The sequence below is a fragment of the Gopherus flavomarginatus genome, chromosome 8 (assembly GCF_025201925.1).
Source record: "Gopherus flavomarginatus isolate rGopFla2 chromosome 8, rGopFla2.mat.asm, whole genome shotgun sequence".
NCBI classification, from domain to species: domain Eukaryota; kingdom Metazoa; phylum Chordata; order Testudines; family Testudinidae; genus Gopherus; species Gopherus flavomarginatus.
Window position 1 is genome coordinate 85287127 of NC_066624.1, and position 72089 is coordinate 85359215.

Consider the following 72089-nt stretch of genomic DNA (forward strand, 5'->3'; position numbering starts at 1 on the left):
GAATCCTGGACTTCCATCATTAACACTGCCTATCACACTTTATCACAGGTTCCCTCCTGAAATACAAAAAGAGAGGCAATAATGTAGATCAGAGGGTGGGTTGCTTTTCAGTTAATCCATCTATTTCTAGCTCTAGATTTCTAATATTCCCCAGGAACAAAACTTGTCCGCCTACTACTGTCACTAATCTATTGCTCGAAGAGGGAGGCTGAAGTACTATTGGCTCCACCACAATGCTCAGTAATGGACATGCTTCTGGATACCTGGAGGTGCACTCCACATCTGAAACTAAGCAACATGAATGAAATGTGTTGCTGTGAGCAATCTATCCACTTAGCTTTTGATCCTGAGTAATACACATGTAATATGTAAGGAGAACTGAGGCAGTACTTTGTGAATTCATTGATTATTATTTATTTCTTCATGTTTAAGCAAGAAAAGCCACTCATACAAAAAACTCTAGGTGACTTTATAATGTAGATGGCCATAAGGCAACAACTAACAATTTAGGCAATTACTGTAAGCTTAAAAAAATTAACACATCTCATTTTCAAATATAAGAGAAGCATATACTTGCCCCTGAAAGCAGTTAGGAATTAAATGACTTTATGGCATTCCGAGTTCTAAAGGATGCTAGAGCTTTTCAGAATGTTGTTATGCTTTCTGAAAAAACTGATTCTGTAGGGACACATCGTTAGCCCAGTATACAGGTTGAGTAACCATTCAGCTCCTCCCACAGCCCATCCTTGGGCAATGCAAGTTCTATCAGTGCAAGAAGTAGGTACAGATGTCTGCATGAGGGTTCTTCATTCTGCACTCTTCTTTCCATATCAGAAACATATCCCTCTGCTTAGTCAGGGCGTACCACATGGGGAGGAAGTGGCCAGATTTTTCTCATAACAAGAACACTTTCATTTGTTATTATTTGTATTGTAGGTAGCACCCAAAGGATGCAATCAGGACGGGACCCCATTGTACTAGATATCGTACAAATAGATAGGAAGAAAATGGACCAAACTCTCCCTATGTGTCCAGGGCCTGCAGATTGTGATTCCGTTCATAAACCATCCAAGGGTTAATTACTCTGCTCCCAAACTCCTGTCTTCCAGGATTTTATGAAGATCCTGAGAGGAAGTGAGTAAAAGTAAATTATGAAAGGAGCAAAAGAAGTTTTTAAAAAGTGAACTGCACTCACTCTCATCATACATATTTTGTCTGTCTCCAGCCACCCTTCCCCTGACCCCCATCTACTTCACACTGTCTCACTCTCTTCTCTCCTTGGGTTTTACAAGAATCTCTCCCCCATCCAGGTCCTACATCACGCTCCCCTGGCAATCTGCTCAATTCTTTGTTCACCAATAACAGCATGAAATTGACAGAAATCTTGCTCTCTGAAATGCGCTGTGCCAAGGCTTCAGAAACTGGGCTTCTAGATGACCTTTGCTGCTGCTGCTAGTGTAGCCAGGAATGGAATACAACACAGGAAACCTAAAGGAAGCCATGATGCACAGCTCTCTGGTTGCCTGGCACATGTAAGAAATTTTAAGGGACTATACTCTGCCTTTCAGTGAGCCAGTAGCACAGGGCCTTGGATTTCTTTCTGCTTCAGAGTCTTCTCACTCATTACTTCATGTTTCCTCCTTGTTTCCATTTCTCTTTCAATTATTCACTTTTGAATTTCTGGGTCTAGGATATGCTTATCCTCTTTTGCCCTTTCTTTCTCTCTCTCTTTTTAGGTTCTTGCCTATTTTAAAGGCTTCCAGACCCCTCTCTGTTCAGGATACCTCCACTCCGAATCATGAATTTGCCACTTATCACCCTTTTTTAATTCCAATATCCAGTGGACACCTGAGCTACATTCTCACACAAACAGCTAGTAACCAAAGTTGGGGAGAGGGAAATTTCTCCGCAGATGCAATGTTTTACCATTGCAGTTTGATTTTAAATGCATGAAAGAGGTAAAAGTGGCTTTAGGAGTATTTAGCCATATCATCTTTGAGCACTGGTGATATACACAATTTGAAAGAGATTCACTTATGGGACACAGAACTTTTCCAAATGTTCATTTCAATGAGTGCATTTTAAACCCACCCTATAAATAAGTGCAATGATATTTGCTTGCATGTGTTTTCTCATCCATATTCAAATATATTATCACAACAACCAGTAATTCTTGATATAAATGATCCTAAGCCATATAATATGGTCCATTAACTTGATTTTTAAAAGTATCTAAAATTTATGTAGTGATTTAAACAATAATATAAATGATATTAAGTATGTGCAGCAGCAGAGGCTATGGCCTCCTGAACAGAATGAATTTCCCCTTGGAGGGCACTGATTAGTTCATTTTTCCTAATGAAGCTTTCATTACCTTCAGAAGTTCCTTAGTTATGAAGCAGTTTTTGTCTGTTTGAGGGAAAGTGAACTAATGATCCGCAAGTTTGGTTGAGATGAAATTTTCATTTTGAATCTCCTCCTGTAGACTGACAAGAAATCTACATATAATAACAATGGCCAGGTCTTATTTAGCATTTTTCCTCCATAACTATCAAAGCCAGGGGTGGCAGAACGAGGAGGATGGAGGGAATAGCCCCCACAATGGAAATATTGGGATGGTCTGATGTATGTTTCTGTCCCCATAATATCTCACAGAGGCATAAAGGGGGAGAAGCGGTGGGACCCAGAGATGGGGCTGGAGTGGCCACCGTGATACATGAGATCAGGCTGGATGCTGAGGAACAAATAGAACCAGCTGGTTTAGGGGACGGGCGGAACTTGGCTCACGTGTGCCAGCTGCTGAGGTGAGGGGCAAGCGGGCAGCACAGGATACCCCCCAAATGGAGTCTCAGTATTCCCCTCCCTGTCCCCACTCCACCACACTCAAAGCCTTTTACAAAGGAGGGAAACATCATTATCCACATTTATACTTTAGGAAACGGAGGCACAGGGTATTGAGGCAAGTTGCCCAGTGTCACCCAGCAATGGCAGTACCAGGAATAGAACCCAGATCTCTTGAGGTCTAATCTAGTTTTCCGTCCACTAGTAGGGTTCCCAGAACCTGCCTCGTCCCACCTCTTCCTCCAAGACCCTGACCCCGCCCAGCTTCCTCTCCTGAGGCCCTGTCCCCTATTTGCTCCTCCCCCCATTGCTTGTTGCTCTTCTCCTCTTCTCCCTCCTCCCACGTGCCCACCTGGGTCAGGAAGGACTCACCTGCAGAGCTGGGGCTAGGAGCTGCAGCTGCCCAATGCAGGTAGGAGTTGGCTCTGGCTAAGTAGGGGCTGGCGCAGCTGATGACCCAGCACCTCCCTGCCTCCTCGCCCACAGTAACCGGACTTTTGGTGTCCGGTCAGCAGATCTGACCAGACAATATCATGTCCCTTTTTCGACTGGACTTTCCTATCCATCTGGCCATCCTATCCACTAATCCACATTGCCTCAAATTATGTAATCTGGCTACCAATGTACAGAGTTTGAGTAAGCAAATGAATATATGGGCCTGTTCCTCCTCTCACTGGAAGCAGTGAGAGTATTACCATTGCTGATAATCTCAAGGTAAGATTCATTAGGCCTGAGTTGGCTATTGCTACACTTCATAACAACATACCATGAGCATGTGTTTATCTAGTTCCAGCCCTGATCCACCAGCTACAGCCCAGGCAGACTCTGCCTCATTGGGACTGTCTAGTGCTGCAGTCAGTGCTTACACTCTCACTAAGAGTGCAAGTATATCATCCTGCTTTTCCCCTGTGCAAGGGTGCAGGAGAGAGAGAGTTCTCTGTATCCTTTCTTAAATACCTTGCACATTCACACAAGAGTAGCCAGAATCAAATGGATTTTTTGGGTATAATGGAACTGAAATGAACTGTTTTTAAGATAACTTGCCTTTACTTGCAAATTTGAGGTTTCTTTGGCAGTTCCTTAACACTACGTTGATCATTTACACTGTAGTTTATCATTTACACAGTATCGACGTAGGTAGTGCTTTCCAATAAGTGGACATCAATTCATGCTAAATTACTGCAGAACTCCCATGAAATTACATCCACATGATCCCTGAAATCATTGTGATTAATGATATAATTTATATGTGTATGTTGATGAAAGATTCATAAATTAGTAGAGATTTATGGACTAATAATTTTGTTGTGCTCTAAGGTCCAGATGCGAATTACCTAAGTGATATTGTATTGACAGCCAGTTTTATGCTAGGGTATCTTGAAGTGGTAAGGAGAAGGCAATATTTCTACAACATCAAAACAGTTTACAGTGCACATTACTTAATGAATAAAAGTTCTTATTTCAGAATCTGTCTCTAAGGCATGAACCAGGAATAAGAGCTCATCCCTCACACCCATCTGCACATGCAGAAGAGTAAATTTAGGCTGAATGAATGCAAAGTACTTGAATCATAGGTTTTATGTTCACAACATATACACAGTGAAGTTAGATAAAAACACCACCACCACCACCTCTTGCTGGAAAGCTGCAATGTAATGCTACTTTATTTCTTAGAATCCAGAAAGATAAACACACAAGAACCCAAAACCAGAGAGAGAGAGAGAGAGAGAGGGAGAGAGAGAAAAGCAGGCTGCTCCCTAAAACAGAGAGGCACAACTCACCCGACCTTATACTAGGGCTGTTTTTCTCCAGACTCATTTTGATCACATGCTTCCCTACAGAGACCCATAGCCTGAAAGCAGGACCAGGAACCATCTCCTCTTCTCTCCTTTCAACACTCTTCAAATGATAGCTTGCAATTCCAACACTGTCCTCAGTACATCACACTGGATCCTATACTAACACAAATAGATGAAGAATTATTCAACAAGTTAACCTGCTCTGTTACTCTATGCAGATTGCAAGTGGAATTCAGACCCCTGACACCTCCAGAATCAGGTATGGGGCTACAGAAGCATACAGCAGCAGGTACTTCTCCAGCTTATTGCCTGAAATAGCAGCCGTAGCCCCTCTCTGTTCACACCAGTTACACAGGATATTGGGTGCACTGGATCTACCTAAATGCTGATTCCCCACTCCTCTACTGGCCCATCCTCAGACCACCGCTAGTGTGGCCTTGCATGCTAGCCCACACTGGCTAACATTCATACCAGTTCCATGACATGCAGAGGGTTCACAAGCATTGAATTGAATTGACCAGTGATCTTCCATATAGAAATAACACTATACGAATTGCTTATTTCATTTACAAAACTTCTTGAAATATTATGGTAGTTGCATGTGCAAAATGGGAGGTGCTTTTATGACCCTTTTAAAAATTTAGTCCATGCTGCAGGGAGTGTGTACAGTGACAGTAACAGTGGTATCCTGTTTCTTCTCTGAACACAAATACCAATTGACAGCACAACAGGAGAAGAAAGTAAGTGAATTAAAAGTCTGGAGATTTTAGCAATATTTAGCAATACTAAAGTAACCATTTATAAAATGCATCTGTTAGAATGAAAATCACTGACAGGGTATAGATTTTAAATAGAAAACCTCTACAGGTCACAGAGTGTCTTGATTTTAGTCAACATACAATATCCATTTTTAAAAATAGGAAATAAAATTAGCGATGTTCACAGGTTTTTTGAATAGTTTCTCAGGGCTTCTCTACACGATTGGATAATGCACTCCATAGGACTTTGATTTCTAAAGCTCACCAACATGTTACAAATTAATTGGTCAGTGTAGACCATTCTGCTGCGTACTACTGTGCTCTAATGTAGTACTGTTTCAAACAACTTTAAAGCACACCAGCAGGATCTACATGGACCAATTTGTATGCAATATGTTGGTGCGCTTTAGAAATCACACCCATGAAGAATGCATTCTCCCACCATATAGTCAAGTCCTTAGATTGCTGTTAGGATGTTTGTGGGGTTTTTTTCCCCCCATTTGCTTTGGTTGATAAGGCATCGGATATTATAAATTAGCCAAATTTGTTCTTGTTTTATGTATTTACCAGGGTATAGCACTTTAAATGCACACAGCACTTTAAACATGCAAAAGACAAAGTTCCTGCCCCAACTATTTTATAATCCAGTTTATTAACAATCTCACTTAGTAAAATCTACTGGGCTCTCAGAATGAGTCAGATTGTTTAGTGCTTTTAAGCAATGCAATAATTGTTACTATACATTAGTAAGTAAACTGAGATCTCAAATGCTTCCCCTTTGAGTCTTCCTGTTTAGATTAGAAAGGCGACTTTAATTTTTTGCTGACAGGTCTATAATTACTTGTGTAGCACTAAGTCAAATCAAGAGCAGAGTTTTAAGTACTGTACAATTTTGGGTATATTATCTGCTAACAAAGCATGTTGGAGGATTAACTCTATTCTAAAGAGAACCAATGCCAAATCTGTAAGGGAGAAATTACTGATAGTAATATTGCTAACAACAGCCAGCATGTTTCCAGGCATTTTACCTAGCCATATGCTAGTCCTTATGAAATCTGGAGCTACCACTTCACAATATATAGAATACCTAACTAATTTTCAAAAATCCTTGTTTAAGACCTAATTGAAAGGAAAAACCTCTCAGTCTTAGAAAAGGCATTATTGCCGGAAATTAAACTGCTTGATGCTATGTATTGTTCTAGTGGTAGTCAGGAGGGAATATTAATTGAGATGTTCCATGGATTACAGTGTGTATTCCATGGTGGTTCACATGTTTCCTGGTGGTCTTTCCAACAGGAATAGCACAAATGAGGGGAATAAGACAGATCATTTTGAACCTTAGTAGTTAAGCCATTGTTCTGTTTTGCACAAAAGGTAATGCTTGGTTGATTTGCTTTATTTCTGTGCTGTTCTGATTTTTTCCCTGTGCACCCTAATCTCTGCCATTTCCTCTATGAGTCATCAGCAGCTGGACCCAGTGAGACCACAGGAATTGGCTCTTGGAAAAGAGCTCTAACGGTGCTATCACTCAAGTTCAATTCTCTGTAAGCCAATCATGAATCATATGGTACAGACAAGAGTTTTATTTTGCATTTGCTTCTTGACAGAAATAAAAACCCAGGCTTGCCTTTGTCAAATAGACACAATGGCATATACTGTACCTATATCTATCTGTGCATACATATTAAAGACTAAGTGCTAGATTTTTAAAGCTATTTGGGCAGCTTCACTCAGCAACACTACACTTAATTCAGGAGTCTAAATCTCACTTTCAAAAGTTGACTCCTAAGTGCCTAAATCCATTTTGAAAATGAAATTTAGACTCCTAAATCAGTTAGGCTTTGTGATGCTGATCACAACAATGCATAAATGCACCTCTACCCCGATATAACGCAACCTGATATAACATGAATTTTGATGTAACGTGGTAAAGCAGAGCGCCGGGGGGGTGGCTGGGTGGGGGTCACACTCCGGCAGATCAAAGCAAGTTTGATATAACGCGGTTTCACCTATAACGCAGTGAGATTTTTTGGCTCCCGAGGACAGCATTATATCGGGGTAGAGATGTAGCTTTAAAAATCTGAGCCTAAAATCACCACTACAGCAAGTATGAAAAGATCACGTTATTTGGAATTCCTCTTAAAGATTCCCCTTTGCCCCCAATTAACATTTACTCTGAACAGATTGTAAACACAGATTTTTCTCTATTTATTTATTTAAATAAACAAATGTTTATTTTCTTTTAGCTCTCCATGGAGATCTAGAAACACAGAAATCCTTTAATTTGATCCACACCTCCAGTTCAATTGATTTGATTACTTGTTGCTGCTACACACCTGCTGCTGTCACTGCAGTAGTCTGCATTTTTGGTGTACACTTCTGCTATGTGACATAACAGGTGGATCTTGTAGGCTGAAAAGAATGGTTTGAATGGTAATTACTCTCTATCCCTTCTTATACAAATGCAGCAAGTTTTCAGACCATAAAATAAGGAGACCTCCATAATCTGCCTCTAATAACTAGGCTAGTCAGCTGTCTTATTTTTTAACTAAGGCCAGAGCTTTAACGGCAGGAGAGAACAAACTGATCAGCTGCAATTTACATTCTGATGGAGGGCCACTTTTCATAGGCTCTTGTTCATTGCTGAGTCTCTGGTTTTTGTCTGTAATACATAGTCTAAACGCTTTGGAGTGCCCCAGGGGATCTTTCTGACTCTTGGTAGGAGTTTCTTTCCTCTCCTCCAATTAAAACAAGTCATCCTTAATATTTAAAAAAAGACCCTTATTAAAAGAATGTCTCATCGTTATTATCCTCTCAGGCTAACATCAGGCCTTCGGATGATGTCTTGCATACTGGTATGGAAGCTTTACTGAACTGTAATGGAACACTACTCAAACTGATAGTTGATGACATTCTGGAACAGTGGCCAGTCGAAGAGAATGCTACTTCAAGGATGAGGGGAGTTGATTTTATGAAGCACCGTGAATTATATGCTGATTAAAATGTTGATGAAGATTCTGCTCGGTGAATGGAAGGGGACTGCTCACCAACTGGATCTCTGAATTATCTTAAAGAGGTACTAGGGTTAGGTCTATATGTGTGCATTTCATGAGCCAAATTTATTGTCAGCGGTCAGTCAAAGGTAAGTGCACTAGCTTTCACATGTATGAATCTAACTAGTAGGAAATCCTCCTGGAAGAACAAAACAAGCAAAATAGAAAAACCCCTCAGGATTCTGGGCTTCAACAGAGCAACTGAATATGGCTAACATGAGTCAATTGTGCCTAAATCAGACCATTCTTTATTATTATTATTATTATTATTATTATTATTATTATTTTTGCATGATCACATTGGGATGGATGAAAACCTCAAGTAGATGGACAGGTTTCCCATTCAAACAAGTGGTTAATTTTAGCAGGGTACTGTGCATTACCTAAAACACCTGTTATTCTACAAGCTAAAACTGTTTTGATGTTTATGTACCTCAGATGTAGACCTAAATATCAGGCCACTAGCAATGTCCAGATTAAGGGTAGACTAATTCTTTCTAAACCCTAAAACCAAAACGTAGTGCTAGTCTCTTGAAGTATTTTTCCAACTAGATATTGATTACTGGCTGCTTGTAAGTCGTGATTCTGAGAAGAAAAACCCTACAAACCTCCTTGAAGCCAGTACAGTACCTATTTTCACACACACTTTTTCAAATACACATATTTTAACTGCTGTTCTATGGAGCAATAACTTTTTCAAAATCCAGAAAACACATATTCCAGGCAAATCAAAGTGGATGTAAAGTGTTTAAAAGATGGCTCTGCTGTAATTATGAACTTTGGAAGAATCCACAATGTTTCATGGCACTCAACTTCAAATTAATCTCTGATTAATATTGATTTATTTGCATGCATGATCTCTAGAACTATGAACTCAGTATTTTCCCCATATGTTTTAGCTTTTATCTATACAGCATATATTAGTGTTACACAATTATGGCGCTGACAGTGTTCCAGCTCTCAAATACACAAAGAGGTTGAGATCAGCCCCGAGGGCTTCCACTTTCTCCCAGTTCTAACAGATGTATTTGTTTTACAGTAGAAATTGGTTTCTTGTTCTTAAAAATGTTTGAAACAACTTACAGCTGCTCTATTTTTATGCCATCATAAATATTCATAATAATTTCCAATGCTTTACAAGTACATGGTGACTTTAGAAAAAACTAAAGGTCTGGGTGGTACAGTGGAAAAGTCATCACCTTTTCACTTCTGTAAGAATTACAGAGACAGCTGCAGAGTCTGTGCACAACATCACGTGATACCGCTGGCAAGTGTTTTCCTATTTATATCTAAAGGAAATCAGTGAGACGCCATTGCACTAAAACCCTGTGCAAACAAAGAGTCTGACACCAGAGTTTCAACTTAAACGTAATGCCCCACAAGAAATCACAGGGTGTTTAATTGACAGCTCTGTAGTTATAGTTACATTAGAACAAGTTCGTCACTATGCATCAGCACACTCCTCTAGCCTGTAGGGAAGGGAAGGAAGAGACACGTAAGCTTGAAACTGTGTGGCGAATGAGGGAAGAATGGCAGTACAGGCAAAGTTTACTATGTTGTTTGGAAAAAGTCAGATTTCCAGTCAATAGCTAGCCCAGAGCAGTTACAACTAGTATGGCAAAGAACATTGACACCACTGACCTAGATAGAATCAAAGGGATCACAGTATCACAAGGATGTGAAATATATGGGGTCAAAACACACTGTCACCATCAGGCATAGCTCTCTCTTTTTTCTGCAATTTGCATCTTAAGCAAACATCAAGGGGCACATTTCTGAGGGGTGTCTGGCTAGGAAGGAAGGAAGGAAGAGATTGTTGTTATTATTTATATTTTTAAATACTTAGGAGCTGCATAGACATTAAAGTATAAGTAACTATACAAGTACATAGGTAAGTAGTACACAAAAAATCACGAGCACATATTTGCTTATTTTGTTGGTGCAAACAGCTTTGTACTTACTACAATCAAACATTTGTGTATGCATAGTGCACAGTTCTTAGATTATTTCACAGGCAGATATAAATTTTTTGTGTGCCATACGCATCTGTTCCTGTACATTGTGTGGATGCACATGGAGGCTGGGTAGATCCACAGTTGGAAATGTACATCTCTATATGTAAGGAAAAAATCCACTCACCATCCCTTTTCTTTCAGTCACCTTCTCTCCCCAATGTTTTTTGTTTTGTTTTTTAAAGAACTGTGTGAAATGTTCCACAAGTCCCAAGGAAAATAGGGACCATACGGTTTGGGGAAAAATGTACCTAATAAAATGTGCATTGAGACTGTACCAAGCTAGCCAGGGAAGTCTCTGGTCTCCTTACTAGTAAATAAAGACATGAAATGGAGATGAAATAATTCCATTCAAGAAGATGCAAGACTTTGAGGGCCAGCCCCAAAGCTATGCTGGCTTACACTAGCTGGCCCGAAATGTGTGAGTGATTTGAAATCTCATTTAAGTATGCCCTAAATCACCAAGGACTTGAATGATATGGCTCAAGAGGAAAAGGTTCATAAAATGAACACAAACAAGATTCGTCACTACATTCAGGGGAAGAGATACATTTTATACTACAGCATTACATCTACCGTATACCCTTCCCAAAAAGTATTACTGGGTATAAGTGCACTATGGGTACATTTTTCAAAAGTGCTAAAGAGACTTAGGAGCCATTTTAAATGTGATTTAGGGGTCAGCTTTTCAAAAGATATTTAGACACCTTCAATTCATTTCAATGGAAGCTATGTGCCTAACTTGCTTAGGCACATTTCGAAATCCTACTAGATGTCAATCTGCACCTTGAGGTGTTTAAATACTTTTGAAAATTTGACTTTAAGTGCTTAGGTGTGAAGTCCTGTTAAAATCACTGAAGATATGTCTTAACCAAAAATAATAATAATAATAATGGTGGTCCTTAAGTCAAGTTAAGTAACACAGGTTCAAATAGCAGTGAAGACACGGAAATCATGCTTTCAACTCGGGTTAGCAGCTCCAGTTAAAGCCTAGAGGATAGGACAGGGGTGGGTCCACGAGCCATTTTAAGCCAGCCCGCGAGCTCCCACTGGGGTGCAGGGGCAGCGCTCTGGCCAGGGCAGTGGGTTGGGGCACACCATGCTGCTGGACCCCACTCCGGCCGGGGCGCTGGGTCAGGGGCCGCACCATGCAGCTCAGCTCTGCTCCGGCGCTCCAGCCAGGGCACAGGGTTGGGGCCGCACCACGCAGCTCCCAGAAGCCGTGTCATGGCTCCGCTCCAGCTCCTACGCGTTCCAATGGCCCCCTCCAGTGCTCCAATAGAAGCTGCAGGGGCAGTACCTGTGGATTGGACAGCGTGCAGAGCTGCCTAGCCGTGCCTCCTCATAGGAGATGGAGAAGGGACATGCCACTGCTTCCGGGAGCAGCTTTAGGTAAGCGCTGCTCGGAGCCTGCACCCCATAGCCTCTCCCAATGTCCCAATCCCCTGCCCCAGCCCTGATCCCCCTCCTGCTCTCCAAACCCCTCGATCCCAGCCCAGAGCACCCTCCTGCACCCCAAACCCATCAACCCCAGACCCACCCCAGAGCCCGCACCCCCAGCCAGAGCCCTCACACCCTCCCGCACCACAACCCCAATTTTGTGAGCATTCATGGCCCGCCATACAATTTCTATTCCCCGATGTGGCCCTCAGACCAAAAAGTTTGCCCACTCCTGGGATAGGAAGTCTGGAATTGAACTCAAACGGCTAAGCTGAGTTGAAAGCCAAGTTGCCATGTCTTCACTATTAACCTGCAGTAAGAAAACATGCACTTTTGGGTTTTTTGAAGTGACGACATACCTTGAGATCCAAGTTCCTGAGTCCAACGCTGAGCGTTTTTGAAAATCTTCATTCTAGATAAACTAAAAATAGAATGATAGAAATAAAATAATGCCATGAAATAGTCATATTTTGATTCATTGTTTTTTCTTAATGTAGCTTGTAACTGAAGTCACATCCACATATCTTATGCAAATCACATATAGTGTCATATTGATAAGACACATTCATTTTGTAACCTCCCCAATAGGCCATGTTTAAATGTCTTTTTCTCCTCTATTAACTTTAGCTAAGTTTGTACTATGCCTATGAACCTGCAGAACATTTTTTTTTAATTTGCCAACTAGGCAGGTTTTTTCAGTTCTCTCAAGTCAATTCTGAAGCTGTGGATGCTGTTTTTATGTTGCTGAACACTATCCAGTGTTCAGTCTGTATAATGTTCTAAAGAAAACTCATCCTTGCCAGGGCCAAATGAGGGGAAGACTTCTACCTAGTTTTTTTAGAAAAAAAAGATTAGTCAAGCCAACCTCACAAAGTAGATGATAAGAGTGTATATAAAATTGTACATCATACAGCCAATATATAATATTCAGGGTACCACATGCAGAAATTATGTACAACTGAAGATGTGTCTGTGAAGTCAACCACTTTAATTAAACATCTCTAAAAAAATCTATGACGAAAGCTATTTTTGGTAAAGTAGAAATTGTATTGAGAATGACTTTATTTTAAAATGAAGTCATATTTTCAAACATGGTTTTCAGCAAGCCACATCCTTTTTACACTTCACAGACATGACATGTCATTAGGAAACTGTGTTATTCTTGGTTACATTGGCATGTCATGTTACAGTACATTAGAAAACATGATGTGCAGATATAACCATGCATGACCATTATCCAAATGACACATTAAAGCCTGGCAGTTCAAAGAGAGAGACATCTGGCTTTTTGCACATTTTCAACATACATTGTAATCAGTCCATGAAAAATTTAAGAGATGAATAAACTAACAAAAAATTGCAAAAATATATTTTAAAAGATACTATGTTTCATGCAGTCTTCATCTCAAGTTCACAGCATAGCACATCCCATACAGCTCACACAGTATCATCATCATGGTGATAACTAATCATATTTTCATAATTGGCCTTATTCTAACTCTTGCTGAACATATGAACAAGATAAATCTTGTAATATTAAAAGAAAAGGAAATAACCTTTTATTATCTCCCCACTTATTATATTTGATTTTACACTGTATTCCTTCTCTTGGCTGTTGCTGTATGTTAGCATCTGGGACTCATCACTCACAATGGCATTTCAACAAAGATGATGTCACCACTGCCAAATACTTTAACAAATGTGGCTACTGCATAAATCTAAAGAACTGCAACATAGGGCAAATTATGTTTAAGATGAGAGACAAAATGGATAGCTCATACCACAAGTTTAAGTGTATTAAATATAGAGTCTCTTTCCAGAGGGAAGAAATTGAGCAAAAATGGTAAAACTGGGGCATTCTTTTTCTGTAAGACAGTTTGGAAGAGCTTTTGATCTCACAGTGTCTGTTACAACCTCAGACAAGGTTAAGTTTACCCTTAAAGTTAACATTCCTACCAGCTTCCCCTGCTCATGAACAGAGTAACTTAATCACCAACTAAAGAGAATTCAAAATGCTTTAGAGAATATGAACTGACACCACTTGTACTTGATGATGAGAACATGAAAAAGGATGGGTTTATTGCTGTTACTAATTTTATTAGTGATTCTGGGCCCAATTCTCCTAGATGCTGTGTGCCCTCAACTCCCAACTCAGAGGCCCCTGCCAGCAGAAATGGTACAATTTTACAGCACAAGAAGGTAGCTGTTGCAGGGGGCTGCAGTGCACACTGCTTGCATATCACAGAAACCTCCCTCCCCTCCCCCAGTGTGAGTTCCTTGTGTGGCAACACTCTGGGAGCACAGCAGGGCAAGGATGAGGCAACCACTGTTGTGCAAAACTTCCCATCACGCACCTCTCAGCAAATGCTGGCTGAGGCTACTTCAATCATTGGGCTGTTCTGCACCTGGGGGTGGGGAGAGGATTCCCCTCTCTCCGCTTTTATCTATGCATCTGTTCAAAACTGAGCCAGGCTACTCAGGCTGGCCCAGGATTTGACCCCTTAAATACAGATTTGGGGGAAAATATTCAATTCAATATTGACCCATCCCTTCAGAAATTCATAGAATTTAAATGATTTCACCAACTTAACAGCCAAGGAATACAGGAAATTCCACTCTGCCCCAGACAGAGTTACAGCACTGTGAGGGGAAGTGCAAGCTCACCCATCCTGCCCCCACACTCAGACTCCATGGCCCATAAATCTATGGCCCTTCCAATGAGGCTGCAAACAAAAGACCTGATGCAAAGATGTGCTGAACACCCTGAACTCCCACTAAAGCCAATGCTCAGCACTTCCCAGTATGAAGTTCAATGGTTCCAATTAGTAACAGTTTCAGTGGGGTTTTTTTGTGGGGGACAATAGTTTACTAGGAACTTGACTGAAGCCAAGTCATTTTACATAAGCCATGAAAACAGTCAAATTTGTGATTATTAATGACCTGAACTGGACTAAAATTAAACCAGTGACCATGATTTTGAAGGCTCCTTATCTCTTTATCAGACTCATGGACCACTGAGTCTCCCTCAATCTCTATTTATTAAGTTTAATAAATACTGGAGATAATTTAGCAGTAAAAACAAGATGACATCTTATAGCTAAAATACAAAAGGAACCGAGGTTATACAGAAAACATCAAATGAGCACAAATGAAAGTACAACACATGTCAGATACAGAAACGAGATTGATTATTTTTACACTACACAGTGAAGCATGAATAAAATAAAATCAACTAAACCCAGGTAAGGAGCAATTTCAAAAATCAAACTAAAATAGAGTTAACCCTATTTTCAATCTAACCAGGAAAATTCATCTGCACTTCACTTCTCACCAGGAGCTATTATTTTCAGCCCTCAGATACAACATCTTGTATCCAGAAGCAGAAAGAACAGATCAGTATTTTTCCCCACATATAGGAACATGAGCCACGGTACATCTACAATATCCCTTTATACTTAACGATACCAGTACTTGCCACTTTCAAACACTTATCTTAGTTTAAAATCTCTCTGATAAAACTGAGCTTAAGGATAAGGGAGTTTTACAAAATGTCCTGATCTTTAACTCTGCTGAACATGCAACCAGTTAATGGAAAACATGGAGATGGATATTTTCTGAAAGCTCCTTACAGCTATGGACAAACATAGTGAGATAACAATGGCAACTTGTTTGGCTTACTAATTGTAACCAAATGTATGCCATTCTATCAAAACATTCTCAGGAGGATGTCAAAGACTTTTCTCTAAGCAAACATCTTGTGTCATCCTTTTACTGAAATGGAACAAGAGTCTCACATAAAAATAGCATCAGAGGAATTCTTATAGAAGTTAAAATATATATAATGGATCTTTGAAAATGCATCTTTGGAGTTACATTAATTATTTGCCCTAGCTGCACCTAAAATGTTTCTGGCAAAAGAATAAATGTAAAAATAAAATTACATAACCCTTTTTAAAAAACAAGAACACGTTTCAAAACAGACACAAAGGGTGCTTTCAGTTACTCTGCTTCTCTTTTTTGTTGTGTTCTGACAGGAAGCATTTTTGTGTGTGAAATCTATCTCCTATAACACTACTCCAAAGAAAGCAAAAAATTCAATACCTGATTTTAATACTTCATATTGAGCTGATCTATTGTGCAAATTGTAGTAAGTCCTAGTATTGAGAAGTAAACAAATATCTGGGGAAAAAAAATAAAGGTTTCCATCTGAAACAATTGGTGAAATTCAATAACATTGAACTTCTAAGGCCATGCACTTTTTCCCCCATGCCATATGTGGTGAATTTGTAATCAAAACACACATTCAAGCAAAACTCCCAAATATTTTTAAGACATTCAGTTATTATCGAGCTATGAAAAATTCCGATGTGCTTTTCTGCTGAAACAACGGATGAAAACAAGCAAAAAAATCTCATATTTGTAATCAATCCTGAAGACCTTACATATATTTTACATAGGCAAGACTCACACTGATGCCAATGGAAGTTTTTCCTGGCTAAGCACTGAGGTCCCAATTCAGTAAAGCACTTACCATATGCATAAGTCCATCCCTTTTCAATAAAGCATTAAACCACATGCTTAACTGTAAGACCATGCTTAAAGTTCCCATTTACTTCAACAGGACTTAACTATGTGTTTAAAGTTAAGCACATGTGTGAGAATTCAATGAATCAGGGTCTAACTAAAAGAAAATCAACTAAGATCTTCAAGATTTGGTCCAAGATGTACCAGAAGAGTACAATCTTGTTCCATTAAAGTCAGTAGCAGAACTCACTGATTTCAATGGCATAGGACGGAGACCTGAATGTAATAGTAGAATGTCCAGGCACTCAGGCTGATGCAGGAATTACTGGATGAAATCGTAAGGCCTGTGTTATGGAATTGATCAACCTAACACAATGGTGCTCTAATAGTATTAGGATTCTTAGGTGCTCCTATAAAAATAACAAGGTGAGAAAGATTGTTTTCTAATGGCACTTTATTTTCAGAGCAAAAGGGACTTTTGAAGGGACTCATCCCAACGGAATCTCAATGAACCTGCAAAATAGTTTTACGTCAAATTTCTCTAGAGAAACATTTCTCTATGGGGAAACTTATCAAAGACTCCTAGACACTAGAATAATATGATGGGGAGACTGCTTGCTGCTGCAGGTAATTCATTACCCGTAGACTTCTCTCAGCTCTGACATCCCAGAGATAGACTGCAGAAAGTGTTCCTAATGCTGCTTTAAGGGCTACTGGGAGGTAGAGAAGGGTGGGAACTGCATCTGGTTATGAACAACTCTTCCTAGGACCACCTGTCAAGGAGGGAAAGAAATCCAAAGGGCAATAGGTATTGGTTAATGGACCACCCAGTCCCACCATGTCTCACTCACACTTTTGAAATAGAACTGAAAGTTCAAAAGTGAGCAATTAAGGACAATGGGTTGCTGAAAAATGTTGCCAGGAATGGTTCCATTCCCTAGGACTCTGTAACATTTGCTGTTAGTTCTTGATTTCTCCAAACAGCTTTTAACAATCTGCTCAATGGACAGGGCAAAAGGAGGTCAGAAAGTGAAGAGGAGAATTAATACTATAGTATCACTAACTTTCTCAGACTGGCAAGAGGAGGAAGAACAGTAGAAAAATATAGGTCCCTGTTCTGGCAATTCCGCCAGCTAAGAAAGCTACTGATCATTGACCTGTATCCACCTCAAAGTCACACATTTACTAAGGAAGCTCCCTATAAAAAAAACGCCCAAATCTCTTCAAGCTGTGCTGCCATTGCCCTTTGGGTTGCCAGTCTGAGAAAGTTAGTGATACTATGGTATTCATTCTCCTTTTCTTCACTTTCCTTCCTCCTTTTACCCTGTTCATTGAGCAGATTGTTAAAAGCTGTTTGGAGACAGCAAGAACTAATAGCAAATGTTACACAAGGAGAGACTGAGTTTGCTACTGTTCCCATCAGTCCTTCTAAACCAGTATAGCTAGTTGCAGAAAAGCAAACAAAAGGGAAAACAACAAATAGCCGTCTTCTAATACATGGGCTTCTATCAGTTGAACTGAAGAATATGAGAAGAACTGAAATGCACGATGTCAGAAGAGATGTTGGTATAAGGGGAAGGACTGTAGAGAGAGAGTGATCTTAGGTACTTTGGCTCAGGGACCAAAGTACTGTGGTGGAGGAGGATTAGAAATAATGAACTATATTCTCTCTTTTTGCAACAATTGTGTGTAATTCCCTCCCCTCGCACCCCAATGTGCATACATCTGGTTAACCAGCAGGGACCAATTCAGAGCATGGGACTAAAATATAAGGAAGAGGAATCCAAAAAGCATGACTTCTTGCAGCATTTAAGGGCTTTCACGTTCCTAGATGAAAATGAAATGAAAACTAATTAATAGAACAATTTTTTTCAAATTAACGACACAAACAAAATAACAGTAACTCCTTCAATAAGGTTAATTTTACTTTTGTTAGAGATAATGATTACAACTAAGAAAGCAGGAGAATATACAATTAGTAGCTTAGGTCCCAGGTTGCGGAAAATATTTTTGGAACTTCTGCTAGCAATATCCAGAAATAAATGTAATGAGCAACTGCCTGACAAGGGCTTTTGACTCCTCACAGATTGTTTTTCAAGATCTAGTATTTTATTTTTATTATTATTTCTTGCAGCCCTGATTTTTCCTCATTTCACATTCTCCAGTGAGATGAGCACTACAAGACTCAAAGGTTTCAGGAGTGTGTGCAAATATTTCCTTAGGTTTTGATCTAATGACTTTGCATTCCCTGAGTTTCACTTTGAGTTTGGGGTTTGAAATGAACCTCAAAACTCAAAGCAAAACTCATTCAAAAGCTGCTAAAATTGCACATCCTTTTGCAGTAAGACCATGTGAAACTGTAAGTTACTTTTGCAATCATTAGCCAGCAGATTTGGAATGAGTATCTCAAAATAATTTCCCTTCCTAACATTTGTACAGATTATTGTGGGCCCTCTAGGATTAAAACCTGTAAACACAAACTCCCTTTAATAATAATGTAGAAAATCCATTTCCTCTGGTATGTGACATACTCCCACAATGGTCTGCAGGGTTAGATAAAATTCTTGCAATTATCTATGAAAAACAGCTCAGTATATACATTTCAATTTCCCATTGGCTCTCTGATACACTTTAGTGGGACAGTTCCATGGTCATACTGAGGTTAGAACTAATGGTCATCTACTTCTAACACATAGGATCTGATCACTTGAGCTGAAGGACAATATCCATTGCCTAGGCCACTAAAAGGGTTTATATACAGCAACAAAGGAATGATAATCTCATAAACCTGAGCAGGGCCCACATTCCTCCATGTAGAAGGCAGTGATATAGCTAAAGGGTAGGTAAATTCAAAATGCAATTAATTTAAATTCTGAATTCTGTTGATCACAAATTGAATTATAAGATGAAAAGTATAATAATAAATACTACCTTATACATTTATAGAGAACTTTTAATTAAGAAGGAACCCAAGGCATCTTAAAAGATGTGCTGCACCCACCATTGAAATATAGCCACATCAGAGGTAGAATGTGATAGCCATTGAGAAGTAACAACAGAACACATCAGCTGTCAGGTGGGAGTTAAGACCAATTTCTCCAAAAAATTGGAATTGGGTCAGATGCTCAGGGTAAACACATCTGTTTCTGGAAAAAGCATCCTTGGATTTTCAGTGACTACAAATGTTCAGAGCCTCATTTTACAGACAATGCTGTCTACAGATCAGTGTCCTATAGCACCATGCTGGGCTTTTAGTTCAGTGCTGACTCAAAGAGTACCACCTAATGATTCATCAACACCACATTCCGTGGTATCCAGGTGTGTTCTTTGGAGGCCTCCCATCTTTGCTTTGCTAAGAGAGCCCAGGCTGAGGTAATATGGCTGCCATCATTATGAAATGACTACTGCATAGAATCTGTCTTTTAGAGACTCTTAAGCCAGAAATGATGATTGTGTAATGATAATTTTTTTACACAGCCTATTTCAGGCTAAAGTATGAGAACTCAATCGTAAAGCCTTGGGAACAATTGTGAAAAAATGAACGCTGCAGAATGCACCACAAGAGAGAAACAGATTGACCTATGGAGAATTGTATTTTAATAATATACGAATAAAATCAAAGTGCGAACAAGCATAGCTTTGCTTCATATGATAGTGATGACTGTATTAGAAATGCCTAGATAGCTAGCAAGCATTATTTATTGTGGTACCTATGTAATGACATTACCAATTAAGATAAATAGTTACATTTGAAAGGGCCTGATTCTGCTGCCTTCATGCATGCCGATTTAGTTCCTTACTCCATTAGAAGTTCCTCTGACCTCAGTAGGATTAATGACAGAATCACTTATCACTCAATGTGAGTAAAAGGGGCAGAATCAGTCCAAAAGCAAATAAATCTAAATAGTAAACAGATGTACAACACTGAATCAAGTGTATTGATTTTAGCTTCCTTAAACATACACACATTCAGCAGCTCTATTTCACTATCTTTCTTGGCTATAAAAAAGTCTTCTGCCTCACAATCCAGATGCATCTCACAATTTCTTGAAGCAGAATTAGCATGATGAGCAGCAATCCATCTCTTCTAGTTACAATACATCCTGTTAGTACTAGCCACTGATTGTATATAATGAAATACGGGGTTTCCCCTTATTTCATGAACAAAGTATGAATGAAAATCTATTCTAAGTTCAATTTTTTACAGTATTAATGAAAAAGTCAAGCTCAAAATATGGTGATAATTTCCCTCCTGTTTTTTGTCATCACTATCAACAGAGTGCATCCTTTCATTTGTTACTTTCCCCCGCTATATCTGTATAAAAGAGCAGGCCCTTGTTCATATTGAAATCAAGGATGCAGTCATTACTGTATATTGAAATTAAAATGCAATTTAAAAGACATTTTAACAACAGCGGAAATGTTCTAATAATGTCTTCAGGTTTTTTTCTTTATTAAGAGACAACATTCTATTTACAAGCCTCCTAACCAGAAGCTGTACTCAACTGCCATTATAAACAACTTCAGACACTCCCTGATTAGCTAGGCTCTGTGTGAATGGTTGCCACATCAGGCAAAACCTTTTGCTGTCTGCTATATTGTGCAATGGTTGGAATATTCCAACCACATAGCCCCATAAGGATGGGGATATACTACCGACCCCCTGACCAGGATGGTGACAGTGACTGTGAAACACTCAGGGAGATTAGAGAGGTTATAAAAATAAAAAACTCAATAGTAATGAGAGATTTCAACTATCCGCATATTGACTGCGTATATGTCACCACAGGATGGGATACAGATGATTTGCATGATGCAAAACTACTCAGTATAGTTAAGTCCAATGCAGACTGCAAAGAGTTATAAACGGATGTAAAAAAACTGGGTGACTGGGCAACAAAATGGCAGATGAAATTCAATGTTGATAAATGCAAAGTAATGCACATTAGAAAACATAAACTCAACTATACATATAAAATGATGGGGTCTAAATTAGCTCTTTCTACTCAAGAAAGAGATCTTGGCATCATTAGTTCTTTGAAAATATCCACTCAATCTGCAGCAGCAGTCAAAAAAATCAAACAGAATATTGGGAATCATTAGGAAAGGGATAGATAGTAAGACAGAAAATAGCATATTGCCTCTATATAAATCCATGGTATGCCCACATCTTGAATACTGTGTGCAGATCTGGTTGACCCATCTCAAAAAAGATATATTGGAATTGGAAAAGATTCAGAAAACAAAAATGATTAGGGGCATGGAACACCTTCCATATGAGGAGAGATTAATAAGACTGGGACTTTTCAGCTTGGAAAAGAGATGACTAAGGGGGGCTATGATAGAGATCTATAACATAATGACTGATGTGGAGAAAGTAAATAAGGGTTATTTACTCCTTCTCATAACACAAGAACTAGAGGTCACCAAATGAAATTAATAGGCAGCAGGTTTAAAACAAAACAAAAATAAGTATTTTTTCACACAATGCACAGACAACTTGTGGAACTCTTTGCCAGATGATGGCAAAGACTCTAACAGGGTTTAAAAAAGAACTAGATACGTTCATAGAGGTTAGGTCCATCACCGGCTATTAGCCAGGAGGGAAAGGGATGCAAAACCATGTTCTGCAATGTCCCTAGCCTCTGTTTGCCAGAAGCTGGGATTGGGCAACAGGGGATGGATCACTTGAGTGTTCTGTTCATTTCCTCTGAAGCACCTGGCATTGGCCACTATCAGAAGACAGGATATTGGGCTAGAAAGAGTCTGATCCAGTATGACCATTCTTATGTATCCCCAAAATTGAGGGTAAGTGGGTCCTTTCGGACAAGTTCCTTTGAGACTTCAGTGGGGTGTCCCAATGGAGTTCTGAGTGGCCACTCTCTCGGTATACCAGTTGTACTTTACGTGTGAGATTCTGGGTTTATTTTGCTGGAGCTTCGGAGATATGTAGAAGAAATGGGTTGTGCAGGAGATAATAGGCTTTATAACTTCTCACATTATTCCCGTTTTAGTGGCCATCATCTTGTTGGGTGACATCTGACATGATAAGAAGTTGATAATTTAGACTGACCGACTGTCATTCAATCAACAAACATCCAGGTTTCCCAGGGTTACAAGGATGGTTTGTGCCTTTCTCCTGCAGTATTTAACTTTAGTATTTAGATTCTTTACCTTGATTTCAGATGAAGAGGTTCTGACAGATAGTGCCAGAGGCAGACAGTGAGCTCATGCCAATTGTGGAGTTCCTGTGGAGCCTTTGTGTGTAACAGTTTTAGGGCTTGTATGGCAGTCCATAGCCAGAGCATCATAGGTGGCTACCAGGGCGGTTTTAATAATTTTATCTGCTTTAGAAGACTGCACAATAATGTTTGGTGTATGCCCCAGGAATATACTGAAGGAGTCTTTGCCCACTCTATTAGATGGCAGTTGGCTTGCTCCAGTGATTTCTCACTTAGCAAAAATATCATTTTGTGTGTGGGGGAGACCCACTAACCTGCGTTCCACAAATGAGGGAAGGCTGGACCAAGTCTCAAGCACACAATCAAGATGAATCTCATTACCTTACCCCTTGTAAGGCCTGCTCAGGTGTTTCTCCACAGCTTTCTTCAGAGCTCTCAGGGTCAGTGAACTGACAGGAGGGCAAAGTGCAGGGTCATGGTAGGTATGCTTTATACTAGCAACTTCACTTTATCCCACCTACCATCACTTGGGACTGACAGTTGTAGATCTTCAGGAGACCATCTCTCCAAGCTTTAGTTCATGTTTTTAATTATGCAGGGTAATACTTCCAATGGGTCACCTCCTACTACACAATAGCTTATTATTTCTCCATGTCTTATGCAACATTTCTATTGTTATCAGTAAAAGAGGAAGAGTAGAATATGACCCCCCCCGACTATAATTAAAATGACTTTGTCCCTTTTCACAGAAGTGAGTTTGACACCTTAATGTACAATCAGAATTTCTGGGTTCCTTCCCAGCTTTGTCCCTGACTGCGTGTGTGACCTTGGACAAGTTACAAAAGGAACTCTTTGTTTTATATGCTTCTGGTTTGGTTTCCTAACTTAAGATGCCTAGATTTGATTTTCAAAGTTACTGAATACCTGCAGCACACATGGAATTCAACTGGAATCTTAAGTATGTAGCATCTCTGATAATCAGAACCTAGATCTCTAGATTTGGGCACCAAAAAATGAAAGCACTGAAGGTAGAGACCACTTCTGAGAATTTGGCCCTTAACATCTCCGTTAAAGTTCTCAGTTAATTCATCCATACATAGATAAATAAATAACAATTCCTCAAGGAGGTAATCTGAGGTGGAAGTAATGAGAATTGACCAAATAATTTGCAATTAATAATTTATTTGATATTTAGGAAAACTTCAATTCCCTTGAGTTTATTAGTTGTTTGGAAGTATTTAAAAATATGTTTCATTGACTGTGCACAGATTTTTGGAAGTACCAATTTTCATACTCACTACTCAGATATGGAACAAGTATTGGGTAGCTGTGTTTGCTCAGGTAAATCACTGGCTGTTGTGTTTATTCCCTGTTTGGATAACTGTAAGCATGTCCAGTGAAAATTCTTTCATCTTTCTCCAGCATTCATGCTAGTAAAATTTAAATCACATGAACGTTTTCAGAAAAGCTAAGGCAAAGGAGACCTTACAGTTAAAACAAATACATTTAAAAATTCAAACAAAAATTCAATGAAAAATCGTCACAATAAACCTATAAGATTATTATAAAGAGATTTAAAAAAGAATATTTTTGCACTCCCTCTGAATTTTAGAGCACTTTGTGTATACTCAGTTTACTGATTTGTTTATAGTGCACCTCATTCCCCACACTTCGAAAACGGGGTTTACTAATTACAAGTAGCAAAAGAGCTGAAACTGAAAATGGAAGCATGATTGGGCACAGAAATAAAGTGAAGGAGGAAGGAGTATAGGTTTGAGCAGTTTGTTCTTGAGCCAACAAAAGACCTTTCTAAACAATTTCCGGGGAACAGATACAACTTTAATTTTTTTAAGTAACTTTTTTAAAAAGAAAAAACAGGACTTACTATTGAAAGGGTGCTTTATCAGAAAACTGATTTTTAAACATTAGTCCATAAAAATCTCCCAATGACCCTTTCATATTTGTAAAGCACTTGTACATCCTCAGACAGATGTTGCTTTTAATGATGAACATAGTCCAATTTGACAAGGATACAAAGTTAAGTGTGAGACAGAGTCAGACTAAAGATTCTTTTCTGATTTGAAAAGCTTGTGTTTTGTTACTAATACAGTATCAGAACGACAGAGACCTATTTGACAAAAAAGCACCTTCTAATTTAAAACCTGTAGCTTTTAAGCTCCATAGCAGCCACTATTTATGTGGTTGACTCACTCTTCACAAAATGTACCCCCTTAAGCTCAGGGTATAAAGCCAAAAAATAAAATCCACATTATTGAGCATGACTGAACAAACTACTGTACTGTATGTGTTTGATAAGAGACAGAAAAGGAAAAAGAGATAACCTAAGGCATAGAACAAGACTTTATATATTTCATTTAGAACACTGGAGAAACTGTTATTGACTTCATTGGGAATAACTCCCAGTGGTAAGCATTGCATCTGGTAGTAGGTATTTGCTGCTAAGTGCCAAATTCTGCTTTATGATATTGATGTAGCACACAAGTTCATGTCACTGAGAGTGATGCCTGTGTATCAAAATAAAATTCGGCCTTTTTTTTTTTGTTCAGTGACCTTATATAAAAGGTGCGTTTTCCAGCTTGGCAAGAGTGAATTAAACTGGGCAACATTATGGGCGTTTTTGATATCTGCTAAACGAAGTGAGCTTCCAACTCACCACATTTACTCAAGCTCATTCAGCTCTAGTAAAAATTAAAATGTTCCAGTTAATTGAACAAGATAATTTAAGTCTCAAATTTTTCCTGCTTCAAATCTCAACATTTTTCACTATCTGAAAGTAGAGAATATGTACTGCCGTGTAACTCTTTAGAATGCCCAGAATACTTAATAGCTACGGGCCAAACTTATGCCCTCATTCTACACAGAGATGTGCCAGTGTGGATTCCCACTGAAATAAATGAGAAGTCATATGGAAAGTGGATCTCTTGAAAATTATAAAGGAAAGTACAAAAAAAATTAAAATAAAAGTCTGCAGAACCTTTATGAAGGAATTGGACTGAATGAGGTAGTAGTCCTGATACAAAATACAAAAAAGTCACATTGCGTACTTTGATATATGGAGAAAGTTTGGAAGTGCTCAGCTGAGAATCAAAATAATCTTAATGTCAATATATGGAGCATTTACTTTGCTGTTCCTTCCTGAAAACTGAAAGATACTATTCAGGTTTGAATATCTGCCCTGGGTCCTCTTTATTTCTCAGGGTCTGATTCTGGAATCCTTACATAAATTCAAAGAAACAATCAACAATAATAAGTAGCAGCAGTGGTCCTTACTTATGGGAATAGATCCATTGAAGCCAACACCAAACTTAATAAATCAAGATGAAGATTTAAGGTTAGCCTTATCTGAAACACACATGTTTACTCACCAGAACCTGTAATGTCACGTGCCCGTGATCTGATATGATTTTACATAAGTGGCTTGATATCTATTCAAGAGGCCACTTTTTTATGGTCTGAAATTGCCAAAGTCTTGATCAGCAGGGACACTCAGTTTAAAAGGGAGAAGATGGAACATACTCCATCTACAAGGTCCAAAGAAGGTAAAATCTGTTCATCTTTAGGGTGCATGGCAAATTCTCCCAGGCTTTTGGGGAGAGAGGAGCAAGACAAGGTTAGTAAAAGGATGTGGATTATTTTTGTTCATCTTCTTGGTTGGTTGGTTTTATTTCATTGGGGTGAGATTGCAGGATTTATCATTTACTAAAGATTATCTTTTAAGTACATGGCAAAGACATCAACAGCCAGGGATAGACACCATTTTATCACACTGCACAAATCATATTAAAAAAAGTTATTAATATAACAGTTTGTCCTTATATAGGTTCACTGAAGAATTACAAAGCACTTTCCTAGCATTTATTCTGGCCTCCCTTGCAAGGAGCCGAGCAGGGACAGTACAAGCAGCCCTTTCCCACAGTTTTAGACCTATGAAGGGAACAGCATCATGCCACATAGTATCTCAAAATAACGAAAAGAACGTGTCTCTTGTGTCTGCCATATCCCCGTCTCCTTCTGCAACAAAGGTTGCAGAGGTCCAAGGAATGGTGAAAGCACAAGCAGCACCCAAGTATATGACACAGCTGCTGCTGCTCCTGTGTACATACTCCCACTGCTCCTGGAAATATTCTGTAAACCTGTGTATTCTGCAGACAGATTGCCTGAAGGCACTGATGTCAATGTGGTGTTCCTCTGCAGTCCCCTAATTGATTGTGGATGATGCAGCCACAGGCTGACCATAATTAAGTTTCATACTATCCTGTGAGATAGAAAAGTATTATACCCATTTTACAGATAAGTGAACTGTATGAAACACAGAGCTAGTACATACAACAATATGATGCTGGAGACAGGAATAAACTCAGACTACACATAGCTTTTGTTGTAAAATCAAAAACAATGCGAAAAACTTGCCTAGTTTTGTTACAAACTCAAACCTCAGCTCAGGTTTGTCAAACAGTTCACAAACCTGTTGCATGAACCTGGGGCAATTTAGGGTTTCAGAACAAAAGCAGGTGAAATTCAGTGGCTCTGACAGTCTCAGTTTGAGATTTTATTCAAATCAGAAGTTCAAAGCATAACACAAACCACCAACTTTGAAAAGGGACCTGCAGAGATATTGAAGACAGCTCAATGAGGTTCCCTGCTCAATGTTCAACAGTATCAAGAAAGCTAACAAGATATGAGGTTGCACAAGAAATGGGATGGAGAATAGTATGGATAATTTTAAAATGCCCTTATTTAATTCAGTGGTGTTGTCTCAGCTGGAATACTGTGATAGCTCAGTGGTCTGAGCATGGGCCTGCTAAATCCAGGGTTGTGAGTTTGTCCCTTAAGGGGGCCACTTAGGGAACTGGGGGCAAAATCAGTACTTGGTCCTGCTAGTGAAGGCAGGGGGCTGGACCTGATGACCTTTCTGGGTCCCTTCCAGCTTTATGAGATAGGTATATCTCCATACAGTACTGGTCACCATCTCAAGAAGGATGTTGCAGAATTAGAGGGAAGTTCAAAAAAGGTGACAAAAATGATCAAAGGTCTAGAAAAACTTTCCTATGAAGATAGATTACAAAGACTGGGATTATTTAACTTGGAAAGGAGATGAAGAAGCGAGGATATGATGATAAAAGTGTATAAAATACTGAATGGGCTAGAGAAGGTTCCAAACTTCTGTTCTCTCTGTCTTACAGTATGGGAACAAGGGCAATTTACTAACACCAAAGGGTGGCATGTTCAAAACGAGACGCGGAAACACACAATTTCACACAATAGGTAATTAAACTGTAGAATCCAGTTGGTCGAAAAGCTTTCAGCTGAATCATTTTCCATCAAAAAATGCAGTTTAGTCAAAATAAAAACATTTCATAGCAACATGTTGATTTCAATTAAGTTTTTGACTATCATGTTGATTCATTTTGTTTCAAATGTTATAGTCTATTAAGATATTAATTGTATTATTTACATATTAAATATAACATATGTAATATAATATAAAGGAAAACATGCTTTGATGGTCCTAAATTGACATTTTTCAGAATTTTTATTTTGAAGGAAATTTTGGCTTTTAATTGTGCTTCAGAACATCTCTACTGTGGAACTCATTGCCACAAGACATTGTTGAGGCCAAGTACTTAACAAAAGTCATAAAGGGACTGGATATTTATATGAATATTAGGAATATCCATACTAATCATAAGTAATGATAACAAACATTTTGGAAAGGATATGAAGCCTCATGTTTCAGTGCTTCAACTATGCTCCAACTGTTATGGGGGGCAGGTGATCCCTCATCTGCTGACTACAGGGTTCTTAGACCTTCCATTGAATCAGATAGTACTGGCCACTGTCAGAGAGAAGATACTGGACTGGATGGCATGCTGGATCAGATCCAAAGTCCAATTCCTATTATATGTTTTCAGTATGAATGTGGATACTGAATACTTCTGAAGATCAGATTTGCAAACAACTCAAATTTGGTTCAGTTCTAAAGGAATCAAAGATATCTGGACTTTGAGATCCCTGTTCTATACACTGTATTAGACTAAAAGGAAGATAATTTCTTGTGAATGGATGAAAGAACCAATATCAAAAGAGTTTGGTAAAACACTGGCTTTTTATAGACAAGAATCACTTTTCTTACCAAATTTGAGACAGAGAAACTAGAGCTGGAAGGGTAGCTAGCAAGACAACATAAATTTTCAGTTCTTTTCAAAAGTTGAAAAATCTGTTATTCAGACACCTTATGGAAAAGGCACACACTTGCATGGAGTTCATAGACTAACATTACTCATACCTCTTTCAGATGATGAAAAATGCAGAGTAGGCTGATAACACAACTCGGGTTTCTGCTAGATATTGCAGCATGAACAGGTTGCCTTTCAAACAGGACCTAAAGTTAATTAGGTCCATGTAACTGTTCAAAATTCATTAGAATGACTTTAGTTAAGCTTTGCTTCCATGCATGCTATGGTATATGATAAGATAGCCTAGAGCAACAGCAGCAGTCTGGGGGCACTTTCTAAAATGTTTCCAGTACTTGAAAGCAGTTGGATTTGTTAAAATTTCTAAAAGGATTATATCAGGACAAACAGGTTTTTTTCTTTTTTCACTTTCTCCAAGCCAGTACAATAATATTATATAGAGCTTTTCATCTTCAAAGATCTTTATAAACCTTAGCAATTCACAATAACTTAATAGGTGTAAAACTATAATAAAACACACTTTTGTTTTCTTGCTAGATTTTTCTCCGTTAGTTGTTGGAACTAACTGTAAACGGCAATAACTTTTTTAACTCGAATTGTTCTGCAATTTGAATGTTAAACTTATTGCAAAGAGCGTATGGACAGATCTCACATACAGTCACAACTGGAATAAATGAACATCGTCAGACTCTGCTAACCCAGTGAAAGACCCATAGCTATAGTCTTCTCTTTAGTGTATATAGCTAGTTGATTGCTGTTGTCATTATTTAAATCATAAGTAGGAATAATATCAGAAACAACAATACAAAATGTTTCACTTAACCAAACTTAACCACATCTAATGTCTGTAGCAGATAAAAAACACGAAGAAGCCATTTTCATCATTCTCCTTCTATTCATTTTTTAACAGCTGCTGTAAAAGAATCTTTCAAGTTTCTCAGGTACACCTAGGTAATTTCACCACTTAACATTAAAGGTTCAATACTGCCAACTGGCTAGAGCCCTCTGCTCCCACTGACTTCCAGGGGAGTTTAAAACACTCACTAACTGGCAGGATTACGTCCTTGAGATTCCATTCAAACAGTATATTACACAACTAGTCCCACTGACATAAGGGACTTCTCAATGTAAGAAAGGGTATCTGAATCCTGCCCTTAATGAAGAAGTTCTGTGCTCCTGAAGAGTCCCAGGCACCTCTGCCTATTTATTCCCAACAGCATGTGGGAAGCTCAAAGATTGATAGCCCGATCCTGCAGACCTTACCAATGCAAAATTCCTGTTGAAAGTTTTACTTTAATAAAGTTTGCAGGATCTGGCTCTACAGAGAGCTTTCTGCTCTGAAACTATTCCAAGTGTCCCAGTTTGAACACTCTAATACTACTCAGCTAGAACTTGTTTGAAGCTAGAGAAGGTGGCCAGGTTTTAGATGGCATTAAAACCATTTCCTAACTGAGGCCTAATCCTGCAAGTCTTTCTCACACTGACTAGTACTTAGTATTTCCAATAAAGTCAATGGGATTACTTGCACAAGTAGTTAGGCCTTCAATAGTATTGCTGCTGCAAGGCCAAAGGAAGAGGTCTCTCAAATGCCATTTGTTTTTTTTAATTTAAAAATTATGAAACAATTTACACTTTACAATAATAGGAAAATGATTCAATATCAGAATACCAGAAATCATATATGTTAGTTTACATCACAGTCAGAAGCAGTTTTTAAAAGATAGAAGATACTGTATAGCAGTGGAAATTAATCTTAATGCAAAACCACCAAACAAATCAGGGTTGTTGTTAACAATACCACTTAGCCCTTATAGAACACTTCACATGTTCAAAGTGGCCTGTGACCATTAATGCATACAATACCTCCGTGAGGCAGGTAATCTTTATTATTCCCATTTTACAGATGAGAACCTGAGGAACAGAGGTATAGTAACTTTCTCAAGGCAGACAGTAAATCAGAGTCCAAGCAGGAAAGGAAACTCAGCGTTCCTGGCTTGCGCTATACCTTTTAACTTTGTAAACACCCTGGAATCTTTGGTATGGCTGAATGAATAGCAGACCACATACCTACAATAATAAAGAACAGGAGAGCAGCAGGTCATAAACTAAAAAAGTCTGCAAAGAAAAAGCCACATACTTCCTTCTCACAAGCCTGCTGCATGTTTGTCTGACAATTGATTCCAATATGGAATACTAAGGAACAGATTCTGACCTCCTGGTCTAATTTTTTTTGTGCCAATCGGGCAGCACAGAGGCCAGAAAACCACCTTAATTGTCTGCATGGGAATTCCTCCTTTGTAAGGGGAATCCCTGGGTGGCATAGGGACTCTAAACCACCCCTGTAATCTCTATGGTTCAAGGGCATGGGAAGAGACAAGAGGACATGGCTAGAGCCATAGCAGCAATTTGGCTATCCTGATTCCCTTGGGCTACATTAATGTGCACCAGAAATTAGATCAGTCCCAAACTGGTCTGAGAAACCAGGTCTCACAAAAGATGGCTCCGAAGGCCCCACACCCCCTTGAGCAGATGTAGCTTAGGATCTGTATTTAAATGTTAAGTTATCAGGCAGGGAAATTCTTAGTACAGGAACTGAAAGTAGAAGCATGTTATGTTTAGTTTTAATACTTACACGTGTTTAATTTTTTACAGTCACATTTCCAGAAGAAAATGAGACAACATTACTTCCAGCACTTAAAGAGGATTTTAGACCTTGTTCTGGAGTGATTTCACTTCCACCTCCACAAAATTGCTTAATTTTGTGCTATACAAAAGATTTGAAGTTTATACAGTATATAGAGCACATGCTATAATTCACTTGGCAACACAAACCAGCTTTAATCCAGATGAAGAATCAAATTATCAGGTTGATTTGAATTAGCCCCTATAATTGGCTAAAAAGCAGAGTTTCTTCAGATCTTTCATTTGTAGACTACTTGATAAGAGAAAGAGTCCTTTCCCGTGGGCCACCTCTTCTCTCCCAGTTCCACACTAAATGATTTTCAAAATATTTCACTCTACAGACCACCAGGAAAGGCTACTTGAACAACATAGTTAAAATCACTTCACTAAGGAGCAGATTTTGTAGTGATAGTCAAGCAGATCTCCCAATGGAGTCAGTACTGCAGGATTTAGTCTTAAACACCAACAAACAGATATACACCCAAGACAGATATTCAATCTCCTTCCATATTACAAACAAACATTCTCTAGAGACCATATTGTAAAATATCACTTAGCTCTGCCAACCATTGTTTAGTTCTGTTTCAAACGCTGCTTTTGGTACCAAAACTGTGCAAGCTCACGGAACGAGACTAAAACATATTAAATTGTCTAAGACCTAGATATTCTACTGTATTTTTCAGTTTTTAAAAAGCCTCCAAGCTTTCACAAGCATTATTCCTTTATATTCCTAATGGCGCACAAAAATATTAAAAGTGCACAAATAGGTAGTGCAAATAAGGATAATCACATGTATATTTTAGTACTTATTCTACAACCAACCTTTGTGTTGAGAGGAACATGGCTAGTCTGTTATTAAATTAGTATCTAGGCTTGAAGATCACCCTTTGCTTTTCTTCAATTTGATAAAAGAAAAGCCTTTTTTCTGGATTAACACAAATATAAAATGGAAAGACTGTGGAACATAAAGGCCATGGGTTGCATTTTGCACTGGATAGGTTCTGGTTGAATGAGATCTGGGATGTGTGCCAAATTAATAGAAAAAAAATCCTATTCTTCCTCTACAATAGCCACAATGTTCATTATTAAGGAAAGCATATGAACCACAGGATTTGATTTTAACAACACCAATGTCTTCATTAATCTGTACTTTCCATTTAGCCTCATTATTGAGTAAATGCTGAGTTAATGCAACACCTATTATTGTTGGATTTTCCCTGGAAAAAAACCCTCTTTTCTCTCTTCTTTTATCATTCATTCAAGGACTATCAGGTGTGTGTGTCATGTTTTTAAACAGGCCGACGGCTGTCAATGGCTGTTTTCTTACCTCAGGTCTAGGAGGCTACTTTAGTAATGTGCTGTCTACAAAGGATATGGAACTCTTCCCCCCACCACCAATAAAATAGCTGTTAGTTCAAAACCATATTTATTTTGGTGTTGTTTTAAACGCTGTCATGTCAAGAGACCTCTCACTATCACCTGCAACCGAGCTGATCTTTCCTAGATGTTCCAGGGGCCTCCTTCTAAATCAAGAGCACTGATAGCCAACACTGCTTTGTATCTGCCGAACAAATAGTGGCCTTTTGTCCAGCACAAGTTCCTAAACAAACTTAATCTCTCTAACACTGTGACAGATGACATTTAGATGTCCTTGTTACTCTTAAAATGAGTTTTATTGACAATCAGAGAACAAAAAGAAGGCCCAGATAAAGCCCAATGTTTTATAGGCCTGCTAACAACATCTTAGTTCTTAGTGCAGAGGGTGTAGAGAAAGCCTGAAGTTGCCCCCATTTTCCCCTGCTTTGCTATATCACCATGACAACAGATATAGAAATCACTTAGTGACTCCTAGAAAGAAAACACAGTGACACAGTACCCCTTGTATGGCGAATCAAACTAAAGCCTTCATTCAAATGGCTATTCAGCTTGGGCATTCATGTAGAGGATGGGGTGGATTTTACACAGGTAACAACAACAGAAAGGCCAGCAAGCACTCCAGCCACAGCATATGGTAAAGTCTCTGTTTAATTAATGCATTCTCAATAGAATTTATCCATTTTAAATTTGTTTTCTTTTACTTGAAACATCATTAATGTAAAGGGCAACATTAATCAACATCTTGAAACTTAAAAGGGCATTAAAGAGTGATCTTTTTCCCCCCTATGCAAAAGAATCTTTTCAAGTAGTTTTGCTAACTCCCTCTGATTCAAGGCATATACTAAGAGTTCTTCATCATAAGGCAAATCTAGAGAGGCCTCTACTGGCCAGTCTCACTATGTGCAATTTTTTATTTATAAGTGACTTGGAACAGCAAGTAGTAAAATGACTAAGTTTTTTTCTTAAAGTTGCATGCAGAACGGATTACTAATAAATATATTGTGTAAAATACAGAATAATTGTGATTTTTTTCCTTAAGCCATCACACGCAGTATAAATTTGCTTTTTTAAAAAAAGTAAGGAGACTATAAAGGTTTATCCCAGCTGTGATGTATGTGCCTCTATGACATTTTAAGATACTTTAAGATTATATGACTAAAATGAATGAGTAATCATTTTGCTTTGTGCACAGGACCCCCATGTAACTTTGGGATTTAAAACCATTCAAATATGGAATTTTTGTATGCATATGGCATTTCATATGTGTATTTCTCCTAGCTTAAGCAAAACATACATCAAAGCTCAAACAACTTATATTGAGAGCACTAGAAAAATAAGTTATTGAAAACCTGGAGAATCAGGGTTCTATGGTGACAACTCACAGATGGAGAACTTCAAAATCTTCCATTTGGGTTCCTGTAAATAGCATTTAACATTATGAATAACTATGTATTTTGTGCTAATAAAAGTATCACCAGTTATAGCTCAAAATAAGATTGCATTTCCATCTTTAAAAACAAAATTTGAAGATTGAGACATTTTGTTCATGAAAAATTAAGATATTTAGAATTAAATGCATAGACTTCTTGTTTTTTTAAATGTAGTGCAAACCATATGCCAGGGTAGAAGTACCCAGGAACTGAATCTTACTCATGGGCATCAAAACAACCCACTAGCCACAGAAGGTGTAACTCACTGGAGATTATCCATTTTCATAAGTGTTGAAACTTCCTATCTAAGTTAAACAGACCCATCTTTAATCTATCAGAAAAAGGCATAACAAGATCTGAATGGTTGAAAGCTGATGGTAGACAAATTAAGACCAGAAATAAGAGGCACATTTTTGACAGTGATCATAATGAACCATTGGGATGGGAAGAGACTTGCCTTGGGATGGGAAAAGACTCTATCACTAGAAGTCTTTAAATCAGGACTGGATATCTTTCTAAAGGATACACTATAGCCCAAACAGAAGTTATGGGCTTAATCAGAAATCACAGAGTAAATTTCTTTGACCTGTACTATGCAGGAGATCAGATTAGATTATTATAATGGTCCCTTCTGGCCCTAAAGTCTATTAATACGTTCTAGTTTTCAAAAAGGTGCCCAACACCTACAGCACATGGTACACAGTGCTATTTCAGATTATAAACAATTACAAAAACTTCTGAAAACTTGTAAGCTATAATACATTTTTTAAAAATAATATCGAATAATGAAAATAAGATTACTCCCATAAAGATAATATGTGTTCAACAAACTTCCACAGCTGTCATGAAAATTTATCAGCCCTGACCCAAAATCTACTTTCCTGTCCTTTACCTGAGTGACAAATTACAACAAAAAATATATATGTTTCACTCTCCTATTTAAAAAAAATTGCATGCACTGGATAAATGAGAGAGCAGAATTTTAACAAGACTGGACCAGCATGTATTTTCTTCATGACATCATATATGAACCTATTTTCCACATATCTTTACATAATCAGAAACTAATTTTAATCTAAGATTACCTTAATGATACCTCTTTCAAGGGAAAGATGGGGTGAGGAAAGAGGTGTCATATAGGCATCTAGTTAATTTAATGTACACTGTCAAGCATCTTAAAAAAAAAATATACTGAAGGCCTGAGGTTGCCACCGTGCAGTCCCAGCAGTGACACCTACTGGGACAAACAGGGCCTGAAACAGCTATAAATTCCCCTTGCTTTGAAAGTACAATGTAAGCTTTACTCTATAACTATAAAGTACCACAAGTTACAGTATTACAGTTTATTTAGAGACAAAACTGCCTCTTTCATTATTGAAGCAATAAGGGAGCGGGAAAAAAACCCTGTTAAATCTCATCAGTTTAATTAAAACAACAAGGATCCCGGTGGCACCTTAAAGACTAACAGATTTATTTGGGCATAAGCTTTCATGAGTAAAACCCACTTCTTCCCGAAAGCTTATGCCCAAATAAATCTGTTAGTCTTTAAGGTGCCACTGGACTCCTCATTGTTTTTGTGGATACAGACTAACACGGCTACCCCTCTGATACTCAGTTTAATTAGGAAAGTGAAGCAGCCAGTAGCCATGTGAATAGACAATATAATATGAAACTGTCATCTACCAGATGTCACACAAAAAATATTACAGATTTTGTAAGTCATTCCAAAAATGGTACCTTCAGCAGTTTGCTAAACAGCTACATATACTGAATATGCAAAATATTATATGTTACCAAAAAAAAGTCTTAGGTGGTTTCCAATTAATCTAAATGTTTTATGTACATATTGACATATGATCAGAAGCTAAAATATTCCTATAATTATTACATCGGCAGCACTACAAATGTCTATGCCACTTTATTGAACAAATAAAATACATGACCTATTCCCTGAAGAGTTCACACTCTAAGATCCAATCCTGCAAACCATTGACCACATGAGTAGCCCTTATTCATGCAAACAGCTTTATTGGAATTAGTGGAAGTATTTGGATGAGTGAGGACCATTCATAAGAGTAAGATTTCACAGCCGTAAATTTATTGAGTGAAAACTGACAAAACTGGGTTGCAGGGAAGGGTAACGTAAATAAGGTAACATAGTTGTGTATGTTTGGAATGGTCACCTATTGACGGCTCTGGAGATTGTTTCCTTCTTAAAAATGTGTTTGCATCATTACATGACTAATTCTTTTAGTCAAGGTCTTTGTCTTCCTCTGGACCCTTGTGGCACCAGACGTTCTGAAAAAGGTCAGTAAAAATATTACATATCAATCCAGATGGCCAGCAACCCATGCAGGCCTTTAATGCCAGCCTAACAATAAATAATAATAAAAGAGTTTTAAGAATATTGATTGAGTGCATTTCACAGAGGAATCTCTGGAATGTAGTAATTTCCTGGCAGAGACAGAATGACATAGTGAAGGTGCAAGGAGAACATTTAAATTGGTTGATTTTTTTAAAGTTGTTTTGTTTTGGGGGGTTATTTGTGTTTGTTTTTTACATTGACTCCACTACATCTATTTTTAAAAGTTACTAGATTGTTAGCCATCAGTCAATACATTTTTAATGTTAAATAAACTTCCATGAAATAATTCTGTGTGCTACAGTAATTAGAAAGTGAACTAATAATTACAATCTAACAAGTGCTCTTGTGCATTTTTGGTATCAAACAGGCTGGAAACCTCATGGAGGATTCCACAAGGGACTGCCATACAAATGACCTGGAGACCTGTTTTCATGGATGAAATTAGGATAGCATCGCCTGCATTCCATCACGATCCTCTGACAGGTATGCAATTTACATATTATAATGAAAATCCAGAATTAATAATCTGGAAGCTACGCGGCCACAAAGAGAAATTTAATCACTATTTAAAACATGTTTTTTTTTCAACACAGCTGTAAGTGAAGTAGAATGCACTGTGCTGAAGAGGGAGACCAGCACAGAAAATGTTTATATATAAAACTATTTCCTAATTTATTTATTTTTAAAAAAGCTCAAGAGTCTTAACTACAAACAACTTTTACACTTGTAAGGAAAAAATTCTCTCTCTGGTCCCAGAAAATATTAAATATGCAACGGAAATATAGAATATGGGCTATATAGGACATACATACTGTGGAAAGAATAACATTTAAAATACTTTTCCATGATCATGCTCTGGAAAGATGATATGCAGAACTGTTTACAAATAAGTTACTTTTAAATATAAATTGGATATGAAACATGATCCCATCTACAAGCATACTGGGAATGAATCCACAATTAATGTCCAAAGTATAGAACTCTTACTTCATTAATTACATATTGATATATGAGATACCACATGTTTGCTCTATGGTATCCTCATATCATAATAGTAATATGTTAAATGAGAAGGACAAAGTAAGTTAATGGAAACATAATATAGTAACAGAAAATAAATGACAGTAAAATAATGGGTACAAACTAGAAGCAAAATTCTTTAGATTGTACCCTCATGGTTAATTTGTGCCAAAAATTAAACCTGTGTGGAGAAAGAAGCAAAATTAGGTAACTGCAAAATGGATTACGTTTTCCTGAATACTTGCACTAGTAATGCAGTTAATATCTACAACAGCAAGAAAGACTGATTCTGTTTTTTTCCCTCAGAAAAGTCCATCTACCCTTTTCAGGAGGGATTTGCACAGTATAAAGCTCCAAAGAGCCCAAGAGCTGACAGAGGAAAATGGCATCCAGCAGCACAGGGCAGCCTCGGCAGCCCATCAAGAGCAATACCACATAAGAGAGCCAGAGGCAGATCCAGAGCTGCCAAAACAACTGCCTACAAAAGCTGCCAAGGAGACAGAAGCTGCTTGTGGGAAAATATCACTTAGTCTTAGCATCTGGGTCCTATGATTATTATCCAAAGAGAGACAGAGTGGTAAGCTATGGTGAGATAAACAGCACCTCATTCCTCGTTTACCACACACACACAAATCTCTTTTCCCCCCCACCCTATATAATTTATTTCAATTTTGGCTGTGTTTTTAATCCATTTCTGCAGACAGCTTTGGTAAAGGGACACTTGCCCACACTCAGTGTATGAGACATAGTAGGGCTATTTGTTACTGTTGTTGTCATGTTTGTCCTGAAATGTAAGCATGTTTACAGTAGAAATGAAGTCCCAGCTCTCTTGCAGGTAATCCCAGGGAGTCTAAAAGGCTCAAGGGAATCCCTAACAGGGATGCTTTAAGATAAACTGCTCCTGTCCAAATACATTAAAACAGGGTCAAATGTTTAATCTGATTTTTCCTCATCTTCGGGAAGAGAACAGACCCCAAATCCCTAAAAGTTCTAGGATCAATCCTCTCCTCTATCTCACTTTTTTTTTTCCTGAAAGGGAGAGAGAACGTAGAAAAAGAAGGGTGCTCTACCCACTTGTCTTTTACAGCATGTGAAAAAGAGAAATAGTGGTTTTTCTGGCTAGTAAATAAGGCAAAGTATTTGCTCTCTAAGGTGACACATGCAACAACAACAACAAGCAAAAAACAACTTAAGGTAATATAAAGGCCTGAGAGATGTTGTGGTTAGTTAATAGGCCCTAACTTCTCAGAGTTATATCCACAGTTATCCAGACAATTTTGCAATCACAAGCTTTTAGATATTGTACATATGTTTCCATATTCAAGCTACTTCTTCACTCTGTGGAAGAAAATGATTTCTGTTTTAAAATATATGGTATTATCTTCTCGCAGTAAATTCATGTTTTTTTCTGCAGAACTTTATGAGTAGAGCTTCAGTATAATCTGTGTTGTTGTCAGAACTGTAATGAATACATTGCAAACTATTGAAACAAATCAGGACTGTCACTCTACTTCATTACAAGGAGAGTTCACTTATATGTGTGATCCCCATAAAGGGGTTTGCTACATATCTGTAGAGTGTGGAGTCAAAATTCCAAATAGCATGATATGTAAAATGCAATCTATTGGTATGTTTTGAAAAAACTCAGTTTTGCTGAACTGCATCTGAAATGATTAATGAATATAAATATTTATTTTAATATATATTTTGAAGTTGGGCAAATCTGTGAGGGTATGCATACAGATTCAAATTTAGTGTTTTCAAGTAAAAGTATAGAGTATTTTTACTGAATGGTAAGTATTCCAAGTGAGAAATAAGGGTCTTACAGTAATCTAAGAAAACCCCACAGGAATATCTGTGATCCACACATACATTTAAGAGTATAACTGGAAGAAAATATTCAAGGGAGACTAACCAATAACATAAGAGGAAGTACAGCCTGGAGTTACTCTATAATAACCCAAGAATCATGGATTCAATGCCACAATCTGTTTTCTGTTTTTTTGTTTTTTTTTTAATTCTCACCAAAAGAAGATACTTTGATTCTAATGATGGACTCTTTTGATTGATGGACCATTTGATAGAATGTTTCTGAGAGATTATTATTTCTGTTCCCGTGTAAACAAGTACATTCCAAAACCCATTTAAATTTATAGTATTATTTATACCATTATTAAGCAAAATGGCAAAAATATTATTAAATTGTTCCATTGCTTCCCTTTTTATTATATAAGATCAAAATTCAATATGAACATGTCTAAATGCAAAGCGAGGCTCAGTTCTTAGAGAAAGCTAGTGTATATATGACTTGCATTAGTCAGCCTTACCCTGGAAGACAAAAAGAGAAGTAAATGTGAAAATATGTTGTTTTAAACAAAGAAAGGTTTTAAAAAAATCATCTGCGGGTACTGCTTGTGCTTTGTAACTGTAGCTTTAAGATTTTTAAATGATGAGTATGAAAGATTGAATTTGATATTTCTGAGCATGTTCATTTTGAAAGAAAACTTATCAGAGGCAACATAGTGTATATATCAGATGGTGCTGTGGGTTACTGTGTTCTCCATTTAAAAGAAAAGTAAATAGTCACATAAAATGTGTTCAAAAGGCTAGAGTTCAAGTCAGACCTGTTCCTCTTGTATGCTTTAATAAGCATTATTTTTTAAAGCCACAGTGTAGTTTAAAAAAAGCCACAGGATTTTTTATTTTTTATATAAAGATTCCATATACCAGCAGGTTTGACTTCCTTTTTTTGCAGTGGGGAGTGGTCCATATTTGGTATATTACTTTATTCCAACGATTTTGCCTCCTTTAGGTTTTGCTGGCATGCAGATCTTGCCTGCACTCTACAATTTGATATTTCATTCCATTTTAGTTACAACAAACCCTGTATACAAGCTGCATCGTGATATTATTTGCCCTTGATTTTCTGAAAGTCTTGCACAATTTCTTTAATGCCAGAATATACATTTTCAATAAGGAATTGTTTAATAAGACAAAGTTTGAGCACTCAGGCCCAAATGATCCAAATACAACATGTCATTTAAATGGTTGGTTTAATTAGCAATAAGAGGTATTTTAGTTTACCATTTTATAAGTAGCCTCTATCATTTAACCCTTTAATGTCTTATAGTTCCACTACATTAGAAGGGTAAAAAGAAAACTGTATAAATTCTATTTAGTAAAGCCAATAATGTGCATTCACTTAAGAAAAAATATTTGAAAATTGTTTTCCCCCTCACATACATTCACATCTATAAAAAGATCACTATGCTTTTAAAGAGTCCGACATTTCTTTTTCCTTAAGACACCAGCTGAAACTACAGAGAACTAGTTAGATTCACACATTCTATGTTCATCCTGTATTCTGTGAAAGAACTGTCCAAATTGTATTAGGATTTGCTTATAATGATGTTATATGATGTCCTTGTTGTGATACCTGCATATGTGGAGAACTTAATATTGATTTACTGTGTCTTTTGCCTATCCTTGAGCAGCATAGATAGCAATTACAGCTGCTGGTAGTATCTATTTTGTCTTTTCATAATTGTCATTTCTGGTTCTACTTAAGATTAAAATATGAAAATTGCATCAAATGTACACGAACAGCGCATTAGCCAAGTTATCAGCAATATCCTGGCACAGCCATCATTTTAACCACCATTCCCTACATTTTATTTATGAAAACTGCATACTGTAATATAAACTTTTAGGAGGAATGCATCATAGAATGAGCTTCTTTGACAGAAAGTCCTCATCCAGATCATTAATATATTCCTAAGAAATCATCAGGGATTGTCCAACACCTGTACAACTGCACCAGATGTTTCTGAGTAGTTTTGTTTGGCTTGCAGTTTGATATTGATTAGCTTAGAAGCTGCTTCCCCATACTGTTATAAAATCATTTGAAAGTGTCTTTTTTTTAGGGTTTTCTTCACCAGAATTTGCATGGTTGATATAAGATATTCATTATTAGACAGTGCATAGGAGGTTTTAAAAAGAAAGGACAGGGGATACTAACATGAACAGTAGAAGACTGCTTATGGTTAGTAATGGTCAAAAAGTCACATGCAGATATTATAACGTAAGGAGAGAGAAATAATTTATATAGAGAAACGGCAGCAAATGTTTTCAAACTTTCTAGGTTTGTGTTTTTAAAATAATTAATTTTTTTAACTCTACTAGCCTGTCAAAAGGGGGAAAGAAAGAAATTCTTGTGTAGTGCTGACTTGGCAGTGGGTTCTTTATAGTCTGTTCATGTACAACACACAGCTGAGATAATGCAGAATAAACATTACACAAGAACATCCTCGCAAACCATCAACCTTATCTGCCAATGCTCCCAAGCACTACATTTTATCATTTATTAATGAAGTGAATATCCTATTTTAAAATGAAGTTGAACAAAATAAAATAGGGGGGGAGAAGAGTCTTTTTTTTTTTTTTTTTTTGCTATGGCTGGTATTTAAAAGATCTTTTTCACATTGCACTAGTATACATTTAAGAACAATTAAATACCATCTAATAATTAATGTATGTGCAATCTATAGCATGCATTCTCTTCTTATTAGAGTCTGTGGTTTTTTGTTGCAATCTAGCTAATAAAGGCTTTCTTTTACACAAGAGAATTTTGACAGGGTTGACTCCAGACGGCTTTCCAGCTGAGGTCTGGGGCCTTGCTGAACCTTCAAAATTTTCCCATTTGAGCTGCATCAAAGTGAAGGAAATTCAAGGATCACTAACGTCTCAGATGGTAGCACTTGCCCTAACAACCAAGGTTCAGGAATTCTTTGGAGCAGGCTGAGGTCATTTTTCTCCCCTTTTCTCCTAATGCTTTTCTCTATTAATCAGAGCTCACAGCTCAGATTGGTCTTCAACTTCCTCCCAATCCTCGCTAAGCCTGTCATTTCTAGCTATTATTTACTTTAATGGACTTTGGCTGATCCCTTATGAAGCTTTGGATCTGAGAATAATAAGGCTGGAGAGTAACGGGCACAGACATGGGTGTGGGTTTGCCTGCAGATTAACCGTGGCAGATGGGCTTTATTGCGGTTTCCTGTGTGCCGAGTGTTGATTGAGAGGATATAATGAGAGAGGTGGTGTCTGCACAATGGCTGCAGCCACTTCATTGCACCTCGCGTCTAAACAACCCCATTTTTCTAAATCTTTGGGTTGTGAAATTTTAGGAAGTCAGAGCACAAGAACAAGTACAAAAACAACTGTAAATAACCATGAATGTTAATCTAACCCTAATTGGTCCCTTCTTTCATTATGGATACATTTTGCTCATTTTTAAAGTATATTAATTATATGGACAGTTATACATAAATTTGATTTTTATATCAGTTTAACAGAAATTTTACTGCATAGCAACTTTGTTATTAATATTAATGTCCCATTAATTTCCATCATTAACACTGGCTGCAAAAGCTTACCTTGCAATCATCTTGTTGTGCCTTAGGTTTTTGTCATCTAGGATAAATTTGTTTGAATTAAATTATCTATTGTCTAGAGAATATAAAAAACAAACAGCAGGAAAATTCCTTAATTTCCAGCATAAGTGCCAAAATAATCTGTATTTTATTTTACAGATCAAATGCAGGTATAGCTCTCAACTGCAATCATATGACAAAAAATTTTTTATTGTCTAAGTACTATCAAAAGATCTTTTACACATTTCCCATTTAAAAGATTTTACTTAATTCCTCCCTTTCACTGATGGATTAAATCACACCTATTGATTCTTTTCTTCCTTTGGGGCTTTACCCATCTGTCTTAAATCTTTCATCCCAGCACCCCTTGGGCTGAGAGAAGTGCTCTACAAATGAACTGCTGAAAACCTGGAGAAGATTCTAGGTCAAGTTTGTGTACAAGAGTTTAAATTTTTAGTGACAGTCTTCCCTTACTGCAGTCTGAAAGTTTCCACACAGTGCTGCACAAGCACCACCAATTATCCTCCTCCTTTGAAAACCATTATCAAGTTTTTCAAAACTTCTTTCATTTCACTGTTGTCATTCGATGAAAAGGAAACTAACCACCATGTCAAGACAACTCAGCTGCCTAGCAACCATGGGCCATGTTTTAATTCTGACTTGCTTCTGGTCTTGACTAATGGAAAGGGACTATGTTAAGCCAGTCAGAAGAGTTGTTTGTCACTTCTGAAATGCAAACAAAACTATATTGTTTTCAAAAATACCGGGTGTGATTGACATAAAGATTTACAGTAACATCATTCATTTTCCCTTGTGTTTAGTGGGATTGATGTCATATCTTTTCATGCTTTATTAAATGCTTTAGAAAAGCTCAGAAACATGACTTTTTTGTCCTAAAGAGTCTAAAGCATTTTTTTCTCCTTATTCGAGTGAACTAAACTCCAACAACTTGTGAAATTTACTGAACCTATTCAACATGTGTCTGCCACATCAATAAATAATTTAATAAGAAACCGTCAGCCACGATGGGGGAATGCATTTCAAAACAATAAAAAAAAGAACAGGAGAAACCAAAATCAACCAATCAGAAGAGAAAAAGATGTTAAGCTGCTAAATTGCAGGTATTAGAATTCATTTGATCAAACTTTCTCACAATTGTTTAATCTTTTACTTCTGATATTGAGAAAAAAATAGATTGTCCTGTGCACTGTTTTGATTGTAAAGATATGCAGATACAAATATAAAGCTCATGTCTATTGCAATATAATGTAATTGGAAACATTACAAGTAACATCAGTGTTAATTATCTTGACAAAGTGTAACTATGACTGATTGTAAACAAGCTGGTTAAACCTATTTGAAAGTCATTTTAAAAAAAGAAAATGAAAAAAGGCTTCTGTTGTTATATTCCGAGATTCTTTTTAAAAAAGCTTGGTCAAGTTTTCTATGCGGTTCATTACTGACCAAAAGTGGATGAGTTAATCTACAGATAATTTCCTCTTCTGGATATTTTATTGATATTTTTAATTATACATGCAGTAGATACAGGATCTACAGAATTTTTCCCAAAAAATGATGATGAAAAGGAAACCATGGCTAGTGAGCAACTCATTTTCTGTACTATTGCAGTAATATAAAATCAGTTTTTAAACTTCCATTACTCTGTGAGGTAATAAGAATAATTTAATGATGAGTGGGATGCTGGTCATAGGTTCTCGTAAGTATAAATATAAAAGCATCGTTGGCATGTCAAACCTGTTTTCCAATGTCAGAGTTTTCTCTTGCTGTTCTGGCCTTAATCAGCCACACTTATTTAAAAATAGCACCTCTTACTATTGTTATACACTTTCTAAATGGGGGGATTGACATTTAATGCAAAATATAAGATAGCACATGCCTTAATTTTAATTGTCAACTGAGGATAGGATAAATGGTATGCCATATAACTTGGAGGGACTAGGTTGCAATCCTGAGTGGGGCAAGTCAACGGTGGGCATGAGCAGGAAAAAAGCCCGCCGTCTAACCTGCCTTGAACTTCTGCTGCTCCTTGGCCCTGATAACATGAGGCAAGGTGACCACATATCAAACCAATAAATCTATATTATCATACTATGATAAAACAATGACAACGCTGTTGTGCTGAGAACCCAGTGGGAGTTGGGTCATTACAACCCAGCTGCAAAATCCAGAACCTGATTGACCAGCTCAGTGGCAGAGCTGCCTCCTAAAAGCTAGTATTATAATGGAAAACTTCCCCTTCTTCCTTTATGTGGCTGTGACAGCCAGACCACATACCGCCAAAATGCCACTTGGACCCTGGTCCCAGTAGTGACACATCATTGACCTCACTGCTTCACCTGCTGCCGTGGTCACATGTGCAGCATTCTCCATGCCCTTTCTGGGGGGATATGCTGCAAAAGGTGAGAAAGCTGAGCATGAGAACTGAGCCCAGAGAATCTAGAGCCAACTAGGTCTGTTAGACAGCTCTGCTCTTCAGCTCAGAGGAAAGGCAGCAGCTGTGCTTCAGGTTCCATGGAGCCTGGATGCTGAGTTGACCCTGCCACAATAACCCTCACTACCTCCAGGTTGGACAGCATATCCAGGGGCAGCTCCAGGCACCAGCACACCAAACGCGTGCCTGGGGCAGCAAGCCACAGGGGGCGCTCTGCTGGTCACCGCAAGGGCGGCAGGCAGGTTGCCTTCGGCGGCATGCCTGCGGAGGGTCCGCTGGTCCCGCGGCTTCGGCGGACCTCCCGCAGGCTGTCGCCGAATCCGCAGGACCGGGGACCTCCCGCAGGCAAGCCACCAAAGACAGCCTGCCTGCCATGCTTGGGGTGGCAAAATACCTAGAGCCGCCCTGGCATATCCACAATCAAACACACTCAAAATGGTTAAACTAGAGGAAGAAAGAAGTTGAGCTTGAGACTTCAGCTCATCCAAGAAGAGATGAATACCATCACCAGAACAACCAGGACAATCACAAGGTGCAGGCTTGCTTGACCCCACCATGTAACTACTCCTTGCCAAGCAACAGAGGGCACTTGCTGCCACAACCAAACTTGATGGCATTGTCTTCAGGATCTTCATAGGGATTTGGAACAGCACCTGACTCCCAGCACTCAAATATTTCCCTGGCAGCCATTACTTTGAGTGGCCAGAGACCTCACAGCCTTCCTCCAGATGAAGGTTTGTGGCCTACTCAACTAATCCTCAGGAGGCACCCTACATGGCAAAGTAAAAAATCAGCCTCTATGCCAAAAATCAGAGGCTGAAGCCCTCCAGCCAGGGGGGTTCTGCAGTGAGTGCAGCCTCAGACACTACCGTTGATGGTAACAGCCACAGAAACTCTAGAAGCGGCCAGTACGTCCCTCAGCCCGCGCCACTTCCAGCAGCTCCCATTGGCCTGGAGCAGCGAACCACGGCCAGTGGGAGCCACGATCCCCCGGACCTGCAGATGCTGCAGGTAAACAAACGGATTCGGCCTGCCATGGGCTTTCCCTAAACAAATGACATCCCAAGTTTGGGAAACATTCCTCTAGAGGAATTACTGTCATTTACCATGTAGCCACCTTGATTAGATCATAGATAACTTGCTTGAGTGTTCGGGACCCTAAAGCACTTAAATGGAAAATCAGGGAATATACTGATTTCTTCACCATGCTAAACAGGGCCCCCTAGTCTAGGCTTTTCAAGTGAGACCTGCACACTTGGGCTTCCCTTTTTTTTTTGTCTTGTCTCGGTAGAGTGGCAAGTGAAGGCCACTAATGTTTGTATTTTTCTTACTTAGATTCCTAGACTGATGTAAAAAAATGTGAATTGTGAGATCAATCTCCACACACAGCACCCATGCATTATCCAACTGGAGTCAAACACATTTACCAAGAGCTCTCTTGCCAGACGCTCTCTGTGTTACTTGTTTCTGCAGCAGTGGAAGGAACCCAATGGGAATTTCCCTTAAACCGTTCAAATATAACATTCTCAGCCAGATTCTGTTCAAAACAGAAAAGAGAAACTGAGAAGCCAAAAACATAGGCTGCCAGCAAGTATGCTCCAACCATCCCAGCAGCCAAACCATGCTGATCTGACCAGCACAGCAGGAAGCAGCCCCCCAGTACTTTCTTAGCTAGTGCCATTCACTCTGAGCCAGCTTCCTACGAATCTGACCATCTCGCAGAGCTGATTTTCTCCAGCCACCAACATCCACAGTTGTTGCTCTTTTCATTCTGCCAGCTTATAGACTCATAGGACTTTAAGACCAGAAAGGATCATCATGATCATCTAGTCTGACCACATGCACATTGCAGGCCTTACCCACGCATCCACCCACTCCTGTAATAGGCCCACAACCTCTGGCAAACGTATCCAAAAGTTAGTCACTGTGGAATTCTCTGGGCAAACACCCCAAGAGACAGTCAGACTACATCTATGGTTTTTCCTTCACTTATTTTTCTTCCCCATGTTACATCTCCTCGCTCCAAGCCAAGACAGCAGAATGTTTTCACAGAAGGGCCTCTGTAGATCTGGGGAAAAGAGATGGAGAGTAGCCCATGCAGATTCTATTCCTCCCTTCCCATTCCCCTCGCCTCAATTATTCCATTGGTTTGAGTCTTCTCTGCTGCTTTGTTGGCCCCTTTGTTTCCCTCTCTGCACTCCAAAGCAGAGGGCACCACTTAGGCCCTTGTTCTCTTGTATTCACTACAAATTAACTCAGTCTTCAGCAGAGAACTTTCAAACTTTTCTCATTCAAATACTGTATATTGTAAACAAGGGTTTAAAATATATCCCACTTCCAAGTTAGATAAGACAATGTTCCAAGCCACTTTCCAGTGTTCATTCTTGAACCAGTTTTTATTCATTCTTACAAAAATATGAACAGTGAGAGAGAATATTAGATATATCACTTCATCCTAGATTGTGAGCTCTCTGGGGTAGGAACTACTTTTTTTTTGTCTTCTGCTTACACAGCATTTAGCATAAAGGGTCCCAATCCCAGTTTTATGACCTCTATTACTACAGAGATAACAGATCAAATATTTCTTGTGTGTGTAAAATAGACAGAAAGAGAGCAACTCAAAGGCAGGAAGAAAGCCAAGCAGTGACCCTGGAAAAGCCTAGAGGAACGTTCTGGGGGTGGTGGATCTATCAGAAAAAAATGTATCCTTTGTTTTTTGGTTCCTCCTGTGTTTGGAGAAGCAGAACTTTTTACACTTTCTCTAAATAAACACAATTGTATAAAAGAAAACACCAGACTCCATCATTAATTTTTGTTCCCAACTGCAACATCCCCAGTGCCCCACACTAGCTAGCTGCTCAGGTCAAAAAGGGGCACCATTATTATTAATCCAAGTGAGTTTCTAGTTCTTTGCTATGCCAACCCTGCTCCTCTCTCCACAAGTCCCCTGACTCCCCCTTTCCCACCACATCAAGTTCAAATTTCTTCTCTTTACCTTCCACGCCCTTCACAACTCCGCTCCTTCCTGATTATCCACTCCTGTGCTTGTCCTACACTCCATTGCTTCAACAATTGTACTAGCCTTGACTGCCCTCTCGTCTACTTTCCTCAGAGCTATCTTTGACTTCTTTGACACTTCACACCATTTATAAAACTTCCTGCATGACATTATCCAAAAGGCCAGTCCATGCTCTCTTTCAAATCCCTCCTCAATATCTACTTCTCTGGGGACACTGACTGGAAAATGGCCAACTAATAATGGATATATTGGGAGGAGTTGGATATAGGTAACGTATATTTATAAACATTGTTATTCATTTTCTTTATTGATATATAATATACAAAAATGTACAGAATACATATAAAACGTTACCTATTTTGACTTATTTCTCTTCCCTATCATTTAAACATTGCTTGTTGTCTCAGGCCATGTCTACACTACAAAATTAAGTTGATTTAACTTATGTCAATATATAGCTGCTTCAATAATTACATCACTTATTCACATCTACACTTTGCTCCTTGTGTCAGTGCTGTGTGTCCTCACCAAGAGTGCTTATAGTGATTGAATTGTCAGTACAGGGCATAATGGGAAGGCTCCTGAAAGCCTGTAGCAGTCGACATAAGCAATGCAGTGTCTACACTGACATGGCATCAACCTACCAAATCAACTGTGACTCTATGCTGCTTGTTGAGGGTGAGTAATTAAGTTTGCATATCAGGGCAGTTACATCAGTGGGAGCGAAATTTAAGTGTAGACACTTCCATAATTAGGTCTACATAAGCTGCCTTGCATCAGTCTAACTCCTAGTGTAGACCAGATCGCAGACAGTAAGCTTTTTGGGTCAAAGACTATATCTTCCTCTGGGTATGAACACTCACTAGTCTATTATTGGCATTGCACTGAAAATTGATGCACCACAGGTTTGTCTAGTTTGACATCCTGTCTCTGACATTGGCCAGTATAGATATATAGAAGGAATGTTTTCCACTTCCCTAATAGACAATTCTGCTAGGTCAAAATGTTCAAGCCTGGCTGCTGAAAGTTAAGCACCTAAATCTATTCAGGTAACTAAGTAAGTGATTTGATTTTCACATGCGTACCTATACATCCCATGACCCTGAAAAGCAGTTAACTTATTTAGGTGCCTAAATTAAAGCACTCAGGATTGAACATTTTAGCCTTAGTTGTTGGTTTATGTCTGAAGCATCTGCATTAAGACTCTTTATAAATTACTATCCATACCAATATGACTCTGGATTACATACTACAGAGGAAGCTGGTAGTGACCCATCAAGTTAAGATTCCTTTACAGTCACTATCGATATTATCATAACTTTCCAAAGTCTCCATTCAATATACATATCATCCTGGTTTTTAATCCTACTGGAGTCTTCGCCTCAATAATATCTAATATCAAGATATCTTGAATTCTACAAGTTATTTGTGTAACGGATAAGAAGTATTTCCTTTTATCAGTTTTAAATTAGTTTACCTTTTAATTTCACTGGATGTTTCCTTGTGGTTGTTATGAGAAGGGGTAAATAAGAGCATACACATAGTCACACACACACACACACACACACCTCTACCTTGATATAACGCTGTCCTCGGGAGCCAAAAAATCTTACCGTGTTATAGGTGAAAACGCATCATATCAAACTTGCTTTGATCCACCAGAGCGTGCAGCCTTGCCCCCCCTGAGCACTGCTTTACCGTGTTATATCTGAATTCATGTTATATCAGGTTGCGTTACATCGAGGTAGAGGTGTATTTATAATACATTTTATATACAGACATACAAAGTAAAGCAAGGCAGAAGTAGTAAGGATGTATGCTCTCTGGTTCCACCTCCAGAAATATAATGGAGATCTGGGCCAAATCCTGCATCTACAAGATCTCCTACTGTATGGTTTACGCTGAGGCACGAAGCCATTAGCAACTACAAGGAAATGAGAGAAGGTAAAGCAGCTGACGAATCTTTCCATTGAGTGGAAGCCAGAGCTGGCCTCGAAACAAACAAACTCTCCCTCTCTTCTCATTTTGGGTTTCTGTCCACATAAGCAAGCTCTGGAGGACCAGGAGCACACCCTGGTTGACTAGAAGTTCTGACTCCTCAGCAGGAGACACATCCCTACATCTGCTATTCAGTCAGAGGTTTATGTCCTATCAACTGACAATGCAGGCAGTCCAGGTGCCCAGGAGTCAGAAGCAGTCAGTGCAGGTACTTCTGACAGTAGTGGACTCTTCCTCTGGTCCCACCGGTAGTCATACTGCAGCAAGATGCTCTTCCCATCTCCCTCCTGCATTCCATGGGGATATTAGTAAGCTCCCAAAGAAGGGAGATATTTGAGTTACAGATTTTGGGCATGCAAAGCAAGGGAAGCACATGACTCATGTTGATTTCTGCTATGATGCAGTGACAAATAACCTGTTTTCTATTAGGATCCCATAGAGCATCCTCACCATTACTGATCCTTATAACAGATACACGCTCCAGACCTGATCCTAGATTCATTTAGACCAGCTGTACACTAATGTAGTTGCATTGCCTTACAAAAATAAATATACATTAATGCAAAATGTTTCTAGTCTGGCTAGGTCTAGATATTAGATCAATGGGTTGCACCTGTCTATCACTGGTCTAAACAAGTAGAGAATCATGTCCTGTATCCCCAAGGGGAATAAAATTAAAAACATGGAAATCCCCACATTAACTAAACTACATGTACAAGTGTGGTGTAGAACAGTCTCATCAGAGCCAAATGTACATGCAAAGCATTCAGTAAAATCCACCTCACCATAGGAAAGGCATGCAATATACCAGCCCTCCTATTACAAAACTACATAATAACGTAATGGTGGAGGAAAGCAAAAGGATTCATCTAAATAATCTTGGTATCCTCCACAGGACCCCAAGAGGCCATGTAGTCCACTGCCCCCAAATAATACACCTACCTGGTGGTTTCTTCTTATGGGAAAGGACAGGTGGCTTCACAACCACTGTCAGCATCTGGTAAACTGAACACATTCCAACATGGTGTTTCTGAGGGGATTCCAGGTAGTGCCTCACCTTCTCCTGATCTTCAAGGGTGGAAAGAATACATGATGACTCTTTCACAGTGGTATAGTGGTGGAAAAAATAAGTTGATAAACTAACCTAACCTGAACTCTATATTCCCCAAATGGCAGATGAGTAAACTCCTAAACTAAACTACATATTCCCTAAATAAGAAGTGGGTAAACTCCATTTACCCACATTTACCCTCAGCTACACTATTTCTTTTCCAACCCATAATGTTGCAGGTTTGCAGTACCATCAGTTACCTTCTGACTAGTTCAAATATAACACACAGATTGTAGCTGCTCCATCTAAGAAAATGAATCTAAATGGTTTCTGCTAACCCCTTCACCATATCACATGGGGTAGTTTCAACCAATCATACCATCTGAATGAATTCCAGGAGACCATATCAAGACAACTCAAAATTCATAAGAGCAATACAAATATCTGTTATGGTAATTTTGCAGCTGTCACAGTAACCAAATGAAAATGCATTTCAAATGTTTGAAATTTCATACAATTACTCTAGGTTCATGACATTTCATGAACTCAAATTAAACTTCAATTGAAAACATAGTTACTCACAAATATTCACCCAGGGCTAGTCAGGAACCAGCAATTGGGGAAGGTGAGGAGCTGCATCAGCAGGGGTCAATGTAATGGCCAGGTAGGGTGGGTAATGCTGCTCCCCTTCCTCTGCTAAAAGCAGAAGGGAGCTTCCCCTTCTATTACTAGCTAAGCACCTCTTCCCAGCAGTTCTCTATCCTTCTTAGCTGGTGCAGTAAGAGCTCCCTCTCCTGTTTCAATCTACTTTAATCACTGGACATCAGCATAAAAGAAAAAATCAGAGGAATAAATGGATCGGGCCAGGCTGTCACAAACTGGGCCCACCTCCAACATCAGAAACGCTCTATCCTCTAAGCACAATCCTGCAGGGCTCCACAATAACTCTTAGGATCTGGTCAGGCCCCAAGCTGTTAAACACTAAGAATGAAATCCTGGCCCCATAGACATCAGTGGAAGTTTTGCCACTGATCTCGATGGGGCCAGGATTTCACTTCTAGGGATAAGTTTACCTCATAAGGGTTAATATAACCTCAGGCTGTGCCATTATAATTTTAGTGCATGTTCCCATTTCAGTTATTGCCCAAGTTTAATTTTTTAAAAAGGTGTTTAAACAACTATTTTAATTCACATAGGGGTGCAACAAGCAACAAAACTTTAGCAGGGCTGGCTAACTTCTCATTTCCCCCAGAAGTGACTTGCATCTCAGTGGTGAGTAAAATGTTCCCTCCTTACCTATTGTATATCGGTAAATTATATTTCTAGAATACTTTGGGATGCTTCACAATAAAAGGCACTGGATAAATGTTAGTTATTATTAATAATAAAGAAAAGCAATAGGGTTTTTTTATGCCTACAAGACAAATTCACACTTGGCTTAAATTTGGTACGGAGATTCTCGGCTTGAATTGGAATTGTTTTATTTTAAAAGTACTTTTGTTTGATTGAAATATTTTCTAGCTCACCTCTCTTTACACTTTCATTGTTAAGAGATGTAAGCAGGGAGAGTTGACTTTTTTCCTGGCACACATTAACAAGCATTCTGTTTCAAAGCAAAGAAGCAGGTTTTTCAGGGGCACAACCCAAGGTTCCTACTCCCGGCCAGATTGTGACTGGCAGCTCAGCAAAATGTGCGGGGTGAGGGAGACACATAACATCTACACCCTTTGTGTGACTCATGTAAGGACCAGTCATAGGCACGGTTGCTGCCTTTGGAGGAGCTCAAGGATTGCTTCCTCAGTGCCGTCACAAGCCCCAGCTAGACTAGGAAAAAGAAAAGAGGTGTTTGTTTGAAACATGTTAGCCAGGGCTTAGAGAGGGTTTAACACATTTTAAACATGTTAGGAGCCTACAGTTGACCACCTAATACTTTAAAAGAATGAAACCAAAGGTACCTTTTTTCCTAGTCGAGATAAGGCCACCTCCACATCAGTGATTTCTAGTCTCCCTTCAGTCTTTCACTCTCCATCAAGTCTTGCATCACTAACTCTCTGTCCCATCCCTCTTCTTAGACAACTAAGTGCCATCTCAAAGTTAATCTTTCCCAAACTAAATATATCAACTTTCCTCCCAATCCCTCTCCTCCATAACTCTCCCCCATCCCTATTGACAACTCCACTATCCTTCTTGCCTCCCAGGCCTGTTATCTCAGTTTAACTTTTGGTTTTTCTCTCTCTTGCACCCCATGTCCAGTCTCCCCCAATGTTTCTTTCTCTTTAATATCACCATCTCTTCTTCTCTCACTGTCTGACCCACCATAGCCCTTGTCCACACTGGTCACCTCTAATTTTATTACTTTAATCCCTCCACCGGCTCCTTATCATCAATCAAACCCAAGATCCACATCCTCACCCAGATCCTACATAATTTTTCCTCTAACTAAAGTACCTCCTGCTTTCATTTCCCCCATGTACTCCCTACACTCTTCCCAATCCTTTCACCTTACTCCTTCCACCCTGTCCTCCATTCCCAGCTACATACCTTCTACCACGCCCACACTGCCTCCTATACCTAGAACAGCTTCCCCATCATCTCTCTTCTCTGTCAGTACCATGGCTCTGATAAACAACTCCTGACTTCTCATGATTAGTAACCCTCAGACCGTCCCTACTCCAGAGAGTTGTCATATGCTTCATGTTGCATTTGTTTGTCTTCATTCAATTGTAATTTTTTTCCAACAGGAAGTGTATCTTAGCTCTGTTCCATAAAGTGCTATGTAAATTTAGGGCACTATATACGTGGAAAATAAATAAAGATTTCTGAGGTTATTTGTCAGAACTAAATACTTTTTTGTCATGACATCTTTCTCTGCCAGATGTTTTGGCATGTATAACACGTATATAGGGGACTATTCTCCCTTCAGTGCAGGAACATGCAACTTCCATTAGCAATAATGGAAATTATGAGTGTGCATTGAGGAGAGATGTTAGTCCATAATAGCCATTGTGCTTTCGATGGCAGTTTTTCTTTACCAGGACCCAAGAGCATTCTAAAAATCTTTCCATCTATATTGTTCAGAAAGCAAAAGTTAAGCTCCTAAATAAAAACATACTTTTAATTAGGTGCAATTGCAGGTGCTATTTCTCTCTAATTTGATATATCCATTTTTTAAACAAAACACAACCAAAATAATTTCCAAAATAAATTAATTAGCAATAAAAAATTACCTGGAAAAAATAGAGTTACTAGACTGGTGAATTTTTTTTTAAATCAAGCTATTTTAATAAACCACATCTTGCTACTATAAATATCCTTGTATGGTTATATGGTGCCTTGCGAAATACTAAACTTCATTTCACCATCAATTTCATGATTCATCTGAAGAAGTTCATTATCTGTTAAATTGAAGGCAAGCCTCCCACCGAGGAATGCTATCTAAAGATGGATGTATTTGTGTGTAGAAGGATAGCCTTTCTTAGCTGTTTATCAAAAGGGGCATTCATAGACTAGTTACTATACTTCACTACTTTGTAAATATAGAGTACAAGTACTACATACTGTTGCATGGCAGTGGTTCCTTTTTGTCTTCATGTTGTGGCAGATTAATATAAATTTAGTCAAAACATTCAAAGTTATGCTGTTAGCAATGTTGCCATCTGTTTTTAATGAATATCTGGGGTCCATTTTTCAGTTAAGCTTTTCTTATTGTTGCTTTTTCCAAGCTATCTGCATAATTGCTTAAAGATTTTACTGCAAAATTAATATCCTCACTGTGAATGAGGGAGAAGGGCAAAAACCAAGATGACAAAGGCTGAAATGAGGTGAAAGGCAAATTCAATTTTTCCTTGCACCATAGAAACCTCGTCAGAACTAGCTTTATCTAGTAATCCACATTTAAACGTTAACCTGTAGGGGGGCTCTTTGTGTTAGTTAATGTAAGCATAAAAAGAGTCTGCACCACTAATCAGATTAATCATATTTTGTGAGACTCAAAAGCTTCATTAAAAGGATCTAGTTTCCAAGCTACACATTTCAGAAGAGAGGGAAAAAAGTTTACTATGAAAAGGAAAGAGTAACAGTGAAATTCACAAAGACACAGAATAGGTACCTTTTGGAGCCAAGGCAAACAAAATAATACCACTAAACTTTATGAAATACATCCCAACTATGCCAAAAGAAATAGTCATGACATTTTACTATTACATTATCCTTTCCCTTCATTTACAAGGATTTATATGGTGTGCATAGCACAAGAGAGGCTTTTCATTACATTTTAAGCTGTACAGACAGGTCTTGATTGTACTCTACCCCTCTGGGGGTATGCAAGTCTAGGAGAGAGCATGCAAGGAACCTTCCCACTTTCACACCTTTGTGAAAACACTGGGTACTACTGTAGTCCTTGCATACCTAGAGCACAGCAATGCGCGATGAGGATGGAGTGGGGCCATATGCAGAGATTAGCGGAGTTGATATAGTATAGTGGAAATGCACATGCATTGTCTTCAAGGATGGCACAGTGATCATGGTTTTCTGCATTCTACATGTTCTTGTGCTTCCATTGGACCAGCGTCTTCATACTAGCCGCTACCTTCAGCTGTATGCCCCCATTGAGCCTCACAATAGTGAAATACACAAAATTAAGCTGATCCAGTCCAAATTCTACTCTCATTTACACAGGTGTAAATCTGGAATAACTACACAGACTTTAGTGGAATTACTCCCAATTCACACAGGCACACGTGGCAGCAAAATTTGGCCCTTCCTCACAATTAATAAGCAGGAGACTCTATGAATTAACTCTGGTAGTACATGCACACATATCTGTGCATATACAGATGGATCACCTGATGATTATCTGTTCTGTTCATTCTCTCTGAGGAACCTGGCATTGGTTACTGTCAGAAGACAGGATTCTGGGCGAGATGGACCCCAGTATGGTTGTTCTTATATTCTTATGTACAGGCAATACTGCATACACACAGTTAGAGGCCATTTGTAAATTTGACCCTGAATGACAAAGTTAAACAATATGTAACTGTATCAACAAATGAGAACTATGAATTAGAAAGACAACTTCTGTTGGTAGAAGGGACACACTTTTAAGCTTCACTGAGCTCTTTCTCAGGTCTGGGGGAGTAACCAGAATGTCCAAGCTATATACAAGGTGGGAGCGATTCTTAAGCATAAGGGGTTCATGCATATTGAAGGAGACCCCTTAAAATGAAGTGAGCACTTAACACCTCTGCAATTGTAGGACAAAGGAGAGTTGTAGGCAGCAGGATGTGTCAAATTGTTGTAATCAGCCATAAAACCAGTATTTCTGTTAAAGCAGCAAAGAGTCCTGTGGCACCTTATAGACTAACAGACGTATGGAAGCATGAGCTTTCGTTGGTGAATACCCACTTCGTTGGATGCATGTGCCGAAGTGGGTATTCACTCATGAAAGCTCACACTCCAATATGTCTGTTAGTCTATAAGGTGCCACAGGACTATTTGCTGCTTTTACAGATCCAGGCTAACACGGCTACCCCTCTGATACTATCTCTGTTAAGTCCATGGTTGTTAGTGTCCAAAAGAGTTATACATTTAGGTTAACTTATTTTTAAAACTGAAAAATAAAACAAATTGAATTTAAGAACAATGAGTGTTCATATTATTTGTTAACTCATACAAAATGCTACATTCATGTAACTTCTCATAAACTTCATACTAATGGTATGTAAAACTTTCAATTCAAACCCTGGAATATTGCAATAGCTGGGGATTTTGTTACAAATTCATATCTCAGCATAGGTTCAATAAGGTTGATGAAACTTTTTGGTGAACTCGTAACAGGTTTGGGGGAAACCTAGGCTGATTTTGTTTCACACCGAGATCATGAGACTCTCTATGGTTTCAGGATGAAACCACATACATTTGAACATTTCAATTCTGTTTTGCTTTCAGCTTTTGGCTCCATCAATGTCAAACAAAATTTGGGTCTGCGAATCCTATGCAAACTAAATCCACATGAAAATTTCACATCCACTCATGAACTATGGTAAAACCACTGAATTTCACGTAACTTTGCTCATTCCTGCATATTCTGTTTTCCTTCTCCAGACCAATTTGTTTAAAAACATTAATAATGTATGTGAGTGCAAAGTCTCTGAAACATAATACAGACTTTTCTGCACAGGCTTGGGCTAATCTCCATGGGAATTTACAAGTATTATTCCCATGAATGTTATAGTACCATACAGGGAATGATCAAAATAATTGAATGCAAAACCATAAACTTCAAAACAAAGCCCCGTAGATGCTCAAATGATCCAGGAACTTGACAAAGTCCAAACAAGTGTCCATTTCCCAAGGAGAAAACACTGCTTCTCCTGTAGTTTACAAACCCTACAGATCTTCATTTCTAGGGTTTAATTCTGCATTGCCTTGTATAATAACTTACACCAGTGCAAGCGGGGTGTGAAACACTACCATTTTTATTTGGTAGTGTTTCATACCAGTTTTACACACTTATAAATGACTCCATAAATTACCAAGAAGTGAAGAGTCAGCTCCCCGCCCCTGTCCTCTGAGATCTCAAACACTGCTCAGTGCAAGTATTTCTGCATGTCAAGGAGAGGAACATTTACATTTACTGGGCTTCTTTTCCTGGGCATGACAACTAATCACAATCTCTTTATGATCCTCACCCTCTCTCTTCTCTTCTACCATCCAATTCTCCCATCTGCACAGGGGGGTCAAATTGCAGCAGCAGAGGTACAGTGGGGGTGCCATGCAAGCTGCATCCCTTCACTCCCTGCACCAAGCCCTAGCATGAATCTGGCCCATAATATCTGTTCACGCCATGGGGAACTGTAGGCTCCTTTCAGCAGTGAGGCAGAACGCCTCGATACAGTTCTGACCTACCAAGTAGTTACACTACATGTCAGTGTCTGATGGCCAAAAACTGATACAGAATGAACAGTCCTTGTAAAAGATTCACAGGGAAGAGAGTACAAAAGATCAGAACAGGTCCCTAAAACTGTCTGGATTTGATATGGGCTGACCTCCAGTTGTTTGGATTTCAGTTTGATTTGCAAACAGTAGAAGAAAATTCACCAGAGAAACAGTTGGTTTGCTCTATTTCAGAATATTATTTCAGCTGGAGACAAACTATGAGCAGTTTTGCAGCTGTGAATGTGTACATCTTACATTTTTAGTGAGAAAGTGACATTTAATTCTTAAAACATAAGATTGATACAGTATATTGTCTTAGTCAGAGCGCCTGATTAATGAGAGAAAAGAATACTTTCCATTGCCCAAATTCCTGCTGAACCAAAACAACTGATCTCTACATGAAAAAGTATTTTTCTAGTATTTGGTACCAAACCATTCCTTGAAGATGACTTCTTGGAATGTTACCCTTTGTGGCCCCATCTACAATCTGCACCACTGTTATTGCACAAAGGAAGAAAAGACAGAAGCAAAAGGGAGAGAGTAATAAGCAAAAACCTAAATGCTTCTTAACATTTTTTTATACTCCAGCACTCTCTTCCATGAAACCCTATTTCTAAACTATCTTAAATTAAGCAAATGAACAGGCACAGCAATGTTTCTGTAAGCAGCGACAAAGAGATGGTTGGAACCTGGTACAGAAAAAATGGTGTGAATGTTTTTGCCAATTCATTTCCATGATTCTGCAAGCCAAAATTATGAATTTTTGTCAAATTTCCAGAGCAAGAAAATTACTCATAGTGAAGCATGGGAAATCTCAGCTGCTGGAGGAAAGGTACCCGAATGCCGTGTTGTCTAGAGGAAAGAAAACAGGGCTATCAGTCAGGGGATTCTGCCATGGATGTTCCTTAATAATCCTTTGTACTTTACAAAAGGTATTTAAAAATGGAGCAGGTTTAATTCTAATTTCACAGATAGGGAAGCTGCTGCTACCTTAAAGCTAGTCCTAATTCATTAGAGCGCAGTGCCTCTCAGGCTCAGCTTGACACTTGGGGCTAAAAGACTTACTGTTCCTAGTGTGTTTGGTTTTGGACATCTTAACCGTGTATGTTTTCAGATTTCACCTGGGAGAAATATTTCTGTCTTGCTTTACAGATAGAAGACTGAGGTGCAGAGAGCTTAAACAAGTTGTCAGAACCATTCTTAAACCGCAGATCTTGTGATGCTCAGTCCCACATCTAACCAACCAGGCTATAGGCTACTGCAATATAAATAGTAATAAAACCACCCACACCCAAATGCCTAGGCCAGTATTTTGAAAAGTGGCCACTAATTTCATGTGCCTCCATTTTTGGATGCCTAATTTGAGACATACTTAAGGTATTTCAAGTTGGGCACCCAAAATTAGTGGACACTTTTGAAAATTTGGCTGTAAATCTTTCTAAGCCTCAGCGGACAATGCGAGAATGGCTAGCCAGATGGCAAGTTGTGATTATTGCTATGGACTGACTAACTACATTGTGTCCCCAACTAGTCCATGCTAATACAGTAGCTACTGTGGTCAATTTTCCTGTGTAGACAAGACCACAAACTATGTTATTGAAGTAGTAGGTGTGTCTCCATATTAGCACTCCAGCAGCAGTTGGCACTGTGGTACAGATTAGGGCTCTTCTCTCAGGTTGTTTTGATGAAGCAGGAAAATAAATATATATGAATTCTCTGTGTGACACAGGCAGACCAGGTGCCAGCTCACAGCCAAGGCCCCCATAGCTCAACTAAACACTGACAAATGCATAACCAGAATCAATCTGACTTATCTTTTTGTTAATATTGTTAAAACAGGTATTAGAATGATAAGAATGTGTTTAAACTTTATTGGATGTTGTGAGTTGCTGCATGCATTAGTCTCACTTAAAACATCTGTATCCTATGTTGCAAGGTAATATTTGAGCAGTTGAACCATTAGCCTCTGATGTGTAGATCACCACACAGGACAGCCACATTAATTAGCATAAAGGGTTCATCTTTCAACAGAAAATGTTACACTCTTCCCAAAAGGAAAGGTCCATTTATACCTGACAGACTATTGTGCAACACTGCAACTGGAATTTCCCTAAAACCGTCAACAGGAGGACAAAAGACAAGTGGACTCCTCCCATCAGCTGAGTTTGCAGCTCAGAGCACATCGCAGGAGGGGAATAAAACTCTTAACAAGAAGGAACTGATTATCTCTATGCAGCTTGGACTATGGGTGGCAAGGTTATTCTAGGCATAAGCAAGAGATCCCCAAGTACTTAGCCTGAGTTAGCCATAAAGGACATACTCAGCTTGCTGATTATAGAATTTTCTATTAAGTTTTGAAAGTTATTTGTGTACATATGATAAACTGCTCTAACCTTGCAAATAACACTCTTGTTTCCTTTTCTTATTTAATAAATCTTTAGATAGCTTATTATAAGATTGGCTACAAGCATTGTCTTTGGCATGAGATCTGAGGAGTAATTGACCTGGGGTAACTGAGTTGTCCTTTGTGATTGGGAATAACCTCAATATTACTGTGATTTGTGGTGAATGGGCTCATCTATCACAAAGGTATGCTCAGCTGGCTGGTGATATAGATCTGAGTACCTAAGGGGACTCCAGGTTAAGGCTGTTATAGCAGCTGAGGAGTTTACACTTGATAATTGGTTGGTGAAATCTAAATTTAGAACTCACAACCAATTTGGGGCTTGTGCCCTCTTTCCAACAGTCTGCCCTGAGGTTGGTACTCATGCTCTTGAGTTACTGCAGGCAGCATTACACTGTAGAACACATGCATATGGCAGAGAGCAAGCAAATTTCTCTTTTGGGGGGGATTTTCCTTTTAAAAATTATTTTAGCCATATTTTTATCCAAGCTTATTAGTGGATTTAATGACTGTGGTGTACAGAAGCTGACATAGCAGATGAGACTTTACCCAGTCTTTTAAAAAGTGTGAAATGCTGAAATTGGATGAGCTTGCAGTATAATTAGCTCATTTGACGGGGTAGCTTTAACCAGTCTATGTGCTTAGAAACATTACTGATCCGGCAATTTTTTGTGATGCAGTGAAATTAAATTGGAACCCAAAATGCCTAGACAATGACCCCACAGAACCATTAAAATCCCCTTAAAAGAATAGGATAGTCAGTGTACAATCTAACTCAGAGCCTTGGAGGAGATTCACAATATCCTGGTCTCCCCAGAGCACCAGGGACGGAGGATGCTTTCTAATGCACCAGCATAACCAGGGCATGTTGCAGGGGCAGACTCAAGGCTCTGTCCCCTCCAGTTCCTCCAATCCTGTCTGTGTGGAGGGTGGACACAACAGCTCTGGAGAGCCAGCTGCGCTATGTGTGCAGGGAATGGTATGGCACACTAGCACACAGGGCTGGCTCTAGGCGCTAGTGTTTCAAACATGTGCTTGGGGCTGCCCTTTTCAAGAGGCGTCATTCCAGCTCTTTAGGGGCAGCACTTTTCAAGGGGCAGCATTCCGGCACTCTGCACCCCCCTCTTTTTTTTTTTATTGCTTGGGGCAGCAAAAAACCTGGAGCTGGCCCTGCTAGCACAAGCAAGTAACACCCCTCCCCACCCACACACACTCTCTCTCACACACACACACTCCTCCCAGGCACTGCACTATCTTGTGCCAGTGCCCAGGATGAGCCATGCCAGGATGAACCATGATCTGGTCCAATAACAGTAAAGAATAACACTTGGAATTGTGTGAAATTAATGGTGTGTTTGCATAACAGAAATGTAACCTTTACTTTGTTGCTTCATACAGATTTAATTTGTTCCCTACCAGCCCTCTCTCCTTTGCTCACTCCACACCACCAGAGGGGGAAAAAAATCGCTGTTTTGGAGATATTGCGCCCCAGCCTTGGGTAGCACCTATTTTTGAATTACATTTTTCATACCTCTTATTAACCTGGATCAAGCTTTCTGTAAACTGAGTAATAACTGTGGGACCTTATTTACAAGGTTTTAACCTCCTCAGCTCCCACTAACTCTCCCTGGAGCTGAAGATGCTCAGCACCTTACGCCAGGCATTCATTGCCTTTCAGGATCCAGCCGCTCCTCCTGAAGGCCTCACTGTTAATTTGCTGTCAACTCCTTAGCCTTTAATCTTAGAGTTTATTTAAACCATGATACAATTATTAGAGCTGTGTAGAGGATGGAAATTCCGTTTCATGAAGGATTTTGAGATTTCGAAATCTGGCTTCATTCCAAATGTGAGTGAAAACTGAAAATTTCAGTGTTCCCCATGAAGGAAAATTCTCCCCCAGAATTAATTTTGGATTGTTCAAAATTTTTCATTGACAAAAATCAAAATGTTTTGTTTTTATTTTGCCTTTATTTGTATTATATAACATAATACAGAATAAAAACAATTTGAAATGAAAAGTCCTTTCAAAACAAAAAAACTGAAGTGTTTCTTTCCCAAAGTGCCAAAATGGGGTATTCTGACATTGTTGGAATTTTTCCCCCTTTTTTAAAAAAAAAAAATCCTACCAAAATCCCCCTGAGTTCTCGAATCATTTTCATTTGGACAGATCCACATATTCTGACAGACTATGGTTCGGTCACAGTTTCTCCAACCTGCTCTAACCGTTATTCTTTTATAAGCAGAAATTGCCTGAATGTCCTATAATAAAATTTTATGTAACATTTTGAAAATATCCTAAATGATTTAACTGATCCTTAACATAATTAAAGTAGCCTCAAAATCCATATATGGGGGAAATTGCCATTAAATAGATATTATTAGAACAAACAAATGCTAAACACATCAGTGGCCCCAGGAAGTTCTGTTGTTGGATTCATTTTTACATTATCAGTGGAACAAAACAATCTGATTTGTGACAAGTAAGATCCACTTTATGCAATGTTCATAAGATGGTATTTGTTGCTGCTAGTGATTCCCATAATAAGCTTTTCCTTGATTAAAGTTTCTGTTCATTTACAAGATGGATGAAAACAGAATTTCAAGATCTTCTGTATTCTTAGCTGAGATTCTCTTATTATCTCATGTTTTTCATATACTAATGTAGCTGTTGCACCATGAATTGAACTAGATTATGATTACTAGTTAAGACTTGAACATACTACCACTTTTACTCCTTTCTTCCAGTTACTTTATAAATAAATACTTTAAATTACAAAATTGCTCCTGAAGAAATGGGAATTATGTTGAAAGTACCTCATTGCTGCTATAACAGCCCTCAGATTTACTGAATCCTTCTCACTGTATTATAGTAGCTTCTGCTGTTTTACCTAGCCTACAGAAATATCAACCTCCAGCCTTGGTATTTTTTTTTGGTGGGGGGGGTTATGTTTAAAATTGTCTGGAAGGAAAAAATATGTTTCCGTAGTGAAACTTTTCATCCAAATCACACTGGAAATGTTAGGAAGAAATTAAACAATATCCCTTTCTCATTTCCAGTATGTTACAGGGTTAAAAAGAGCCACTCAGTTACAGTTGGATAACAGCTTTGGATTGCACAGAGGATGAGTCTTTTCTATTAAGTGCGGCAAACAGGAGAAGCAAAATGTTCTAACATTTGAATGACTGTGAGCTGAGAGAGAGAGAAATTTCCCCATCTGCAAATGTCAGACAGCTAGTGTTGCTTGTTATAATAATTGTTGTAAGGATGTTTCATGTACAATTTCTTAGTCTCGTTGTCAAAATCGTTACAGTGAGAATACAGATTCAGGATATTAGCCTGAGTCAAGCTATGAAGAATTGTTGTAAATTCTGCTGTTTGGATAATTTTACCATTCTCATTCTCCCCTCTTAATACCTTCAGTCATCTAGAATGAAAAGACATAGGTTCATGATCTTTCCCCATTTCTATCTGTGCTTGCTCATTGTACTCCGTGAAAGTATATTGTGACCTATAGTGGTCAGGCATTTAAAATCTTTAATCTTAAGAACTCAGGAGAAAGTGTTCGTTTTCCCTTGATAGACAAATTCATACACCAGTACCTATTTAAAAAATAGTATATACTAATTTTAGTCCAGAAACATTAAAACCAATGGACAAAGAATAACAATTAACAAAGAGAGAGACATAAGCATAATGTAGCAAAATATCACCATGATAGCATACAAACCACAGGTAACCCAGTAACAGCTTCTGCCTGTATCAACAGCAAGCCATAACCTTTTTATTATTTATTTATTTATTCTACACTCCCCAAGCCTTCGCTTGTAAACACATGCATAGAAGAGAAAAAAGAGAAAGAAAAATAAAACCACCCTTTAGCTCTTATCAACTCTAGCACAAAATAACATACTTGGGGCCAAATTCTGCTCACCTATCTAATTTAAATAGTCCCATTGAGGTCAAGGACATTATTACCTTGAATAAAATAAGTATGATTGGCCCAAAGACAGGTTAGAGAACAAAACTGTATTTGATGATAATTCCCAAATGACATAGACAAAATCAGATTCCTCTGTCTTATCACCTATTCAGAAGGGGATTCTAGAAAAGGTCTCCATACCATACTGAATTTTTTATGTTTATTTTTGTTCTTGGCAAATCTCTTTTACATAAACAAAAAGCCAGCAAAGTCAACTTACATGTGGTGAGTGCTGGAGGTATCAGAAAAAAAACACTGCAAGCATCAAATATTCTCAAGGCAAGATGTTTAATGTCATTTGAAGGAAAATCCTTGGTTTTGGAGAGCTTTCCCGAAAGCATCAATGAAAGGGATAGCTGCATGGTGATATTTAAACAGTTCAGGAGATAGAAACTGATTTCCTGTTGAAAGTTGGACACTGACTATTTCAGCCTTCACAAACTAGCATTGAAACAGGTTGGGTAGATATAAAATGATAGATTAGACAGCACTTTTCCTCATAGCTAAGATATAGAGAACATGACCCTGTCACCCAACCCACTCCTCACTGCCAAGGTAATGTGCAATTTGTGAATGACTTTACACCGAGTTTGTCAGAGGCAGCTGAAATCTGTGCATTTCTTGATATCCTGTCTCCATTCTTCCAGAGGACATTTTCTCCATATAAATGCCATCACATCCTTTCTGTATTCTGTCCCCTATTACCTATGCAGATATATTCAGAACATTATACAATGTTTAAATTAGACCTCCATGAGGCTCCTGGAAGTTTACAACTGCCTGAAGCAGGGAAAGAGATAAACACATATTTGTGTAATTGTAAAAAACCTCAACAGAAAGTAAGCAAAGAAATTAGACTTCGAGAGTTCATACGAAGAAGGCAGATCTTAAAATGAACAGAATCTCTGAGATAAAAATAACAACCAAGCACTCTAAGTCCACAGCCTCAAAGATAACACAAAATGAGCTCAGCAAAGCACTGTATATTATACGTGGCACTGACTAGAACTATTAATTTGTATACATCATACCAAACCAAGATTAGGGCCCCAAACAATGGACTGTTCCATATAACCTTACCATTTAGAAATTGGTCTTAAAGGTCAATTGTATGATACAGTTGGGTTATCTAATACTTTTGCAGATGCACCTCCCCAATAGACTCTAATAATCTTCAGTTGACCACCTATATTCTATAGATTTATGGGGTGTAACACAAGCTTTTCTCCTCTTTTTTCTAACCTTACTATCTGATTTTAAGGACTTCAGCTTCCTCAGCTCTATTTAGGGATTCTTACTTCACCAGATGAAAGTAAACAATTTCTCTGAAGGTTAATAATTCTCTCATCAACAGCCCTGCTTATCCTGAGTAATTCCATCAGTTTTACTGGAGTTACTCTGTATTTGCACCAAAGAAGAACTGGTCTCTGGTTGATTGGGAATTTCTATTCATCTCGTCTCACTCTGCATGAGCAATGCAGCATTCAATGAAATCAAAAGGTGCAGCCTGCAAAACTCGCTACTACAGATACCATTAGGAGGTTCCAAAAAAGGATTCGGCATTAATATGTGTAACAAAAATGTTGGAAGGGAGAGAAACACTAACATTTCATAGCAGAAGCCAACCTATGGGGACAGGTTATTCCATAGCTGCTGACTGCTGGGTTTCTTGCACCTCGACCTGAAGTACTGGGTGCTGCTCACTCTCAGTGACAGGATATTGGGCTTAATGTACTCACTGGTCTGATCCAATGTCAATTTCTATGTTCCTTAGTTTCACATATGGGGTAAACACAGACTCCTGAAGGAGATAGATTTTTATTACATTAAATTCTACCGAAACCAAGTACACACTTATGACCTTTTGATATTACAAGTTAGGGGCCAGATTGTGTCCACTTGTTCTGAGGGTGTATAAGGGAAGGACAGAAAGGGAGCCAGGAGCACTATCATTCCCTTGTGTCCTTGCACTGCAGCTGGGCACAAACGCAGTCCCAAAAAACACTCCCTCCATGTGTCCCCTGGGACACAAGACCTTCCAAAAGGCATTGGGAGGGCGAAGGTAGAGGTGGGGCCATGTGTCAGACCCACTTTCTGTGCTGGCCATCAGAACTAGTTGGGTTTATTCCAGGGAATATTTTTCACCCACTGTAACAGTGTAGCACTGGGTGCACTTATTCTGGGTGTGAGGGAGCTCCAGTTGGAATTGTGCATTCTGAGACAGAATTCCTCTAGAGGTAATACAGCTTCACATCACCTCCAATGCAGGACTGTACCTAAATAACAAGACTGAGTCCTGGATGAGACATATTAACTCATTACTCTTTTGTGCTGCCAAATATACCAGGAGTATCTGGCATATACCATCTGCAGTGCTGCCAACCATCCCAAGTTCCGCCTGTTATTCCACTGACTTCAGCAGAACTTTAAAGGAACAGCAGCAGTGAATGGGGAAAAAACCAGTGTTTTCTTTATTTGCAAGAAATTCCTATCCAAGGCTCTAGTGAAAACCATTCAAACATATAAAACCAAAAAGCCAAACATCCAAAATTCAATGATTTACCCATATGACCCCAAACATGTCAATTCACAGAACATAAATCACCTAATTAAGCAACCTAGCATGAAAACCAATGGCCTTCTTTTTTTCAAAGTGTTATGTTAATGACAATTATGCATATAAGTTCTGAGTAGTCACCCTGCAAAAACTAAATCAGAAAATTCATTAATTATAATCTTTCATAATTATATTGAGTGCTTATAGTTTAGCCTTCAGGAGGTGCTGCTATGTGTAGTTAACTAGAGCTGATCAGTTCTAATTAACTTTCACAGCAATTTTAGAAAAACTGTTTTTTATTGGAAAAAAAATTTTGGTTTTCAAAAATTATTTTTGGTACACATTTAAAAAAATAAACAAAAACCCAGCATGTTTTCAGTTTGGTTCAGTCAAAGAGACATTTTTTCATTAAAAAAAAAAGTTTTGATGAAAAAGTTTCACCCAGCTCTAATTATAACAAATGATGAGAGAGCAGAAGCCTGGACAATTTGCTAGCTAAATGCACTGCATTAATCAAAGTGCCAGTAAACTATAATGGGCTAAATTCTGGCCTCACAGAAATTAATGGCAAAACTCCCCTTGATTTCAATTGGGCCACAATTTCACCCTAAAAGTTTTTTTTTAAATCTTTTTATAAGTAGAAAAAAAAATATATGTAGAGAGGAAGGATTGTCTAGTAGTTAGGCTGCTAGCCTGTGATTTAGGAGACTGAGGTTCAATTCTTTGCTCTGTCTCAGACTTTTCCTACATAAACATGAACAAGTCAGAGTATGGCTACACTTGAAATTTCAAAGCACTGCCGCGGCAGCGCTTTGAAGTGTGAGTGTGGTCGGAGCGCCAGCGCTGGAAGAGAGCTCTCCCAGCGCTGTACGTAAACCACATCCTCTACGGGTGTAGCTTGCAGCGCTGGGAGCTGTGCTCCCAGCACTGCGGCACTGATTACACTGAGGCTTTACAGCGCTGTATCTTGCAGCACTCAGGGGGGTGTTTTTTCACACCCCTGAGCGCGAAAGTTGCAGCGCTGTAAAGTGCCAGTGTAGCCAAGGCCTCAGTCACTTAGTCTCCCTGTGTCCACAGTTCCACATCTCTAAAGTGGGGATAATAATAGACAGTCCACTTCACAGGGGTGTTGTTAGGATAAATTAATTAAAGAACACAAGGCCCTCAGATACTATGGCAATGGGACCAGTATAGGTACCTCAGAGAGTTAGGGTAATTACAGCCTTACCGCACCCAATTCAACAAGTTGCAGAAAAATTCTGAGCTGCTGATCTTTGGTGATTAAGGAAAACTTTAGCACAATTCCAACTATCTGAGAAAAAATAAATAGGAATCCTTCCAGTTTAAGTGGGCTAAATATTGTAAGACTTGCAGTCCTGCTATTTTGAGTGTCATATAACACATTCCAATAGTTGGGGCAGAAAAACTGTCTACGTATTTGGAGGGAGACAAAGAACGTGAGGTAATATTTTTGATTGACAAACTCCTATTGGTGGAAGAGACAAGTTTTTGAGCATCACAGAGCTCTTCATCAGGTCTGGGGTAGGTGAACAGAGTGTCTGAGTTAAATGCAAGGAGGGACAAATTGTTAAGTATAAGGGGTTCACACATGTTGTTGGAGACCACATAATATGAAGTGGGAAATTAACATGTATTTGATGGGGTGATGTGGAAAGAAGAGAAACGAGGATGGCAAAGAAAGGGGATGAGATTAGACTGTACAATGTGATTACTTATGCAGAGCTGTCAGGGTTTCCTCCCCACTCTGAACTCTGGGGTACAGATGTGGGGACCTGCATGAAAGACCTCCTAAGTGTATTTCTATCAGCTTAGGTTAAAAACTTCCCCAAGGCACAAATCCTTCCTTGTCCTTGGATGAGTACTGCTGCCATCACCGAGTTAGACAAATATTCAGGAAAAGGACCACTTGGAGTTCCTGTTTACCTAAAATATTCCCCCAAGCCCCTTCACCTCCCCTCCTGGGGAGGTTTGAGAATAATCTACCAACCAAACAGGTTAACAAAGTGAGCACAGACCAGACCCTCAGGTTTTTAGGACACTAAAAATCAATCAGATTCTTAAAAAAATAGAACTTTATTATAAAGAAAAAAGTAAAAGAAGCACCTCTGTAAAATCAGGATGGGAAGTAATTTTACAGGGTAATAAAATTCAAAACACAGAGGAACTTTAAAGTTACAAAAAAACAGGAATAAACCTCCCACTTAGCATAGGGACAATTCACTTAAAACAAAAGATAATCTAATGCATTTCCTTCCTATTACTTACAATTTGTAATCTTATATGCTTAGTTCAGGTATGGCTTTGGGAGATGTATTTTCCTTGTCCTGATTCCTCGCTGACCCAGAGAGAATACCCACAGAGAGACAAAACAAAAACCTTCCCCCACAGATTTGAAAGTATCTTCTCCCCTTATTGGTCCTCTTGGTCAGGTGCCAACCAGGTGATTTGAGCTTCTTAACCCTTTACAGATAAAGGAGGGATTTTACACTACCCGTAGCTGTATGTTCATAACAAGAGCATAGTGATATTCATACCCTAGAAGCATGATTAGAACAAACACCAATGCCTAAAATATGACCTTATTCTTCCACCACATAAGAACTTATGGAAGTCAGTAGGAAAATTCAGTAACTTCAGTGGGATCAGGATTTCATCCCATATACTTTTATGGCCCAACTGAATTCTAAAATAGGAGCTAATCCTGCAAACACTAATTGCTAGGTATAGCAACATGTGTAGTCCCATTGACATCAGCAACAGTACTCAGAATTATAACTATGCCCATTAGTATATGCAGGATCAGGGCTTCACATTGGGTTTTTGACAAAATGGTACCCATGTGGCTACAGGATGCATAATGAAATTTCATTGCAGTGAATGTGATACCATCACCTAGACTTCAGATAGATTAGATCTTACCCACTTTTTCATTGCATGTGTGAAGAGAGCTCTGTTAAAATAGTCACAACCAAACTTTTTTGCTGAATATCAGTTTTAAAGTTCCATATTTTTATGCCTGCTAATTTATGTTTAATTAGCACAATAAAAGATTGGTCATAGAAGATACTCAGAATTTAGAAGCTAAACCTGAACTGCCTATGTTTCACTCCCTTTTTATTAACCCCAGTTTTCCTCTAGTGAGTATGCTGCACAGACACAGTCAATGAAAACAATAAAAGACAGAAATTAATTAGATGATTGTATTTCAATCATGGGGTTTTCTTGATATTCTAAACTAGAGAAATGCAACTCAAGCAGTTTGTAACTGACGGCAACGCCATGAAATTGCACTATAGCCCTGATAATTATCCTCTTCATTATTTTATAATATATAAAGAGATAAAATACAACAGTTTCCTTTCATTTGCAGTATAATGGAAACAGCTGAAGGAGGATGTTTGTCTTACAATGCTACAGTTTAAATTTAGTGACAAGGAAAAGAGTATCACATTAATGATGCACAGGAAACAGCACTGTGAGTCTGTTATATAGTCTTTCAATGCAAACCATAAGCATATAGTGAGACCATTGTATAGTCTTTCTACACAACCCGTAAGCATATAGTGTAAATATAGACCCAAACGTTTTGTTCCCTCCTCTTTCTTCTCCTCTCTCGCCCCTTTAACTTGTTAAAAATGTATAAGATGACAACTCAGTCCTAGGGAAAACATACTAATCTTGTTTATAGGAATTGCCTTCTTTTTCAAAAGCCAGTGTAATCAAAGCACGTAAGATGATGAAGAAAGCACTGGTAATTTCTTACCTGTGTATATGACTCCTCCAAGTATCACTACATTATGCTGGTTCAGACAGTGGGCTAATCTTATTCAGTTAGGGACATACCGGGCAATAAAAATTCTATTAATTCTGTAAAATACAAATTAAAAAATGTCAGAATAATCTAAACTCTACTAACAAAAGGCAGGTTGGAATGTCTCAGCTGGCAGAGAGAGGCACTTTAGCAATTTCTTACTGTGACCCAATAACCTCCTAATGTCAATAGGCAAGGAGGTTACAGGAATCTCCTGATTCTGGTATATATATTCTGGCTCACCAAAGAATGTCAAATGAGGTCTCAAATGAAAGCTGGTGTCACACTGGTCATCAATTTCATTGTGAAATGAATGTACAGATACTTTGTAAGGAGTTACATATATATACTGAAAACATGTTCTTAAAGTCTATGTGTATGAGATGGAAGGGTTGGTTGCCAGCAAAGATGAAAATCTGATTCTCTGTCAGAGAAGAGTTGTTTAGCCATATATCAGTTTACATGTACATCACATATCACGTTGTTCTCAGTGGGTCTCCTATCACTAGTCTGAACTGAAAGCAAATGAAGATGTGACACATGACCGGAAAGGGTTAAGCATCCTGCAAGGGGGAAAAAAAACAACAACTCAAATTCAACCCTTAAAGACGTTTGAGGAGATAAATGTTTGTGGTTTTGTGTATTTACATATATACTAGCAGTGGTCAACAATGTAATCAAATTGTCCCTATCTATGTTAATCTGTGTAGATAATTACCAGCCATGCTTAGGA

The 72089-nt window shown here is 38.6% G+C and overlaps 1 long non-coding RNA gene across 1 annotated transcript; it reads right to left on the minus strand.

The window, feature by feature from the left end:
- Positions 1-12270: 12270 nt before the first annotated feature.
- Positions 12271-58552, minus strand: LOC127057314 (uncharacterized). The gene is made up of 3 exons (XR_007776063.1): positions 58337-58552; positions 34233-34299; positions 12271-12324 (listed from the first exon to the last, which is right to left on the minus strand). It is a non-coding gene; the product is annotated as an uncharacterized LOC127057314 (long non-coding RNA).
- Between the last annotated feature and the right edge of the window lie 13537 nt (positions 58553-72089).